The 71,604-nt window shown below is 32.8% G+C and overlaps 8 protein-coding genes and 2 long non-coding RNA genes across 21 annotated transcripts in view; 6 read left to right on the top strand and 4 right to left on the bottom strand.

The window, feature by feature from the left end:
* LOC142539250 (alcohol acyl transferase 1 allele RGa) overlaps nt 1–76 on the top strand; it is a 1,681-nt gene extending 1,605 nt beyond the window's left edge. Inside the window, exon 1 of the mRNA XM_075644558.1 lies at nt 1–76. This exon is cut by the window's left edge and continues 1,605 nt beyond it. Within this exon, the coding sequence (XP_075500673.1) occupies nt 1–36 (36 nt within the window). The 3' untranslated portion in view covers nt 37–76.
* Nucleotides 77–3,302: 3,226 nt separating this feature from the next.
* On the top strand, nt 3,303–5,413 carry LOC142538280 (GDSL esterase/lipase At1g71250-like). The gene is made up of 3 exons (XM_075643638.1): nt 3,303–3,800; nt 4,273–4,905; nt 5,160–5,413. Exons 1-3 carry the CDS (start codon nt 3,545–3,547, stop codon nt 5,411–5,413), a joined length of 1,143 nt encoding a protein of 380 aa, XP_075499753.1. The 5' UTR covers nt 3,303–3,544.
* A 238-nt stretch (nt 5,414–5,651) lies between these two features.
* On the bottom strand, nt 5,652–6,255 carry LOC142538279 (non-specific lipid transfer protein GPI-anchored 11-like). Its single transcript, XM_075643637.1, has 2 exons — nt 5,877–6,255; nt 5,652–5,755 (listed from the first exon to the last, which is right to left on the bottom strand). The coding sequence occupies exons 1-2, from the start codon at nt 6,253–6,255 to the stop codon at nt 5,652–5,654; spliced, it is 483 nt and encodes a 160-aa protein (XP_075499752.1).
* A 13,420-nt stretch (nt 6,256–19,675) lies between these two features.
* LOC142539248 (protein FAR1-RELATED SEQUENCE 3) lies at nt 19,676–26,338 on the top strand. Of its 4 annotated transcripts, none has more exons than XM_075644555.1 (6): nt 19,677–19,822; nt 20,551–22,882; nt 22,972–23,058; nt 23,400–23,549; nt 24,276–24,392; nt 25,921–26,338. In XM_075644555.1, exons 2-6 carry the CDS (start codon nt 20,645–20,647, stop codon nt 26,005–26,007), a joined length of 2,679 nt encoding a protein of 892 aa, XP_075500670.1. In that variant the 5' UTR covers nt 19,677–19,822; nt 20,551–20,644; the 3' UTR covers nt 26,008–26,338. The 4 variants fall into 4 exon arrangements, 3 of the variants coding, with proteins under 3 accessions (XP_075500670.1, XP_075500669.1, XP_075500671.1); XM_075644554.1 differs by having other exon boundaries at nt 19,677–19,932; XM_075644556.1 differs by having other exon boundaries at nt 19,678–19,932; nt 25,959–26,338.
* LOC142539249 (uncharacterized) lies at nt 24,410–25,914 on the bottom strand. Its single transcript, XR_012818854.1, has 2 exons — nt 25,253–25,914; nt 24,410–24,496 (listed from the first exon to the last, which is right to left on the bottom strand). It is a non-coding gene; the product is annotated as an uncharacterized LOC142539249 (long non-coding RNA).
* A 3,157-nt stretch (nt 26,339–29,495) lies between the features above and the next one.
* On the bottom strand, nt 29,496–32,600 carry LOC142539245 (protein ETHYLENE INSENSITIVE 3-like). Its single transcript, XM_075644553.1, has 2 exons — nt 32,443–32,600; nt 29,496–31,759 (listed from the first exon to the last, which is right to left on the bottom strand). The coding sequence occupies exon 2, from the start codon at nt 31,662–31,664 to the stop codon at nt 29,853–29,855; it is 1,812 nt and encodes a 603-aa protein (XP_075500668.1). The 5' UTR covers nt 31,665–31,759; nt 32,443–32,600; the 3' UTR covers nt 29,496–29,852.
* On the top strand, nt 31,660–32,058 carry LOC142539247 (uncharacterized). Its single transcript, XR_012818852.1, has 2 exons — nt 31,660–31,776; nt 31,836–32,058. It is a non-coding gene; the product is annotated as an uncharacterized LOC142539247 (long non-coding RNA).
* Nucleotides 32,601–41,109: 8,509 nt separating the features above from the next.
* On the top strand, nt 41,110–51,544 carry LOC142539244 (uncharacterized). 9 transcript variants are annotated; one of them, XM_075644549.1, is made up of 13 exons: nt 41,110–41,178; nt 41,933–42,036; nt 43,262–43,427; nt 43,528–43,569; nt 47,238–47,733; nt 47,820–47,910; nt 48,010–48,134; nt 48,244–48,322; nt 48,992–49,124; nt 49,210–49,371; nt 49,481–49,601; nt 49,681–50,054; nt 51,353–51,544. In XM_075644549.1, exons 7-11 carry the CDS (start codon nt 48,089–48,091, stop codon nt 49,505–49,507), a joined length of 447 nt encoding a protein of 148 aa, XP_075500664.1. In that variant the 5' UTR covers nt 41,110–41,178; nt 41,933–42,036; nt 43,262–43,427; nt 43,528–43,569; nt 47,238–47,733; nt 47,820–47,910; nt 48,010–48,088; the 3' UTR covers nt 49,508–49,601; nt 49,681–50,054; nt 51,353–51,544. The 9 variants fall into 9 exon arrangements, with proteins under 9 accessions (XP_075500664.1, XP_075500663.1, XP_075500662.1 ...); XM_075644548.1 differs by having other exon boundaries at nt 42,386–43,427; XM_075644547.1 differs by adding an exon at nt 41,608–41,659 and having other exon boundaries at nt 41,933–43,427.
* Nucleotides 51,545–51,748: 204 nt separating this feature from the next.
* On the top strand, nt 51,749–58,660 carry LOC142539243 (abscisic-aldehyde oxidase). The gene is made up of 10 exons (XM_075644542.1): nt 51,749–52,051; nt 53,154–54,845; nt 55,012–55,271; nt 55,367–55,576; nt 55,921–56,139; nt 56,211–57,176; nt 57,260–57,355; nt 57,455–57,553; nt 57,707–57,896; nt 58,238–58,660. The coding sequence occupies exons 1-10, from the start codon at nt 51,907–51,909 to the stop codon at nt 58,453–58,455; spliced, it is 4,095 nt and encodes a 1,364-aa protein (XP_075500657.1). The 5' UTR covers nt 51,749–51,906; the 3' UTR covers nt 58,456–58,660.
* An 11,054-nt stretch (nt 58,661–69,714) lies between these two features.
* LOC142539242 (structural maintenance of chromosomes protein 3) overlaps nt 69,715–71,604 on the bottom strand; it is a 16,969-nt gene continuing 15,079 nt past the window's right edge. The window contains exons 27-30 of the mRNA XM_075644541.1: nt 71,077–71,172; nt 70,613–70,787; nt 70,057–70,248; nt 69,715–69,952 (exon numbers count right to left, since the gene is read on the bottom strand). Coding sequence (XP_075500656.1) covers nt 70,058–70,248; nt 70,613–70,787; nt 71,077–71,172 — 462 coding nt within the window. The 3' untranslated portion in view covers nt 69,715–69,952; nt 70,057. The remainder of the gene's footprint in view (nt 69,953–70,056; nt 70,249–70,612; nt 70,788–71,076; nt 71,173–71,604) is intronic.

Genomic DNA, 71,604 nt, shown 5'->3' with positions numbered 1-71,604 from the left:
TTGAGTCTCAAACCAGGAACCGGACTACAAACCTAACGGACCATATATTAATACAAGGATAATAAATTAATAAATATCAACATCATAATAATTTTCAACCCTACCCGCTATCTTTGTTTTTTTTTTTTTTTTTTTTTGAGAAAGTTTAATCATGTTTTTCCAACGTGAGGTTGATATGACACTAACACAATGTTAATGTGATACTAACTTGATAGTATCACATCAACACTATCAACGAAAAAACATTAAAATTATCAAAAATCAAAAGATACACGGTTAAAACTGAAATATGATAATATATATTACAAAGACACAAATAAACAAATTTAAACCTAAATACAATTTTTCTTGGCAAAAATTTGTGTGAGACGGTCTCACGGGTCGTATTTTGTGATACGGATATCTTATTTGGGTCATTCATGAAAAAGTATTACTTTTTATGCTAAGAGTATTACTTTTTATTGTGAATATTGGTAGGGTTGACCCGTCTCACAGATAAAGATTCGCTGAGACCGTCTCACGAGAAACCTACTGATTTTCCTTTATCTTTCTTATTATGAATTTGTCAAACCCTCGTATCATTTCTTTATTTGTAATTATATTATTCATAACTTAAAAATTGTTTAATTTGAAGCTGTGTTTCATATCTATTATAAGATTCGAATTTCAAGACTTTAGACTTGGGAATATGGGAAGTCAGAAGTGACATACTAAAGTGTTAGTCGCCTCGCATCAATTTGTTTTTACTTTATTGAGACTTTGATATCAATGTTTTCACGAGCATTGGAATAAACTGCTTGTGTAGATTATTTATAGTTTATCTGACACTAAATCAAATATTTAAATTTGAGATGAGTTTTCAAATTCGAAATCCAATTATATCAAACTTTTTCCCGACTCAAAAAATAAATAACTAAATTGCTAATTTTGGGAAGTTTTCGTAGTTAATTTTAAGTTATATTTTTAAAAACAGAGATAAAACTATTCAAAATTTAAATATTTACAAAAAACAAATTTTTATATGTGATTAATTTCCAATCAATTATTATAAATTAGGTCATCTTAGCATTGAATTCCTCCACATATATTAAACTTTGTATATTTTTCATTTTTTGGTCTTGTTGTTTCTCAGTTTATGATTTTACTCCATAAATTTATATTTTCCTATTGTTTATCAAAGTGATGACGTATCACTAAAAAATGATGACATGACACTGAAAAATGATGTTGTGTCACAAAAATTGCTGATGTTTGATACCTAGCGTTGAAAATGACTAAAATTGACAACAACAAAAATTAGTGAACTAAGAATATGAATTGACCAATAACATGACAAAAAAATGAAATACATATAAGTTACACTACAAAAACAAAAAAAAACTCTTATTTAATTGTCGTTAATTAATATTTTTTTAGGTTAATCTGCCGTTATTTTTACCACGATTTTAAAAAACTGTAATAATTTGTCCACGAATCCAATTTAACAACGGTTTTGTTTTTTCCATGGTTTTTGCAAAATCGTGGGCAAATCACCATAATTTTTTAAAATCATAGTAAAAATAGCGACAAATTAACCTAAACAAAATATTAATTAAAAACAAGAAAAAATAATCTGTGCAAAATAATTTCATTTATTTAATCTGGACAAAATAATTTTCCAAAATGATAAAGTGGAGAATAAAATATTAATTTGACTAGAAAATGAAAAAAAAAAAAATCACAAAAAATTTGTCTGAACAAAGTTGGTTTCTAAAGTTTATTTCCTGATTGCAAATTCAATATAGAGATGCTATGCTAATTATTAAATCCTGATATTTGCCTTTTCACAACATTAACAAACTTTTCTAGTGAATCTGTTCATTTTCATTTCTTTTATTCGTGCTCGAATTTTGGTGGAAAGCAACGCTAACACTTCTTTACAAAAACCATCATGAGATCGTCGTATATAACAATTTTGTGAGATGATTTTCTAACTCGACCAACTCATAAAAAAATATTTTTTTATGTAATTTTTTTTATTTTTCACGATAATTATAGATTGGATTAACACGACTCACATATATACATCTATAAAATCGTCTCACAAGAAAATTACTGATAGTTCTTCTATTACATTAAGCGGCATCACCATATCAATGAATTTGACTAACCACTACAGAAATTATATTGTTGTTTGGCTAATTTTATTTAAGAATTGTATTTATAGTTAAAACTAGTAAAAGATATACACGTGTTGCATGTGTTATTATTATTTTAATTTGATCAAATAATAATAAACAATTAACACGAAATTATTTTCAATTTAGAAAAATCGTTCGATTAAAAAAAATTGTTTAGATTTTTTTATGTAAAATATGGAGTGAGTTGAGAAGATTTTTATTAGAATAAGAAGGGTAATTATGAAATTAGATATTTTTGTCTCATCTAAGTTAATTACTCTAAGAGTCTCATACTTAATAATATAATATAAATTAATATTATTGGTATTTAGAAAATTGTTTTTCTTATTTTTTTTAAATCTCTCTCTTATTAATAATATTTAATACTCACATATTGTTACATATAAGAAAAATGATTTATAAATATAAGGAAAATATATATTATTTATTAAATAAGTATTTTAATAATGAAAAAAACATTCATCAAAAGAAAACTGAAATAAAGTCACCAAATTATGATATAAATTAAGTTTGTAAAATTAAAAAAAATCGATAATCTTAAGAAAAATAAAGAATTTACATAATTTTAATACATAAATATTTTTAAATGATTTCAAAATAATTTTTTCAATTGTATGTTAAAGTATGTGTGAATTAAATATATTGTTTTTTGAGAAAATGATATTTTAATTAGTTTTGAAAATCGTTATTTTGTTCATATAACTAAAATCCAATAAAATCTTTTCTTTTTTGTTAACGAGAAATTTTTTCCACCATTAGTTTTTATTATTGATAATCATTCTATATAAAATAATCAAATTTTCATTATAAATTTTTTAAAACTATCAATAAACATTTTCAAAAAAAAATAATAAAAACCAAATGGCAAAAACTTGTGTAACGGTCTCACGGGTCGTATTTTGTGAGACATATCTCTTATTTGGATCATAATATTTTTCATGCTAAAAGTATTACTTTTTATTGTATATATCGGTAGAAGTTGACCCGTCTCATAAATAAATATTCGTGAAACCTCTCACAAAACATCTAGTCAAACCAAATATGTATTTCCATAGTTGACAATTTGCAATATTTTGAAGTAACCAATTCCAAAATTGTCAAGCACATGAGTCATGCATGATTCACCATACATGAAAATAGGCTCATAACCTTCAACCCCCATGCACGATTCACGTCTCTGAATTCTGGTTTTTGTTCCTTTCGAAATCTGCAGAATCCAAGAATCATCACACACGTAGAAATTAAATCGAGAAAATCCGAGAACAAACAGATTCAGTAGAAATAGAAGCTGGAGAAATCTGAAGTTTTTTTTTTGGGTTTTTGTTTTTATTCAACACTTGGCAGTTGCTAAAAAATCGAGAGAAATGGCCACACAGATGCGGGTTCTTGCTCTGAGTTTTCTCCTGTTTTCGACGATATTTTGGGAGAAAAGGCATGTTTCTGCCATGGAATTAAGGGTTCCAAATCGTTCCATGTCATCGACTGTTACTGCAATGTATTTGCTGGGAGACTCCTCAGTTGATTGCGGAGAAAATACCCCGTTTTACAGTATTTTACACCAGAACTTGTCCATGTATCCGTGCAATGGCTCTGATTCAAGTCTTGTTCCTCAGCTTCTTGGTAAATCTGATCCTTTTCTTGTGTATTTACACACAATGGGTTCAAGCAATTTGTGAAAAGATACGAATTTTCTTAGTTATTGCTCTATGATTCCACTGTATTGTAATGGGTTTTCTTGATCTTGGTTGGTTCGGTTATGATTTTTGTTTATTGAGATTGCGTGAGTGTACGAATTATTTCAAATTCTTTTATCCGAAGAGCAAAATATGCTCAATGTCAGAGTGTATACAAGTGCCCAGTATCAAAGTGCGATCACGGATAGCTGCATTGTACATGTAAATTCGAATATTAATCTGGTAAAACTTTTTAGGTATAGTCGATGAAATGAGTGAGACTGGTGACTAACCATCTGCGGCTCTTCATTTTTACCGAACATATGAAAATGAGATCCAAGAATGTCGAATCTACTAATCGAGTATTACCATTTTACGCATCTTTCTCATGTTTGTATCAAAATCGCTCCTTGGTGCAGCTAATAAGATGGGATTGCAAAGTGCCAAACCATTCTACGGTCAGAATGGCACGATTTATGGGCTTTTAGGTGGAGTGAACTTTGGATCAGCACAAGCAACTATTCTTTCCCCACGTAGCCGAAGCTACCAATCCCTTAACCAGCAGCTACGCCAAGCATTCGAAACAATTCAGCTTTTACAGCTTCACCTTGGTGAGGAACCGGCCAAACATTTTGTCAAGTCTTCCTTGTTCTATCTATCATTCGGAAAAGATGATTTCATCGAATACTTCGTTGATAACAAGTCTAGTTTTAATATCAAATACAATGGGACAGAATTTAGTCGGATTTTAGTTCGTCAGATGACAAATGCTGTGAGAAATCTTTATGCCAGTAATGTAAGAAAGATAATCTGCTCTGGAATTCTACCTTTGGGGTGTGCACCGCGTATACTACTGAAACGTGATAATTATAATTCCTCGAGTAGCAAGGTAAGGGGTTGTCTCGATGAGGTTAACTTGATGATCTTGGAATATAACAGAAAGCTGGAGGAGAAAATCGTAGCCATTAATGCAGAGTTGCCTGATGCCCATATTATCTTCTGTGATGTTTACCGAGCAATGATAGAGTTCATTGACAATCCTAAGCCTTATGGTACAATAATCAAACTTTCTTCTTCAATTCTCGGAACAATCACACATTTTGGGACTTCTTAGTTCAGAATCGTCTTGCCTATATGTGTTCGGTGTTTTCATATTCAATTACATTTAATTGTTCGTACTATCTTGTATGGCAGCAATAGAGCTTAAAAGATTTGATTTACATGTTACGGTCAGTTATATCATTTGGTACAATGGCAGATGATCAATTGTTCCTTCATGTATTTCTGATTGGTGAAACTTTTGCAGGGATTGAGGATGTGAACAGTGCGTGCTGCGGATTAGGCAAATACGGTGGCATGAGTGGATGCATCTCCACAGACATGGCCTGCCAACGGGCTTCAACTCATGTCTGGTGGGACTTATACAACCCTACAACCACCATCAACTCGTTGATAGCTGATTCAGCCTGGTCTGGCCATCCATTATCTGCCATTAGCCGACCCATTACAGTCCAAGAACTCGTCTCCAACAGTGAAAAACCTATAAAACTTTGTACTTGATAGTTGTCCTTTTTTATTTGCAAAAACTAGTGTGAGTAGAAATGTGCTAATGCGTTCGACAAGTTGAAGATAGATAATCATTACGACATTGCCTTTTGAGAACTTTATTGAAGCCTTGAATGAGGCATAGAATCAAAGCATAAATGTTGTACAGTAGCAGTAGATAGAATAAGAAGAGAGAGTAGATAAATGATAGGTGAAGAAATCGGTCGCCGTGGATACATTTTGTGATCAAATTTTAGAAGAAATGTGTAAATAAAAGTATTGATAGTCCGGCAAGGAAATCTAGTTTTGGACCTCCATCATTCTGATTTCCAGGAGCTGAGCTTGCTGGCGAAGGGCCTTTCGCAAAATAATGGTATGTTACTTAAGCAAATTAGGAAGAAATTTTGTATGATCTAAATGGAATTCTTGAAACATTTGTTTCTTCAAAAAAAGGAAGAAGATAGATGTGAAAATGTACCTGCACAAGCACTGAGTGGTGGGGTGTTAACACGACAAACAGAAGGCAGCATAATGGCCTTATTTCTGTCGATCGAGATTCCCAGCTTATCGGGGTTCGAAAGCAACTCACACAGACAAATTGGTCGAGTATCCACCAGATGTGATAGCTCGGGGCAGCAGCCAGGATCTGGCTTGGTCACACCGCTACCCGGGGTGACGTAAGAGAGACAATCGGACATGTTGACTATATATGAGAAGCAATCCAAAGATGGAGAAGGAGCCATTATCACTGGTGCAGGGGCTGAGGATTGGGCATTGATGCATGGAAGTACCCGTGCTGCGGCCAAGAACAGGGCGGCGATTACGAGTGGATAGGTGGTGGTTTTGGCCTTGTGCATGCTTGTTGTTGGCATCATTCTTGGACGACTTCGAAAAGTTGGGGGAGGGCCGTGTTTTAGTTTGAGAAAATATTGGATTTTCTTGATGCTAAGTAGTAGCAAGTAGCAGCCTCTTCTTGTAGCATATTAATTGAATTTGAAAAGTTTAACCGAAAAATTTCCTAAAGGGTGTCATTTTTGTAGTTTTAGGCCATCTCCGACCATAAAATCTATTTTGGTGCAAATTTTACACTAAAATAGTGTGATTTCTGCACCAAATACAACATTCATCTCCAACCCATTTATTTCAAATCTTACACCAAAATAAATATTATCAAAATATTCCTTTTATTTTACATATATTAATTATTATATTTTCTTTAATATATTTTTAATTTTGTATTTATATTAAATTATATTAATTAAAAATCATAAAAAAATTAGCTTTTAAATATTATAATTAAAGTAAATAAATAAATATTTTAAAAATGAACAATTATTATTTTATAATTTTTATGATTAAATATCTAATTATTCAAATAATAAAATCAATAATATACTATTATTTAAATAATATTTATAACTTTAAATATAAATATTTATAATAAATATAAATAAAAAAATCAAAACAAATAAAAAAAATAGAAAACCCCCGCGCCAGACCCCGCGCCAAATTTGGCGCACAAATAGCGCAGCCCCCGTTGGAACAATTAATATTGCACCAACGTTGGAGATGACCTTAGTTATGATATGTTATAATATATATACACAAGAGAAACAAAACTTCATCTCAAATATTGTGTGTGTATATCACTCATAAAGATTTATTACCGACGAATAGTTATCGCGTGTATCGATCCAATAAGTTTGAAAAAAAGTTACCTTAGTTATACCACATTGAAGAAGCTCCTTGTTTGGAAAAGGTGATATATAGTATCCAAGTTTCGATCATACAATAAGTACAACATATTTTTTCGATCAATCTTTCGCGAATCAAAAATGTACATTTCAAGTTTGAATTTGTTCATTTGTAATCAATGTTCCAATTTTGGAATTTTTTCTGAGGGTTATAACCTCGATTAGAAACGAGACTTTGCAAGTTGATGAAACTCGGTAGTCGAATTTAAATTTAAGGAACAGTAGACATTATAAAATTGTAAAAACATAATAATTTATTTTACATAATTGGGCAAAACTTGTCTAGGTGGGAATTGAATTTGTCTACACCTACCTAGATCTCTACGAAACAATATTTTAATCAGTGACTTATTTTGGTGAAATTTCCTTCTTCCACGCATGTAACCACTATCATATATCGGATTATAGTGTGCATTTTATAATTTTCAACGTCAGAATAGGTGAGAATTTTAATTTTTAAAAAACGATTTTTTTATAAATATAAATAAAAAAAATTAATTAAATATATATTGCAACTATTGCTAAATATTATTCTTCTCTCTTCTTTCCCTTTTATCTCCTTGGTCTGCAACCGAGTTTTATCCATTTTGCTCAGTTGGTACCCTCCAGCGGTGGTTGGGCAGTGATCTTTGTGGTAGCGGGGGTAGAGGAAGGCTGGCCGGGATTGTGTTCTGTAGAGCGGACGAGGGCGGCTCGGTGACCGAGGGCTTGCGTGGAGGTCTTATTAAATTAATTATTATGAATTTTTTATTGCATATAAGTATGCTCGAGGCACTACATCTACTTTGTTCAACCTATTTAGTTTAGTTGGTTAAAGGTCCTTTTAAGATAATCAAATATGGGGAAATAATACACAGTACCATAAATAATGAATGGGGAAATAATTTTATTTCATTTTCCTTTCTTTTTCTTCTCCTTTTTTTTTAAAAAAATGGGTTTTAGAAATTTAAAATATTTTATATATTTTTTCTTAACATCACGTGAATTTTTTATATCAAAATGTAATAACCACTTATAAAACAATAGAGATCCAAGAAAGTAATGACATGCATATGAAACTTAGATTTGGAAAATTATATAAATGGTTCCTGGTGAGTAAAAGAAAATTATTTTACGATTTTCGGTAATTATTATAATATTTCAACTCGTATGTTAATTACTTTTTTTATGATATGAAAATCCGTAATCGTTACGCTTTGGTATGTGCTGAGTAAATTATCGGACTAACGCAAGTACGTTAATAACCTGATCACGTAAATATTATCCTGCAGTGTATGAACAGGGCCGGCCCTTTCCAAGGGCAAACTGGGCCCATGCCCAGGGCCCCATTTTGATGGGGGCCCCAAATTTTTTTAATATATATATATATATATATATAATAGTATTGGGACTCAAATAATTACTTTAATTATATTATATATATAATAAGACCTAAATATGATAAAAAAATTGATTGTTGAATAAATTATTTTGAGATACTGGAGGATATCTCATATGATGACATAATTGATGACTTTGCTTCAAAAAACGCAAGAAGAGTGCGTTTTAAATAATATTGATTGTTGAATAAATTATTTTGAGAAATTATGTAAACATTTTTCTATGTGTAGTTTTCTTATTTACACATTTTGGTTTACTTTGATTTTGCTATTCAATTTTTTTAATATACATTTGAATTTCGAATCAATACAAGAGAACCATATTATAAGTTTCGCCCAGGGCCTCTTTTTTCTTATGACCGCTCCTGTGTATGAACATTAATGAGGCATTTTTAGTTTATTATTTCTAGGTTTTCTAACGAGATACAATGAAAATTAGGCGATTGATATAGAATGTGCAAATGCCATTTTTCATTATCTGCAGCCAATCGAGAGTAATCTAATGATCCCAACTGACTTTTATGTCAACTTTTTTTATATTTATGTGGTCCTATATTTTGGAAAAAAATGTTTTATTGACATATTTATAATAAATTGTACGACTGAACGCGTCAATGTGTTTTACAAAAAATGAAAGTTAATAGTAACGATATAAATAAAATCTTTTAAATTGTACAACAACTCAACATAATGTGTATCTATATATCTATATCTATATACATTTATATATTTATATTCTATATACACACATATAAATACGAGTTGAATTGTGATTTTACATCAATACTTTTGTCTCCTCCGAGTATTTTATTTGTTTACATTTATTTATATCTATGTACATATAAATACAAATATCTATATCTATGTGTAAAAAAATATCATATTAACATAAATTAAATATTTATATTTACTAATTTAAATAAAGCAACTAAATTTTTTGTTAAATCAGGAGATTAATTAGATGATGTAAATAAACAACCGCGGTAAATTCTCAAATTTAATCCGTTTTGGTTAACAATGCTGAATTGTAACTTATTTTAGTTAGGCTTCGGTAAACCAACAGCAAGGAACTTTTGCGGAAATATGCTCAATGAATTTGTTTGAGCAATAAGGCTCAAAGAACATTTAGGCTAATAAAAATGAAGTAATGTGCACAAAACAATTGTTTATGGATGTTCGGATTATTAAACATTCGTACTTCTCCTCTTCTTTCTTTTTAGAAAGAATTTAACTAGAAAACTTTGGCGATTATAGATAATTTGCAACAATCTACTTCAGCAAGACTTATCTCTAGCCTACTGAAACTCCTGATTATTCTCACAACTTAAACAATATGATCATTAAGACTCTCACCGTCAGTTACATGATTTTTGGAACAAAACACATTTAGCATAAATGATCTTCAATGATCTGATAATCACTTAAGAACATGTTTCAAAGTATGCTTGATTAGTTGAGCTCTGAAAGTCATTCAATATTTCTTGTGAATCAGTGGCTTCTTTATGACATTTAGTTATGCTTTGAAGATCAGTTAAGCTTTAATATCAGTTAGGCGTGGAAAACATTTACACTTGAAGATTCAGTTTTTCCTTATGAATTCAGTCTGGCTGGACTCTTGTTAAATGCTCATATAAGTCAGCAACCTTTTTTATTAAATTACCAAAACTTAATGTATCCAACAATTTCTTTCTTTTTTGGAGATTGACAAAATATGCATGAGATGTCTGAAAAATTGAAGTCATATAATAATCAAAAGAGATCGAAGAAATACAAAAAACTCATGCTAAAACTTCTGGTAAACTGATTATCTCTTGTGATGTCCTCTATAATATCAAAAAATGCTTGCTTGATTACGGGAGAGGTCTTCTAGACTTAGATGGCTTTCTTGAATCAGTTGGTCTTGAGGATTTCGAGGATATCTCGAGTTGCCATTTTTCTTAATTGTTTCCCTCTTTTTGTCAATGCCAGGGTGATTCAGAAAATCAATCACTGTAGTCAATTGGGTACTAACTACATCAATCTTGGACAAAAGTTGAGAATTAACTGCATCAATCTTGGAGGACATCTTAAAATTGCTACTTTAAGTTTGCCCACCAAGATTGGATGCAGATGTGTGAGGTGCTTGGAAAGTAAGGAAACCTCCTTGAGAATCTTTTCCTTGAAGTTGTCCACTGTAGTGTATGAATATAGCTGACTACACTAGAAATTTGTTAGACTAGAAGTAATCGATGTCAGTCCGGCATTGATGCCATCAAGAAGATCAACTAGGATTTCCATCTCTAGATATTGCATAAGCCTGGGAATTTCTTTGGATCCAGTCGGTGGAGGAGTAATGACAAGTGAAAGATCTGGAGTCTGACTGTATGAAGATGGACAAGCCTGATCAATCAACAAAATTTTGATCGGCCAGATAGAATGGCTCGATAGAAATCACTTCCGGCACTACTTTTATTTGCAGCATTATTCAGAAAAAACTTGTTATGTCATAACGACTTCAGACACAATTACTTCTGCCTCTGTCATGATCGCGACATGTCCTATATCTCATGAAAGAGTCTCAACAATCTCTATTTGTTTAACCACGGGAGAAAGAGAGAGAGAGAGAGGATTGTTGATGAGTCTCCTCAAAATGTTTTTGTGCAATGGACTGCACAACTTCATCAACATTTGCTAATGTGATGTATCTTGTAGGAGGTTGTTAGTCAGCCTGTTGTGGTACTGGCTCTGGATTACTAACAATAATTGCCTAAGTCACGTCAAAAATTGGTTCAATGGATGCTTCAGAATGTGGTTCTGAAGCAGAAGTGGAGGGTTGCTGAACGGGTACTGATGATAATGGTTGCGGTTCCGGTTGGTCTTGGGATCCTGACTGTTTTTCTTATGCATCAGTTGAAATCAGATGGTCTTGCTGATTTAAAGTTTCATCTCTCTCATTGTTCTTGAGTCAGTTGTGTATTGTAAGACCAACTCATGCTCATCTTCCCAATAATCCACCTTCATCTGCAAGGATACTAGATCAATGTACAACTGGTTGATTACTGCAATATCATCAAAAGCAGTTGGGCATTGAGCACCATAAGTTTGCCTTTGTTCTATACAAACACTAACAAGCTTCTTAATCCCCATCAGATCAAACAAAGAATGTCTCATTTGAAATGTTTCTGGGATCATTTGAGTCTTGGTATGCTTGAGAATACTCTTTTCCAAAACTATCGCTTTGTCAATGGCATCTTTTTTTTCAGCTTCTTGAGATTGTAACTGTTATGAGATCTACTAACTCATCAAATAACTTGATTTCTTCCTCAGAGTATTCATTGACTTCTTCCATCAGCAGGTCAATTTGAATATGCACAATTGAAATAGGTTCATTTTGTTCATAAAACACTAACTTCTTTTCTTTCCATGATACTGTTTGAGTAGTTAACTTAGATTCAAGGTCGGATCTGGTGGCCTCAATTGAATCCTTAATCACAATACCCGTTGATAGAGGAGATGGGGATGGAACTGGTACACTGATGATTCTTGATGCACTTAGGATAGTAACTTCTCTGGTATTTGAGAAAACATACTTTTCAGCAGCTGTCTTCTGATAAGTGGTCTTAGTCCCAGCAACTTTAGGACCACTTTCATTAACCTTCGAAGTACTTGGAACTTGAGAAACTGGGACTACTTTAATAACCTTCGAAGCTAGTGAACTTGAGGTTGGCTCAATCTTTAGAGTCCTTGGTTTCTTCGTCATTTGAGGAAGACTCACTTCAAAATCACTTGACTGAAGCACAATTTTTTTTTAGGCTTTGGAACTGGAGCCTTGTTGCATTTCTTCTCAGTGAGCTTCTTAGCAAAAATCATCTTTTCACCAATCTCTTTTTTAATAGTTAGCAGGGCTGGATGAGATATGTTAAGAGCACGTCCTTTAGGTCTTTTCGTGCATGAAGGGTCTTGAACTTATGGAGAGTAACTAGTTCACTCATAGGGACACCACTATCTTCAAATAGACGACTTAAGGAATAGCAAATCCATAGGATTGCTTGGCAGATGTTTAATTGACTTAAGACTTTGAAAGAAAACTGATATCAGTTCACTTTCAGTCTAGTAGCAACGATAGCCATAACCAGAAACTTCTCTGTAGTAAATGCATCGAAGGAACTTGCCTTCACCAAGATTGGATTGGCCAAAACATCTACGAGGAGCTGATATTCCATCTTCGTTTCTTTCTTCTAGTCTGACATCTTGATGACATCATTAGTAGCATTATATTTGATCTTCATTTCCTCCAATACAGACCGAGGAACATTAGCGAATTCGGTTAGCCCTTTGATAGGAAACTGGAATATATTGGAAAAAATCTTCATCGATCAAAATATTACGCTCATCCAATGGCATTAATACCTTTTCATCGGTGGGAGAAGTACCCCTGGCGTAGAAGACTTCATTTCTGATATATAAATATCGAGGGATGAAATGAAATTTATGTGCAATCTTAGAGTAGGCAAACATACAAGATGTTGGTCTCACTTGTGATAACTTGAGATAATAAAACACTGAAAATAAAGAATAAACTGAACACCGAGATTTACGTGGAAAACCCCTAAAAATTATTAGGGTAAAAATCATTGGCAAGATGAAAATAATTTCACTATAATAGTTTTTGGTGTACAACTCACTCACTTATTTCCAAAGAGAACAAAAACTCTCTTAATACAGGATAACAAACACCTCACAAATATTATAGAACTAATAAGATGAGAGAAAACTCGAAGAAGGGATAATTTCAGAATGAAGGGGGAGCTCTATTTATAGAGTCTCTTGTCCGTGTGAATACGCGTTAAAAACACATTATTTACGTTTAAATTAGCCGCCCAACTTTGACAAATGAATTTCCAATCAGCCGCCCAACTTTGACAAATCTCCCGACATGCATTTAATGCTCCTGCCAACATTTCTCCCACTTGGAGATTTGATTGAGAATCAAACATATCTCCACACATCCTTTCAATCTTGACATTCTCTACTACTTATGTTTCCGCTAGGCCACTTGAGGATCTACACCACTCAAACTTATCAGTGTTCACTGCCTTTGTCAGAAAATCGACTATGTTATTTTTTTATGGATCTTCTGCATATCCACTTCATTCTTCTATTACTTCCCGCACAAAGTGAAATTGTACTCCAATGTGTTTCGTCCTGGAATGAAAGACTGGATTCCTTGCGATGTACAAGGCACTCTGACTGTCACAAAACAAAGGAACATTCTCTTGTTTGTGTCTGATTTCCTCCAATAACTTTTAATCAAAACAAAGGAACATTATCTTGTTTGTGTATGATATCCTCCAATAACATTTTAATCCATATTGCCTCCTTGCAAGTTTGAGTAGCTACCATGTATTCTGCCTCCATTGTAGATAATGCTACAACTGTCTGCAGTTTTGAAACCCGGCTTACAGCTCCCCCTGCAAGTGTAAACACATAACCAGTGGTAGATTTCCTCTTACCAGGATCACCTGTATAATCTGAATCGACATAACCCTTGAGTGTAAAATCCGATCCTTCATAACACAATGCAAGCATTTGAGGTACCCTTAATGTATCTAAGGATCCTCTTGACAGTGCTCCAATGCTCTCGTCCAGGATTCGCCATATACCGACTAACTGCTCTCACTTCTTGAGCAATGTTCGGTCTTGTACAGATCATGGCGAACATCAAACTTCCCACTGCTGATGCATATGGTACTCGAGACATCTTCATCCTCTCTGCTTCACGGCTAGGACACATTTCGGAGGATAATTTAAAGTTAACAGGAATATGGGTCGATATTGGCTTGTTATCTTGCATGTTGAAGCGTTGCAAGACTTACTTCAAATAATTTTTTCTGCGAAAGCCAAATCTTTCTGTTACTTCTGTCTCGGTGAACTTGTAACCCTAGAATCTTGTTTGCTGGTTCCAAGTCCTTCATATCAAATTCACTAGCCAACTGTGTCTTCAATCCTTGGACCTGATCTTTGTTGGGGCCTGCTACCAACATGTCGTCCACATACAACAGCTAAATGATATAATAATCACCAGACGTCTTGAAATCTGTACAAGGGTCTGCACTCAATCTGTTGTATTCAAGGCTCATGTTATAGGAATCAAATCTCTTGTACCAACACCTCGGTGCTTGTTTGAGACCGTACAGAGATTTGTTCAACCTGCAAACCAATTTCTCTTTGCCTTTTTCCGCAAAATCTTTTGGCTGGAGCATATAGATTTCTTCTTCTAGATCTCCATGAAGAATTGCCATTTTTACATCTAGCTATTCTAGATGTAGGTCAAACACCGCACATAATGCCAACACTACTCTGACTGTTGTAAGTCGAACCACATGAGAAAATATCTCATTGAAGTCGCTGCCTTCTTTCTGAGCATACCTTTTTACCACCAACCTAGCACGATACCGCTCCACTTGGTTATTGCCATCACGCTTGATCTTATAGACCCATATTTTACCGATGGCTTTCCTTCCTCGTGGTAGTGTAACAAGATCCCAAGTTTTATTAATGTCTAATGCCTCCAATTCTTCTTGCATTGCTATCATCCACAAGGATACATCCGAGCTTTGAGTAGCCTCGTGGAAACTCGATGGCTCACCATCCTTTGATAATAGACAATATGCAATATTTCTTTCAGTGACATAATCTGAAAGCCAAACTGGTGGTCTTCTGTCTCGAGTTGACGGCCTCACATTAGAAACCTCAGACTCAACATGTTCTTGTTCTTCGTGCTCTGGTACTGCTTCACAAGAAATTTTACCTTCGTCCGTCTTATTTTCCACCTGAAATATAGTAGTTTCTGAATTCAGTATGCATTTGTCTCCCTTTACTGTATCTTCCTCGAAGATAACATCTCTGCAAATGACAAGCTTGTGAACAGTAGGATCCCACAAGCAAAACCCATTTACTCCATCAGCATAACCCAAGAAGATACATTTTCTGGATTTTGAATCCAACTTTCGATCTTTCTTGCTCGTTGTACAAAACGTACACTGGACTTCCAAATATATGCAAATGAGAATAATCTGTCGGCTTTCCAGTCCACATCTACATCGGAGTCTTCAGATCGATCGCCACTGAAGGAAAACGATTAATAATATAATAAGCGGTTTTGTCTGCTTCTGCCCAAAATGACTTTTCTAGACCTGCAACCCTCAACATAGCTCTTGTTATGTCCAACAAGGTTATGTTCATCCACTCCGCCACTCCATTCTGTTGAGGTGTGTAAGCCGTTGTGAATTGTCTTTTGATACCTTCATGTTGACAATATGCATCAAATTCGTCATTGGTATATTCTACTCCATTGTCAGTCCTCAGACACTTGATTTTCTTTTCTGAATCAAGTTCAACCTGCACTTTGAATTCTTTGAAAATCTGAAAAACATCTGATTTCTTCTTGATCGGATACACCCAACATCTCCTAGAGAAATCATCAATGAACGAGACAAAGTATCTCGCTCCTCCTAGGGATACAACCGGTGCTTGCCAAACATCCGAATGAATCAGCTCCAATATGCTTTTGCTCCTGACAGTAGAAGTGCCAAACTTTAATTTGTATTGTTTACTGACAACACAGTTCTCACAAAAGGGTTGTGACACTTTTGTAAGTCCTGGCAGCAGCTTCCGTTTTGAAAGAATTTTCAACCCCCGTTCTGACATATACTCGAGCTTTCTATGCCATAACATTGTTAATTCTTCTCCTGAACCAATTGATGCAACAACTAGTTTTGTCTCTTTGTGTGTTTCTCCCAAAAGTACATACAGATTTGCAACAACTTTTTCCTGCCTTCATAACTACAAGCGCACCCATCACAATTTTCATGATCTCATTCTCGATACGGGTTTTACACTCGATGTCATCCAATTGCCCCAAGGACAAAAGTTTTTTCGTCAGTCCTTTCACACAGTCGTACCTCTTGTATGGTGCGAATGGTGTCATCAAACATTTTAATTTCGATAGTACCGATCCCAACGATTTCCAAGGCATGATCATTTCCCATGAATACAGATCCTCCTGAGACTGCTTCATAATGAACAAACCATTCTCACTGAGACGTCATGTGCCACGTCGCTCCTGAATCCATAATCCATGTGTCACAAAATTTGTGTATGCCTTCTGCAACTGTTGTCGCTCTGCTGAATAATATTTCACCACTGCCTGAAGTACTAGTCACATTTACTTGAGAATTCTTATTGATACTCGTACACTCTTTTTTGAAGTGCCCTTTACCGCCACATTTAAAGCAATAAATATTTTTCTTCTTACTTCTCGACTTTGATCTACCCCGTTTTTGGCTCCCACTGGAGTCACGGTCCATAAATCTTCCTCTTATCATCGGCAAAGCCTCTGTCTGCTTCGAGATTACCAACTTATCTTCCTTATTCTTGCACCGGCTTTCTTCTCCGAGAACCGCAGTTAAGATAACGTCGAATTTTAGAAAGCCCATAAGAATATTGTTGGTAATGTTGATGATAATTTGATCATATGAATCTGGTAGACTTTGAAGTAGAAGCTTCACACGTTCATTTTTCCCTTATTTTATGCCCCATGGAAGTGAGTTGGGCAAATAGAGTATTTAGTGTGTTGATATGGTCGGTCATCGATGATGGTTCCGTCATCCGAAGAGTATAAAGCATTCTCTTTAGGAAAATCATGTTGTGTAGCGACTTGACCTTGTACATCTTCGTCAGAGTATCCTAGATAACTTTTGCTGTTTTTATCTCAAAGATACTTGAAATACTTCGTCGGCTATAGCCAAGTGTAAATTGACAACAACATTATCATTCATCTCATTCCACTTTCATCGTCCGTAATTTCCACCGGTCTATCTCCAATAGCTGTCAAACAATTCTTCTTTCTTAAAACTGTTTGTATCTTTATTTTCCACAGCATAAAATTGCTTCCTTTGAACTTTGTTATCTCGTACCTGCCCGCCATTATGTCTTCAACAATTTAGTAGACTGAACAAAATAATCACGCCTGAATAAAAAAATCTCAAAAAATCTTTTCTGATGTGGAAGATCAGTCTAGGCTGCAACCACTGAGCATACTCAGAATTTTAAGAAATTTTAAACCAAGGCTCTGATACCACTTGTTGCTCCCACTTCCGATAATTTGAGATAATAAAACCCTAAAATAAAGAATAAACTGGATACCAAGATTTATGTGGAAAACCCCTAAAAATTATTAAGGTAAAAATCACGGGTAAGATGAAAAGAATTTCATTATAATATTTTGTGGTATACAACTTACTCACTGTGTTTCCAAAAAGAACAAACACTCTCTTAATACAAGAGAACAAACACCTCACAAATATTATATAACTAATAGGATGAGAGAAAACTCGAAGAATGGATAATTTCAGAATGTTATATAACAAGCGCTATTTATAGAGCTTCTTGTCCGTGTGAATACGCTAAAAACACGGTATTTTCAGTTTAAATTAGCCGTCCAACTTTGACAAATGAATTGCCAATCAGCCGCCCAACTTTGACAAATCTCCCGACATGCATTTAATGCTCATGCCGACACAAGATACATGTCAAGTTGTCTGCTAAATATTTTGAAAATTTAAAAAAAAATCCATACATTATTCAACCAATCAGATATTTAAATAGAATTAAATTAAAATGTTACGAAATTTGAGATATTAAAACAATTTTAAAAAAAATGATTTTGAACATTGGTTGTCCTTAACGGTTAATTAAGGAAAATAAATGAATTATTAAATCTATTAATATGTGATAAGATCGGTTAGGTAGAGTACTGAATAATCAGGGAGACTCCAAGTATGACTGACAATTATCTTATCAATAAGGCTTCATAAGCAACTATTCCCCCTAAATATATGCATTACTAAGACAAATCAACAAGTCTTAATATGCTTCCAAAGTAAGCGTGTGGTTTTGTGAATATAACAATTGTCTGTTGCTCTATTGAAATAAACTCCAATCATGCTTATTCGACATATTATCTCTGATTAAATGATGTCTGATATATATATGATTTTTTCTGAGAGTACAAAACTGTATTGTACATGACTGCAACTACACTTGTTTTATCACAAAATATTGGTGACTCTTTTGCATCAACTTCATACTCCTTAAGTTGATCCACAATAACTGAGCACAACAACTCCTATCAACTAGGTATTCAGCTTCACCAATAGAGGTTGCAATTCATTTCTGTTTATTGCTAAACCCTGAAATCGTCTGATCTCCTAGGAATTGACAAGCTTCACTCGTACTTTTCCTGTCAAGATTAAATCATGCGTATTCTGAATCTGAGTATCCAACTAAATTAAAAGATAAGTCTTTGGAATAGTATATACCTATGAGTTCCTTTTATATATGCAAGTATTCTTTTAGCAAATAAAAATATGATTGTTTAGGATCATATTGAACACGAGCACAAATGTTACGACAAACATAATATCAGTTCGACTAAAGTTAGGTATAACAAAGAACCTGTAAGATCTCGATACATGATTATCTTAACATAGATTCTCTTTTCATTTTTTGTCTATGTTGAATGATGAGCTCACAGAAGGTAGCTGCAGTAAATCAAGTCTCTATTCTTAATTTTTCCAACAACTCTTTCGCGTATTTGGCTTGTTTGAAAAAATCACTGAATCTAGTTGCTTTACTTGTAATCCTAGAAAAAATGTCAATTTGTTCATCATGCTTATATCAGACTTATCTTGCATCGTGCTTTTAAAACGCTTTCCAAATGGAGACTTGGTTATTACACCGAAAAAGTGAAGATGGATATTATAACAAACTGCACAAGAAGTTATCAAGCTTGTCAAAATCAAACAATTATCGAATGATAAAGTGTGTCATCTTAATAAGAGAACGTCTATGATTCGCGTATAACTTATGGTCATAATTTTTTCGTGGTTTGATTTAATTTGGTTAACTTGATAAATTATCATTGACATGTTGATATTCGAACATCTTAAAACATTATTTGACTTTCATACACATATTTTCAATAGTCAGTTATCTGTTTGTAACACACATCCTTTTTTTCTGGTATATATATTGTATTTGTTGTTATTTTTCTGACGTAAAGACGACGTCATAGTAATTATTTGATTTGATGCCTCGAATGAATCTCATGAACAATAAACGATGATGACTGCATTGGCATATATAACTTCGAAAAGAACCAAACCAATCTCAACCGTTGACTACAAATTGACGGCAGATAGGCTCTCGTGGCATCCATGGATGTATCAGCCTCGTCGCCGGTGAAAAAGGTTCAGCAACTCCGTCGTAGTAATGCTAAAACCCTAGAATTCAAAAATTCATCCCATGTATGATTGGATTCTATCCAATCTTTTACCTCTCTGATTAAGCTCGGATCGAGGTCTGTCTCTTTTTCCTCACTAATGTTTTTAATGGATTTTATGCAGTGATGTTTGAATGGGCATGTACGTGTTCTGAATTTTTTTTTCCTTTGCTTATATCGGTGTTAATCAGTTTCCTAGTTTGTAGAAATTAGTCCGGAAGTGCGTGGAGGGTGGGTTCTTATTAAATATATCAACACTGTGAATCATGGGTAATTTGATTGTTTTTCTAGTTAGATTCATATGATAGGCGGAGAATTATGTACTTTCTAGGGAATTCAACTGTGGGTTTTGAAGTTGATGTGTTCAAAACTTATGGCGGCAACTTTTCACTACACCGCTGCGGACAACCAGTTAGCGCACTAGTGCATTAGGCTTCTCAATTATGGGGTCTGTAATGGTTCCCATCAAGAAGGAATCTCTACTAACCAATAGGAGAGAGTCACATAAGTTGCTTGTTTGTGTTAAACCAAAAAAAAAAAAAAAGAATATTTCATTATGCTACCGGATATGAAGAGGGTTTTAGAATGACATGTCTCGTAGAGTCGGTTTGGTATATGAAACTGTGGAGGTCGTAATTGTTTTCGTTTCTGCCTTCGAAATTCCTATGGTGAATATGATGATTGATTCTTATGCAGATTGAGGAGTGCACGATCCTGTCTGTATAGACATGCTTGCAGGGTCCTTTTTCATTTGTGATGAATGTTGTGATCATGCAATAGTGATTGTGGTATGGACATAGACTTGATCAATGTGGGTCAACACAGGGCCATCATGGATGATGGAGATGATGGTTCTAATGAAGGTGGAGAAAATAATGCTTATGGACATTCTCTGGTTCAGGATGAGGTTGGGGTGGCTCCTGAGCCACATGTGGGCATGGAATTTTATTCAGAAAATGAGGCCAGGATTTTTTATGAAGAGTATGCAAGACATTTAGGTTTTAGAACACATGTCATCCACGCCAATCGATCTAAGGGTGATGGTAGATCTACCTCGCTAGAGTTTTTATGTTCCAGAGATCAGTTGATTCAGTTCAGAAAAAGGGCTAGTGAGAAATGCGAGGCTATGCTCAGAATAGAGGAAAGGGGCCAAGACAAATGGGTTGTAACAAAATTTGTCAAGGGGCATAGTCACTCAGTTACAGGTGATAAGGTGCATTCCTTTAGGCCACATAAACATTTTAACGCCACGGCAAAAGATGTGGTGGAAACTGACCAAAGCGGGGATGTAATTCCCAGTGGCATGACGCATGTATCTGTTGATGGAAACCATGTTCCCCCTGAAATGAACCGTGGAGGTAAGAATATGCCTCCAGAATTAAATCATACAAACAAAAACTTTGGCTTATCTGTTTGCGCTGCCAGGCATCCTAGTCAAAGAAGATCATTAGGCAAGGATTCTCAGAATCTCCTAGATTATTTTAAGAAGATGCAGGCTGAGAACCCAGGATTTTACTATGCAATCCAACTTGATGAAGAGAATCGTGTTGCTAATGTATTTTGGGCAGATGCTAGGTCAAGAACAGCTTACAGTCATTTTGGTGATGCTGTTGTTGTCGATACGATTTGCATAATAAATCAGTACAAAGTACCCATTGCCCCTTTTACAGGGGTTAACCATCATGGTCAGACAATTTTGTTCGGTTGTGCCCTACTGTTTAATGAATCGGAAGCTGCATATGTCTGGTTATTTAAGACTTTTCTTGCTGCGATGAATGAACGTGCACCTGTCTCTGTGACCACAGCTAAGGGCAGAATCATACAGGCAGCAGTTGCTCGGGTATTTCCAGAAGCACGACATTGTGTTAACAGGTGGCATGTGTTAAGAGAAGGCCAAGATAAAATGGCTCATGTGTGTGTTGCTCATCCTAATTTTCAAGTGGATTTCTATGATTGCCTAAACTTGACTGAGACCATTGAGGAATTTGAATCAACTTGGGCTTCTATCCTTGACAAATATGACTTGAAGAGAAATGATTGGCTTCAGTCAATATATAGTTCTCGCAGGCAATGGGTGCCTGCTTATTGCCGAGACTTTTTCTTTGCTGCCATCTTTCCTCGTCAGCAATTTCAGAGCTCTTTTTTTGATGGCTATGTAAATCAACAAACTACGTTGCCATTGTTCTTCAGGCAATATGAAAGTGCTTTAGAGAATTCGTTTGAGAGCGAACTTGAAGCTGATTTTGATACACTATGCAGCGCACCAGAGCTGAAGACACCTTCACCAATGGAAAAACAGGCAGCAAATTTGTACACAAAGAGAATATTCTTAAAATTTCAGGAGGAACTAGTTGAGACGTTTGCATATACTGCTAGTAGGATTGATGGTGATGGAGAAAACGACACCTACAGGGTTACAAAATTTGAGGATGACTATAAAGCCTATTTTGTATCATTAAATATTTCCGGAAAGAAAGCATCCTGCAGCTGTCATATGTTTGACTATTCTGGCATCCTTTGTAGGCATATTCTGACAGTGTTTACTGTAACAAATATACTCACCTTTCCATCTCATTTCATCTTAAAGCGGTGGACTAGAAATGCTAAAGATGGTGCTTCTTTTGATGAACACGTTGAACTACAGGGTCAGGAGTCACTGACAAAGAGGTACAATAATCTGTGCAAGGAAGCAATCAGATATGCTGAGGCAGGGGCAATAGCATCAGAAACATATAGCGTAGCACTTGCTAGTCTCAGAGAAGGAGGGCAGAAGGTTGCTTGTGTTAAAAAAAACGTCGCAAAAGTTGTCCGTCCAAGTTCACAGGTTAGCAGAGTTAACAATGATGAGTGGAGGGCATCCAAAATAAGTGGAGATATGACACCATTACTGTGGCCGCAACAGGACGAAATAATACACCACTTTAATCTTAACGATGCTGGTGCTGCTGGTCAGCCGATCATTCAGAAAAATGTCTCACACATGACCCCGATATCTCTTAACCGTGAGGAAAGTCACAATGATAACATGGTACTTCAAATGTTAAGGTGATTTTATTGGAAATAACTTCTACTTGCTGTAACAAATCTGAAGGTCTTTTACATTCCTTTTCTCTTCAGGTTCTTCCTTGCCTTAAGTCGATGACTTGGGTGATGGAAAATAAAAGCTCAACACCAGAAGATAGGGTAGCTGTAATTAATCTGAAGGTACTATTCCTCCCAATATTGATCATGTGCTCCAAACTAACTAATGAGCTAAATTGTTTGGTTTCTTGTTTTCACAAATCATGATTACTATTTTCTATTTGCTTTTGCTAGTGCTCTTATTTTAAGATACTATATTTATCCAATTTCTAAATCACAAATCTCTGACAGTTTTTATTTATCAGGATTATGTATAAATTTTGTGTTGATGTCATTCTGCCGTCGTCTTAACTGTCACTGATTTCATTGCCACAATGTATGTTTAATCCTAGGGCCAATGCTCTCAAAATTTATATTGAAATTGAATGAACTCTTCTATTTTACTTTTCGATTGCTACTCGCAGTTGCAAGATTATAGCACAAGTCCTACAGGAGAATCAGCGGTCAAATTTTCATTGTCAAAGATCACACTAGAGCCCATGTTAAGATCCATGGCTTACATCAGTGAACAGCTCTCTACCCCTGCCAATAAAGTTGCTGTCATTAATTTGAAGGTTTGTGTTTTTCTTTTATGAGTGTTTAACGTTTAAAAGTTATATTTTTTTGCATTGCATGGCTCAGGTTCCTGTGTTGAAACTTGAAAGTAACCTGTAAATTGGGAAAATAAACCCTGATTAGAGTAGTGTTTGTGCCTCCGTCCACTGAAATGCATGTTGAGTTTAGTCAGTAAATGTAAGGGATTGTATCTAAATTCTATACTTGATTAGCTAACAGAAAATTCTCTGTTGCATTGGTTGCATATGAGTAATGGTATTCTCGGATGGACGATTGCCTGCTTCAGCTAGGTGTACCTTGCATAACCCCAGACTCCAGAGGGATGAGAACATTTGCTAATGGTTAATTTACTCTCTACACATAGGCTTCCTTGACCCCATAAACAGACCCGAACTCAAAAACCTAGCATTTATACTATAGTAGAATTTGCTGACCTTTTCAACTCTTTATTGTGTTTCTCATTTTACTCATCCACATTGCGACATAACATTTATCTTACCACCAAATTTGGGCGTTTCTTTTGGTTTGTAGTTGAATTTTCATAGAAAATCTGTATATCTGAGACATGGGAGTAGATATATCCTACTTTGGACATTTTTGAAACATGGACAAATGCATGTGTTACAGTCATATATCATGTAGGGGCTGGAAATTTGGAGTCATACCACAATCAGATTTGTTTATTGTGACAGAATATTTGTTGATATTGCCTTCTTTATCTGCAGCTTCAAGATGCGGCGATGATTTCAGGTGAATCAGAGGTGAAATTTCAGGTATCCAGGGATACATTAGGTGCCATGTTGAGATCAATGGCATACATTCGTGAGCAGCTGTGTAATACAGTAAGCATTCTTTTCCCGATGGCAATAATATCCTTCTTTTTGCTGAATTTATGGTTAACTTTAAGTGTTTATTTCCTTTAAAAGTTATGATTTTTTAGTCACGCCTGCAGTGTTCTAAATGGAGGTCGAGGCGGCCGCCTAGGCACCGGCCCTCGACCGCACTGCCTATGTATGAGACGGGTGTTTTAGGCGGTCCAAGCTATACGACGTTGGGGATGCGGATCGAGACGGGTCGAGGCGGCGAGCAGGCGTGTCGCGGCGGGCGAGGCGAGCAATCAAGATTTTTAAGTTGTAGTCAATAATTTTAAAAATCTAGTCAATAATTTTAAAAACTTAGTAACCAATTTTAAAAACCTAGTCAAAGTTAACTAATTTTAAATATCAAAACCTAGCACACCTCACTTTCTTTATTTTATTTTTGGTTTTCACTCTCAAGTCTCAACCACCACACACAGTCTGCCGCCCGCCGCCCGCCGCCGCCAGCAGTCAGAATATTTAAGTTAGTCATTGCATATTTATTATTTATCATACTTTTTTTATAATATTTTAGATTTTGTGATTTCAAAAATCAAATTTTTTTCCTATTATTAATTTATTAATGATTTATTGTTGAAGATTAATTTGATGATGAATCTTTAGTAATTGCACATTATCTAGATGATATTATATTGTATGAAGCTTCTTTGTGCTTAAATATTATTTAACTGCACATTTTACATAAAAAATGATTAATTTTGTGATTATATTGCATGATTATCTATAAAAATTATATAAAAAAATTCAACCGCCTAGGCGGCCGAGGCGGTAGGCGGTCACCAACCGCCCCGCCACCGCCTCCCACCATTTACAACCTTGCACACCTGTAATTTAACCACAATGTTTTCAACATGCTTTTGTTTGCTCCTTAAAGAAACCAAATGATCAATAATAAGCGAGGAGTTATGGTGTATAGGCTATTGGTTTTTGTCTGGTTAGCTTGTTCATTCATCCATTTAACTTTCAGTATTGCATTCTTGGGTTTTTTTTTTTCTGTTATTTTTTCTTTTCCAAGTTCCAAGGAACATCAAAATAATATCATATGTGATTGTACTTGATAATAAAGAAATTTGTCCTCGATGATCCATTTTAGCGTTCCCCTTTAAGCTGCTATGGGTTGTGCGAGTTCAAACGTGAGAATGGTTTCATAAAAAGTGGTTCAGTGTTGCGTTCACTTCAGTTTAATCTTCTGCCCTGATTTATCGTACTGGTTTTGGTATTTGTTGGCGTGATGTTTGGTCGTGGATCGCTCAATAATTTAATTAACCAAATACGGTTCTCAAAATGTTACTACTTACTAGCTTGTTTTTTCTGGGGTACCTATTTTTGGATCGGGACATAAGCCGTTATCACAAGCTCCAAAAGTCTATACAAACCGGAATTGTTTCATGTGATTTATTCTAGAGGAATTTGTTTGTTACTTTCTCTATTCTGCAGCATCATGGCAAGCTTATGCTCTCGAATTTTCTGATTCATTATTTTAAATTTTTAGAGAAGATTTGTAGCCCCTGGGTGTTCTTGCAATGACAGGTTGAGCCCAAGCAAGATAATGCTGCAAAAAGGCAGCGAAAATAGATAGACACCTCTTGTTTTCATTCACACCGAAGCTGAGACGCAGGTTGGATCCGACTATAATCAACACCGAGTAAATTATTTCGGAATCATCCTCTCAACCTTAACAAAGGTATATTTTCCTATTAGGTCTGTTAAGTTTGTGAATGCTAGTCAATAGGACTCAACAGGCCGATTATCTCATCTCCCATTTTACAGAAGCTCCACGTTATAAGATTATCAGATGAGATCCTGTATATTATTGTTACCAATTTTGTAGAAAATAGAAGAGAAGTTGGTGGTTTTCTCATCCTGTTCTAAAGATGGGTTCGCGGAAATCAAGTTTTTCGTGTTTTTCATGCTATGTTACTGAAAGATTTCGAATTTTTAAAGCTCATAATATAAATTTTGGTGAATTGGATCTGAGAAAGTAGTAGTTTAGAGAAAAATAAAATAATTGGGTTCAATGGAATCAAAGAAAATAGAGTGTGTGTCCAGGTTCATGAACATTTAGATGCTTAAAGAAGCAAACAAGAAACCTTGCATGTGTCTTTGGCCTAAAATGTCACTTCAAATTTGGGGGTGCGATAAGAATGCAACGGATGCCAACAAAATAAAGTTCAAACAATGAATAAAGATTTAATAATTTGAGAGTGAGTTTCTTGTGAGACGGTCTCACGAATCTTTATTTATGGGTCAATCTTGCCGATATTCACAATAAAAAATAATATTTTTAGTATTAAAAATAATATTTTTTCATAGATGACTTAAATAAGAGATCTGTCTCATAAAATATGATCTGCTGAGATCGTCTTACACGAGTTTTTGTCTTAATTTGATTATTGATATTTTAGAATTTTAAAAGCTTGAGTAGATTTTATTATGTTTGAATTTTTATGTCACATATCAAATGGTTCCCACAATTCGTGCTCTTAATACTTTTGGACGTATTCAATCTCATGTTGCTGTTTAATGGCCACAAATTTTGGATTGGGTTAAAAAATAAAAACTATTTGATAATTGAAATTGTAAATTTTATATTTAAAAAATATTGGATTAGAGGTATATGAAAACTATGATCAGAGAAAAATGATGAGTTCGATAAAATCCAATAAATATTATAAGAGTATCAAAATACTATAATTTATAAATTATACTAATATAGAAATGATTGTAATTATATTCATGGGATTTATTGTGGATTTTTGTTTATGGTAAATTAAAATTCTTTTGATTAATAAATCATGCAAGAAATTTAGGAATTTTATAAGGGTCTAACAAAATAACTAATAATAATAATTTTATAAATCGAAACTTCTAAGAGTTGTCAAATCTCGTCTATTTTATTTATAATAATAATAATAATTTATAACCATATTAAAATATTGATTTTTAGATATAACTGCCATAATACGCTAATGAAATTTATTGGTTTGACAAACATTCAATATAATAAATTATTTAATTAAAAATAAAATGTCGATTTTAGTCATATATATTGTGTTTGACATTTTTAGACATATATCTTTTATTGAATCGATTATAGTCGTGTAACTATATTTCAAAATCAATCCAGTCTTTCTAATCTAAATCGTGTGATTAATTAACTAATATCATGTTAAACTCTTATGACTACGTGACTAAAAAAATCTCTTAACATGCAGTTATTTTTAACAAAGTGATTATTAAAAATAACAATGAAATTAGTTAATTAATTACATTATTTTAACGAGAATGATAAAGAAAATGACTGAAATTGATCGTCAAAATATAGTTTCATGATTGTAATTGATTCAACAAAAATATGTGACTAAAATATCATTCTGAACATATATAAGACTAAAAATGACATTTTACCTTGTCGAATAATATTCATGTGCATCATCGCACTTTCTTTTTGTTAAAAAGATAAAATAAGGGCATGTTTTTTGTGCATTGCAGTTATACTATAACAATAAGTATTATTAATTGTCACTATTTAATCATATTATTTCCTTACATTTACAAGATCCAAAATGGTGGGAATCTCTTTAAAGTCAAATAATTTGTTAATGTGTCATCATTTATTTTGTGTCTTTGATTGATTGGAGGACAACTTTTAAAGTATGTGGCATTGTACCAAATATGTCAACTCCATTATATAATTTTTTTCATTAGTTGTGGCTCATACGTATCTCATATTGGAAAATATTTATATATTACTATTATTGTTATTTATGTTGTTTGAATATGGATTTGAATCATCTGCTGTGGCTGAACACAACATCGTCTTTTTACACGAGATGACCAACTGATTATCTCGTTTCATATGACAATTTTTTAAATTTATCTGAAACTGTACTGTGAGGTCCATCAGATGATCAATTGAGCATCTCGTATAAAAAGTACACAGCATCAACTACTGTGTTTCAATTACAGCAGATGATCTAAATCCGTTTGGATATTTGTTATAACTGAATCTCGAACTGAATATTTTCATCACAAAATTTGAAATTTTGATTATACGCTGGTCAACTCCATTATTGGAGAACATGAAATAGGTATAATTCTAAGAACATGACTCACATGAAGTACTTATTATAATATGCAATTTAGCCCATCTAACCACATACGAACTTTGAATTTAGACATTTTTTATTTGTGCTATTGTACTAATCATGTGAGTTCTCGTTGATTCATGAATTTTATAAGATTTCAAGTAAAGAAAATCATTCATTGACTCAACAAAGTCGAGCCACCCTAAAAGAGAGCGATGGTAGTATATTATAATAATCTTTGATTAACTAAAATAACTAATCAAAATCTATATTATTATCTAAAGAATCTGTCACCTAGAATACACCCGTCTTTTGTTTCCAAAATTATCTTTACACCAACATTTTTTTCTCAAAATTGTCGCAACTTATTTTCAATATAACCCATCCCAAATTACACTATAACCCTTCACTAGTTTCTATCAATTATTATTAAATTAAGCATTTAAGAAAATAAAAAAAAAATCTTATATAAATTATGATTATAACTGTGTGTGCATAATAATTTAATAGTATAAATAATTTTTTCCCAACTCTTCCACTATATTCACATGCAGTACTGAAACGCTTGTTTCTTTCATAAATAAATGGCAACTCAAACAATATGTACCAGCCACCACCAAACCTCGATTATTAGACATGAATCTTCTTGATCATCCAGATCCTCAACATATCAGATTACAAAAACCTTGGTTACAACGATGCATACCAGTTCTCTTCATGGTTCGATGGCATTTTTATGATCGAGTGTATGCTAACATGCTAAAACACGTAGCTTATGATCATTGTACAACTCAAATCTTTTAAATTTAAAAAAAAAAGAAACACGGGACAGGACAGCAGAGTCGATTACTGCTATTTCACAGAATTTACAGTGGGTACCCAAAGATTTTTAGTTCAGTATTCACTCTCCATCCGAATCCCAACATACAGAATTGATCAAACGTGCAATGTTGTGGCTCCACAGTCATAAAGAGAGTCATGGGCAAAAGAAAATAGACAAAATAGCTTCTTTAGTCAACAAAATACAGCCAGCATGAAAATGAAATGGATACCCAAACCAAAAAAAGAAATAGTTGCCAACTGGATTCCATAATAAACACATCAACCCTTAGCTTGTGGTAGTACAAGAAAATCTCAAAAATAAAAGAAAATGAAAATTAAGCTAAGCTTATTTATGTAACATCTATAAGTCTTGTCTAAAATGTTTTGAGGGGACCATTCAACTTCATGTATTGATTGCAAATATGCCCAAGTCCCTCAACTTGTACGAGTTCATTGTGAAGAAAGAACCATAATAAACTAGAATTATAGTTGGTGATACAAGCTCTGCAATCCTTTAGTACCATATTGTAGCACCCTGTTTTGGCATGTTATCCCTTGCTGATCCGGAGAAACCTCCGGTGTAATTCGTGGATGGTATATTGAACGGAGAACTGAACATTATTTGGAAATTTTCATTCATATTGGAGTTGAAAGGTTGATTTATAACCTTGCTGCGGTCGAACCTGTCCACTGTACGAAACACGGAAGGATTAGTTGGGACGTTGGAATTTTCAAAAATTCTGCCGTCGATTGCTATCCCTTGACTGTGAAGGTAGCCATCTTGTTGGCATTGGACGATAGTTTGCTGAACAGAATGCTCATTTGTCGCAGTAGCATTTTCTGTATCTATGTTCTTGGTAAGATTATTGTCGTAGAACGACATAAGAGCGTTTATTGTCCTTTGCCCGTCTTCTGGAACACCAAGTCCTGATAAATCGAAGGACGGCGGAGTAGGATTTACAGGTAGAGCAGCTGATTTTGGCTGGACAAAAGATTGTGGGAAGATGACTGGCTTGACTTCATTTATGCTAAAGTTTGAAACACCAAACTCAGATGAATGTCTGTAAGGGCAAGAGAGTTGATGATTGTCCCTCGAATTTCTGTCCTGAAAACCGCGACAAAGTTCACTGTGAGGACACGAAAGAAAATCGCACGTGTATATCTTGTGATCCATCAAAACATTCAGTTCATTGCCCAGCTTTCTCTTCTTAGAAAAGTCCAAGTTGTTCTGAACCGGTAGCCTGCCTTGGAATCTGTCCAATCCGATATTGAGCAAATCAATAGGGATTGGTTTTTGCTCTTGCAGTTCAAAGTTTGGCTCATCTGTGGCTCCGTCAACATCATACTCGCTATCATCATTCAAAGTGAACGTTCCACTTCCACCAGAAGAGGACTGAGGCGGGCAACGATCAGGGTAAAGCTCTCGGGCCAAGGCTTCTTCCTGATTGATTATGGCCAGCCAAGTTGCACTTTCTTTGGCTGTCATCTTATCCTGCAAACATTTTGACTGCCTAACCAGCTTCCGAATCTTGGAAATATCAGGTGACATGTGCTTTATAACAGACGTTAAAACCCCCACCTTCCACGCCTTCTTCAGATCATGAGGCTTCTTGTATGGTGGAGGGCCTTGATCCATCCGTAAACCGAGCTGATGCCACCACTCTTCCTTCCCACTCGGCCACCATGGAGGTGGGATGCCTCTTTCCAATGGAAAACGTCTCTGAGGAGGATCACAGTGCTGCATCAGAGCAGACAAAAGCGAGCCAAGTGTTGTGTCTTGGAGCTCCTGCAACGTGTGTGGAGTTGGGCCAATCGGATTCGAGTTCTCGTTCTTTCCTGGGATTGAATTATCTGCTAGGTATTTTGCTATAGCAGCCGGTCCATTTCGATCAAATCTGACCTTATCCTTCCACCACTCCCTGAGATTATCAGAGGCCCCGCTCACCGGCTTGCCTTTCTCGGGTATTATTCCATAAACAAAACCTTGAGCTTTGCAAACCTCCATCATCTTCAACATATACTTCAAGATCCCATCCTGCGCCCTCGACATCTTCTTCCTCCTCGCCTGTTCCTGGGATTGCCGTTGTTTCACAGCATCAACACCTTCTTTCCCCTTATTCATTTCTTTGAGCCTTTTAAGTCTCATTTTGTCTCTCCACATCCTCCTCTCAAGTTCATCAACGTCCATCTCCTCGTCGGTATAGTCGTCCTCCATAACTTGCTCGGGTATCTCAGACTCCGGATCACACACATCTGCTTCCTTGATCGTAGCAGAGGAGAAAAAATCAAGATCGCCGCTAAACCCCATGTCCTCGAACATCATCATCGCAACAAGGCTTCAAATATCGAACTATTTCTTCTTTTTTAACCAAACGCGAGATTCAGTAATATATATGAAGATGGATTCAATGGTATTCCCACCTGGATGAAAAACAAGTGTCCCGTACATCAATGCAAAATGCAAACTCCAAAATACAAAACCCATGGAATAAAAAAGAATCAAAATAGTTTATAATCTGGCCAGATTTCTATTTTACATCATAATAAACATCCGCATCACAACTGAAACAAACTCAAAATAGCATGACACGTAAAGCACATGAACTCCATGAAACAAAGAAACCACAGATCCCAAAAGATAACTGAGAAAACTAAGCTCAAGTCCAAGTAATCTAAGATCAGCTGTAGCATTAAAACAACAGGAAAAAAAAACATCTCAATTAGTGTCAAGTGTTCAGACAAACATCATTTGAAACCAAAAACACCAGAATATTCATTATTCAACAGCTCAAAACCAATGATTCATCGTGTGAACTAAATCCAAAATCTTCATTATATACCCAAAACTAAATAAGCACCACAAATAACCAAGAAGAGAACTCACACCAAAACCTCAAGAACAACCCTCAAGAAAAAAGGAAACCATGGATCAAAGAAACCCCAAAACCGTCAAAGATTTGAACTTTAATCCAAAAAGAACAATATATCATAAAACTAAACCACGCAAAGCAATAAACAACAAAAACACACAACCAAAGTAGCAATAAAAAAAATAGAAGCTCCTTAAAATTATCAAATAATTCATTTTCTTTTTTGGCTTCTACCTCACAGGCTTTTCATGTGAATTTCAGTCCCAACTCAACTCCTTTCTTGCACAAAAATAATAATTGGCCCTTTATACAAATAGTGATAGTAGGAGAAAGAAAGAGGGTGGCAACCGGAGAAGGAAAATGATGGGACTCGGGAGAGATTTGAAATGTATACTATTTTTTTATTTTTTCCTCAATAAAATAATAAATCAACAGCATCAGTGGTTGGAATTCTGTATTGGGAGGTGGAAAATGTCGGCACTTGGTAAGAAATCAAAGATTAAAAATATTAATTACTGTGCTTATTTATCAATTTGAATGAATGTAAAATTATCGGGAAATTAGCCTTCAGTCCCCAATCGTTGATTTTTTTTTATTCAGTCCATGGGTACTTTTTTAGTACCACATTTCCACATGAAGTGTATCACATTTTGTATGTAATAGTACCACAATTTTGTGGATAGAGAGTGAACCCAAAGAAATGTTTTGATTGAGAATTTTTCACCAACTTCCCCTAAAATTATTTGGTAATAAGCAATTCATTTAATCAGGACACTCTACTCTGCGTGAGCATTTTATTTTAATGTTATTACACACACACAAATATATATACAATTTGGCATGTCGCTCATGCACAATGTCTATCAATAAATCGTCAATCATCTATTCGATGTAATGAATTATATCTAAATTTTATTTGTGGAAAACATATAGATGAAACACACACACATATATATGATTTTCTTGATGAATCTTCTATTTTAGTTTGTTTATATATATAATATATATTTTAAAATGAAATGACATAAACAAAAAATTGCATTAATGTAGTTTTTATTGAAAGATAAAAAATTAATATTCTTTTTGAAATGGTGGAAATTTAATTTGAGAATTTTAAATTTAGTAAATAAATTGACAAGATAATACATATCCCGCAATTCTGTCTTTTTTCCTATTATATATTTATTTGTGTAAATTTTGATCAACTATTTTGATTCTTGTGAAATTGCAGTAAATTTAGGAATGAATTGATATTGGTAACGCTTTTGGAAAGTTGTGCGATGCGTCTTGCATGACAAATAGCTTCATATTTGCAATTTCTTGCAACATGTTAACAAACTGGAGCCACGAAATTGGATTTGACAGCAGATGACTTACATCTATCTTGTATAACCTCAAGATTTCAAATTTAGAACGATATCTCGAATTCGGGACTCAATATAATAAAGAGTATGTTTCTTGTGAAGACGGTCTCACGAATATTTATCTGTGAGACGGTCAAAACTATCGATATTCACAATAAAAAGTAATACTCTTAGCATAAAAAGTAATAATTTTTCATGGTTAACCCAAATAAAATATCTGTCTCACAAAATACGACTCATGAGACCAGGGACGGAGCCAGAAATATGGCTCTTCCGGGCTGAAATTTTAAACTCTAGTATCTTTTAATATTTTAAATTGATTTACCCGGACTAATATCGTATTATTCCAAATTATACAAAATTTATATATACATTTTTTTAAAAAAAATTGGGTCACCCGGGCTTTAAAGTACATGCCTCCGCCCCTGCATGAGACCGTCTCAGACAAATTTTTGCCTATAATAAAACCACTTCTCCAACGGGTTTTTTATTTTTAAAAAAATGGGTTTAATGGGTGGCAAAAATGAAATCTTTTTTCCCATAAAAAATATTAATTTAAATGTAGTAATTAACATTGAATCATAAATCTATAACTATTATCATATTTTAGACATGACTCTAACAAGAATGTTAAAAACAATAAGATGTCACTAGAATATTCATCATAATTGGATCAACACTCTCATAACACGGTCATGACACGGTGACGTGACATAAATTTCTCATAGAGCACACACATTGGTGCATTAATTGGTTATTATTAACATCAATTAATATTCATGCACTAATGTGAAGATATAATTATTAATCTTGACGGTCATGTCAGCATAAAAATTCATCAGAATTAATCTTATTAATTCACATAAAACAAAAAAGCCAAACCGCTCTTTTACCTATACATACATATATATACATATATATATATATATACATATATATATACACATATACATATACATATATATATATATATATAACACGAACCATGACACGGTGACGTGAAATCAAATCCACGTTAAAACAAAACTCATTATCTTAAAATTAATTAACCCTATACAAATTCACAAATTGAAATTTTAATATGGAAGAAACATGAAATTGACCCTACAAACTGTACACACATTTATCACCACTTAGCAATTATATCGTGCCATGGGCCCCTTTGAATTAAAAATTAAGACATGGGACATATAAATTAAATAGAAGAGGAAAAAAAAAAGAATTGAAAAGGGAAATAAGTGGATGGTGGAGCTATGATGTTTTAGAAGCAATTATGGTGGAATGCAAATTGCTTGTAATAATGCCATTAATGGGTTTTTAGGATATGGACAAAGTAGGTTTACAAGTTGATAGTTTCACTCTACCTAAACACATAAAAAGGTTAGCATTGTACATGGGTTGTCTATCAAGCATCATGCCTTATCTTCTGCCTCATAATTCAACTCAAAAAGTTTCTTCCCAAAATAATTGATCTGATATTTTTGGTAAAAACACAAAAACTCGTGTTAGACAATCTCACAAGTTGATTTTGTACACGTATGTTCTATTTGGATCACTCATGAAAAAAATATTGTTTTTATGTCAAAAGTAATACTTTTTATTGTAAATATGGACATGGTTGACTCGTATCACGAACAAATATCTATGAGACTGTCTCACAAAAGACTTATTTTTGACACAATTAGGCCAACTTATATGCTAATTGACATAAAAAAAAAAAAAGAATACTATGATACAAAGTATTCGTGGTTTTGTGCTCAACCTTTGCGAACTACCAAATATCGACACTTACATAATCGATTCGATAATCGAATATGTACAATAACCCCATACAAAATGTCAAACCCGTGTGAATTATATGATAAGTGGTGCAATAATGTACCTTTTATAAGCCACATAAATACTAAGTTAGTAATAACCCTATTTGGGGAAGGAAAAAAAAGAGAGAAATAAAAAGAATTGTTGTATTAAAAGAGACAAGACAGAGAGAAAAAAAATGTTTTTGGATTCTTTACACGGTTATGCAAGTTGGGTTGGGCTGAAGTTGGATTGAAGTTAGGTACATGTTATAATAAATAAGTTCGTTAGCAATTGAAAAAAGCCCAGCCCGTTGGAAGCCCACAAAAAACTATATACCATATAATATATATATATATATATATATATATATATAATTTTTATTTGTTACAAGTGAAATATATTGACTAAAAAATATCTGAGTGTGGTATATAAGCAAGTAAACATATAAAAAATAGATTATTGATACAATGGTGATAATTTCAAATGACTTTGGTACTATTGCCTCCATTCATATAAAAAATATTTTTCTTATATTCTTTCATGAATAAATTTCGTGAGATGAATTTTTGATCCAATCAAACTCGTGAAAAAATATTATTTTTATATTAAACTGTTAATTTCATGATAATTACGAATCAAATCAAATCATAGTCGTCCCACGAGAGACCAACTCATATATATGTATAAAATTTCTTGTGATATTGTTTTATGAATAAATTTAGTTAGATAAATTTTTGATTTTATTCAACTCATGAAAAATATTGTTTTATACAAAAATATTAATTTCATGATAATTACGAATCAGATCAAGTCATAGTTGTTTCACAAGAGACTTAGTTTTATTAAATACTAGTATTTCATCCGTGCGATGCACGAAGTGTTATTTTATGTAATTAATGATAAAAATTAGTAAGTATTAATGTTTGAATAATTATTTAAAATTATTGATATAATATAATAAATATATTTAAATTTTAAATATAATTATCAAAAATTATTATATCAAAATATTAATATCATTTGAAATAACACACAAATAATGATAACAATATTTTGTCGTTAAATTGATTTATTATCTTGGTTAAATGGACTATAAATAAAAAGAATAGAAAAAAATAAAAAAAATCTTATATTATTTTGTTTATCAAAATTTTAAAGAATAAATAAACATTTTTTATAATTTTAATTTTTTTGTCATTTATTATATGAATAAATTTTGAATAAAAAAATAATTATATTTGGGACATGTTAAAAATATTTATAAACACATAATTCTATTAAAATACATATTTTAAAGTTCTATTAAGATACATAACAATAATAACAATAATTTACAGACACTCCTTTTAAAAAAATGAAAAACATAATATTACATCTAAAAACATCAAATTTAAATTTGACTTTTAAAAAATAAATTGAAAACAATTAACATTTAATTACGTATTTATTTCCTATTTGTTTCAAATATTAATGCGGTATGTGAATACATTAATAATGATATTTTTTTTTATAACATATTATTTTTGACAAAAAAACTTTGTCTATATATTTGTGATGTGCGTGTGAACCATATAAAATAAAAGAAATATAAATAATATCCTTAAATCAAAAAAATAAAATGTATGAAAAAAATAATAATAACATTTTGATAATGAAAATTATATTTTAAACTTGAATTTCTGCTGTTTAATTTTCATATGCTGGTAGATCGTATCAACGAACTAATCAGAATTTAAGCGCTAAATGTATTTTTGAATGATTTAAAAGTAGTTTATGTTTTCAATTGAGTTCAGTTTCAATTTGAATAAAGAATATAAAAAACACATAATTCATATATTACATTTAAATTGATATAACAAATGAATTAAATTCAAATTTAAACTAATAAAGGAAATGATATAATCAATTCAAACAATAATTGAAGTTTATATTTTCAAATTTCTTCAATTCACATTTGAATTTTTTTAAAAAGAAAATATATAATTCTTTATTACAAAAATATTAATAAAAATCGCATAAAATTAAACACATAATTCTATTAAAATACATACCTATATGCAAAGAAATAGAAAAAGAGTGCTCAAATTTCTGGTGGGGAGGAGATGAAGATAAGAGGGGGATGCACTGGAAATCTTGGAAAGCACTATGTCAGCCTAAGTGTTTGGGAGAGATGGGATTTCGTCAACTTGAGACTTTCAACAAGGCTCTGCTAGCAAAACAAATATGGAGAATTATTGTTAATCCTGATTCACTGGTTGCAAGAATACTCAAAGCCAGATACTTTAGACATCAAGACATCATGAAGGCAGCGCTTGGTAGCAACCATCGTACATATGGAGATCACTTTTATGGAGTCGCCCTTTGCTGGAGAAAGGGCTATACTGAAAAATAGGAAATGGACAGAAAATTGCAACATTTGCAGACCGTTGGATCCCGGGGATAGGAGTATATCAAAATAACTCACCTATTCCCCAAAATTTCTCCACGGTGAACACTCTTTTAGGAATGGAGAATCGAATGAACAGCTGGTAAACGAGCTCTTCTCCTCTTATGTTGCATCGGAAATCTTATCCATCAATCTAACTGCATCGACACAAGAGGATTCTAGATATTGGGTTTTCGATCAAAAGGGTAAATATTCGTTGAGAAACGGGTACAAGTCGGCAATTGGATTTTATGATCCACCTGCGAATAGCACTGAAGTGCACTTAAAAAGTTGGTGGATATTCTTGTGGTCTCTTTCGCTACCCCATAAAGTCCGTATCTTCTGGTGGCGGGTTTTGCATAATATAATCCCTACATCAGGTAATCTGCTTGTACATCATATCCCTACCACTGGAGCATGTCCATTATGCCACTTTGCTTATGATTCATCTAGTCACGCTTTGTTCTCATGCCCAGTGATCAAAAGTTGCTGGAAAGATACTAGTTACTGGCCATTTCTAAAGATGGTACAAATGATGGAGGTGTTTGATATTACTTTATGGACTGAAGAGCAAACTTAACAGAAAGGATTTTGAATTCTTTGCCACGAGAACTTATGCAGTATAGGATGGAGAGACTTAGAACAGTACATAACAATGATTCTAAGAAGAAGGGTATTAATGTCGAATGGTGCGAGACCATGCTCTGCGGTTACCAAGAGGCGAGAACATCAATGCTAATTTTAGCAAGCAGAAGAGAACATATATCATCACCGAGTCGATGGATAGCACCACCAATCAACCAATTGCGTTTGGACGTAGATGCAGCTTATAATGTCAATTCCAATCGATATGCAATCGGCGGTATTTTGCGAAATCACGAGGGCCAGACATTGCTAGCTTTTGGGAAGCAAATTACTAAACCATCATCTATAGTAGCCGCTGAACTTATTGCAATTGAGGAATGTTTTCAAATGACTCAGACTCAAAATTTGAGGATAAACCAGATTACATCGGATTCTCTGATGGACAGTGCAAGCAGTCACTAGTCCAGTAGAGGACTTTTGATACAGTGGGGCCTTTGCAACAAAGATTAGGAATTTATTGGCAACTCATGCCCATTTAAAATTAGAACATGTCTTGCACATCGCAAATGGTGTTGCGCACTCGTTAGCCTCTTTTGCTACTTCCTCTCCTCACCTTTCGTGTGGATTTGTGGAGAGTTTCCTATTTGGTTAGTAAAGCTTGTAATCGAGGATCTTACTTCGTTTCGAATAAAATTAGAAGTTTTTCTGTAAAAAAAATACATATTTTAAAGTTCTATTAAGATACATAACAATAATAATAACAATTTACAGACACTCTTTCGAAAAAATGAAAAACATAATATTACATCCAAAAACATCAAATTTAAATTTGACTTTTAAAAAATAAATTGAAAAAAATTAACTTTTAATTACGTATTTATTTTTTAATTGTTTCAAATATTAATGCGTTATGTGAATACATTAATAATTATAATTTTTTTTATAACATATTATTTTTGAAAAAAAAAACTTTGTCTATATATTTGTGTGTGTGCGTATGAACCATATAAAATAAAAAAATATAAATAATATCCTTAAATCAAAAAACTAAAACGTATGGAAAAATAATAATAACATTTTGATAATGAAAAATACATTTTAAACTTGAATTTCTGCTGTTTAATTTTCATATGCTGGTAGATCGTATCAACGAACTAATCAGAGTTTAAGCGCTAAATGTATTTTTGAATGATTTAAAAGTAGTTTATGTTTTCAATTGAGTTCAGTTTCAATTTGAATAAAGAATATAAAAAATACATAATTCATAGATTATATTTAAATTGATATAAAAATGAATTAAATTCAAATTTAAACTAATAAAAGAAATGATATAATCAATTCAAGCAATAATTGAAGTTTATATTTTCAAATTTCTTCAATTCACATTTGAATTTTTTAAAAAAGAAAATATAAAATTCTTTATTACAAAAATATTAATAAAAATCACATAAAATTAAATGTTTTCAATCATTTATTGCAGTTCACCTATTTCGAGATTAATTGTAGGACCGAGCGCTTGCCGCTTTACCAAAAGCTATAGCTAGTGGTAATTGTGCAACTCAGATCTTTTAAACCGCACAGCAGCTCAAGCATCACGGTTCGATCGCTCTACCAAGCAGGGACAATTATTGTACCCAACAATCTCCCTCCCAATAATTGCACTCATTGCAATCAATGAGAATCAAACCCATGACCTTGGTTCTGATATCAAGTGTAGGACCGAGCGCTTGCCGCTTTACCAAAAGCTATAGCTAGTGGTAATGGTGCAACTCAAATCTTTTAAACCGCACAGCAGCTCAAACATCACGGTTCGATCGTTCTACCAAACAGGGACAATTATTGCACCCAACATTCATGATGTATCTTTCGTTTTTTAGAGTTATCATTTTGACGGGAACTTAGTACTTTAGGCAAAAACTCACCTTATATATATATATATATATATATTTGAATTCAAATTATATTCAGCACAATCTCGTTGGTATAAATCATGTGATGGAACCAATATATTAAATAATGTGATGGAACCGATGTCAAAATTTTGAATGCTATTTATTTTGTCAAGATATTTAGATTTAAATTTAAAATTAAAAGTGAAATTTATATTTTCAAGAAATTAAATTTTAAAAATGAAATTTAAAAAAGAATTTGATATGTATTACGACAATTTTATTAATTTTCATACTTTAATCAATTATCAAATATTGCAAATAGTATTATCCAATAGACGTGGGAACTTTGAAAAGAAAATTTGAAAAAAAATCCATTTTATTGTTATTTTCAATTGAAAATTGTAATATTATTCAATATATTAGGAAATAAATTTTTTTATTTCCATATTTAGTAAAAAATTTGGCGTGAACTTACTAAATATAGCAGCCAGCCCTGCTTATATATATATATATATATATATATATATATATATATATATATATATATATATAACAAACATATAATTTACAAATTACATTTAAATTGTTTTAAAAATAATAAAATTCAAATTCTCAGGTTGTCCTGGCCTTCGGCTCTCTCGTCTTGCAGCACGTAGAGCCCTACAAAATTCTGTTTCAGGTGTGTCGCCGGTGTCTTTCCTCTTCTTCCGGTTTCTCGATTACAAGGCTGATGCGTTCCTTTCTTCTTTACACTTTTATGAAGCTTCTCCTTTAGTTTTTTTGCACGCACGTTTTCCTGATTTATTTTGGCTCTCTCTGACATATTTCTTCTCATTCTTAGGTTGTCGTGGCCTTCGGCTCTCTCGTCTTGCAGCACGTAGAGCCCTACAAAATTCTGTTTCAGGTGTGTCGCCGGTGTCTTTCCTCTCCTTCCGGTTTCTCAATTACAAGGCTGATGCGTTCCTTTCTTCTTTACACTTTTCGGCTGTATCTAGCTTGTTCAGTTCGATTTCTTATTGGTGTTATGCGCACTGACGTCTAACAGCTCGACTTCAATGGGAATTTTTCAAGATCGATACACCCCTTTATACAACATAGAGTTGGTTTTCTTGCTCATTCTCCCTGTTTTCCCTTCACTTCCTCTTCAACGAAATGTTTAGTTACATTCCGTGAAATCGGCCAACTGCCCTCATCATCTTCATTACTTATACTCGGTGGAGTCATGTAAACTGTTAGCTAAATGCTTAACTGTAATGGGTATTTCCAAAACTTATTCAGCCCTCTGCAGTCCCTAACAAAGTTGTTACTGTATTTACCGAAATATAATCTCCAGGGCCAGAACCCTCAACACATTACTCCAACAACCAACACTTAAGAAAACAAAGGTTTGCTACTTGTCGGTTCCGCTGAGTTACAGTCTGACTGCCCACGAAACATCTGTCTTTTGCATACATTTTGCTTGTCTTGATTGCCATCTGCACATATTTATCTGTGCATATACCATATATGCTGCCAGCCAAAAATTTAAATTTCTACGCAACGAAACTGTCCCAGATCCAAAACTCCCACAATTTAAGTTTTTTAAAAATTTGTATCCTCAAATTTTACATGGGTTCAGCGCACTGGATATTGACTCATATTTTGTTGCGTGCATGTAGCCTTTCAAACTTCGCCGACATAGGCCGCCAATACATAAGCACGCGTGTACTGCAACTGCATATCGCTAAAAAATGCTTAGCTCTTCGTCTAGCCGACCATACAGGTCCGTTCGTTTATTCGCATTTTTTTCCTACTTGATATTTTGTACCCCCATGCTTCGTTTTGTTTCAACCTAAGCTTCAGGATCCCTACCCTATTAAGATATATTTTGTTTTACAATGTGTTACAATTTATAGTTTTTTGCCGTCGTAATTTAGGCTTTCCTTTGTTGTCTTGTTTTACTTTATATTTTCCTGTTCGGCTGCTGTAAATGTGCACCCTCTCTACTTTTTCCGTTAGGCCAATTTGCTTGACTTTGTAGCTTTGGTTCTCAGTCAACTTATTTACATTTAGTTTTTACTATTCCTTGTTGTTTATTCATTCGGTTTATTTGTAATGCTTCGTAAAATTAGCGAACCTGTCTCGGCAATCACAGCGACATCAAAGCTTCATAAAGGAAGTATGCTTGTCTACAAGAACGTAGGTTAGCAAAAAATTCTAGGCGAAGAATGGCTGGTCACATACCAACTTTGCGCACAGATGAAACAGAGAATGTTTATGCTGCCTCACTCACGCATATTGTAACCAGCCCTAATTTGCTTCCTGATGTGCCGAACTGTGAGTTTTGTTCTGCAAAACGTATTTACCTTGAACCACCCACGTTCTGTTGCTCGTCAGGGGAAATAAGCCTTTCCCCAACAGAAATGCCTTCGGATTTACTTCAACTATACCTTGATAATAGTGACTCTGCTAAATAATTCAGAAACTGTGTGCGCAGTTATAACAACATGTTCGCATTTACGTCAATGGGCGTACAGTGTGACCAATCTTTAGCAAATAGAAACGATGGTATTTATACATTCCGTGTTCAAGGCCAGGTTTACCACTTTTTGCCCCATTTAATACCCTTAGATGATGAACATCCAAAAAATTTACAGCTTTATTTCTTTGACACTGAACATGAGACCTCAAACTGAATGTGTGTAAGCTCAAAATTTAAGGAATCTGTCGTCGAAAAAATAATTCACATTCTACGCTTAAACCCATATGCAACCTTCTTTCGATCTCTTAGCAGTTTTCCTAACCTTGAGAAATATAAAATTGCTTTGCAAGCTGATCCTATCATTGACCAACGTATATTTAACAAACCTACTGTTTCTCAAATTGCTGGAATATGGCTAGAATCTACTGATGATGACCAAGTAACAAGCCAACACATTCAGGTATATCCCCGAGACAGCCACCCTCAAATAACTAAACAATATTTTGCTTGTTATGATCCTATGCAGTATCCTCTTATTTTCCCGAACGGAGACCCTGGTTGGCATCGGAGAATTGAAAGATTAAGTCACAAACAAAAAAGGATGTTTCCTAGGCCACGGTGCAGCGGATAATCCATCTACGACATTCAGAATCCCATAAATGCAAATTACATTACACATGATGAAGCTCAAGGTAACTTCACTTTGCAATTACTTTGATCTTCTGTTTGACATTTACTGCCGCAAGCTTTAACTTTACTTACCCTCACAACGGAATTTTACCGCTCACATAGGTTCTGCAAGAGGCAACCGTCAGAGGCTAACCGTGTCATGTTGTGAGTATTACTGTTATAAGTTACAGATACAAGAGAATGACAAATCTTTTTTTATTACATATTGGTAGGCTCTTACAACAATATGTGGTTGACATGTACATCAAAATTGAAACTTCATGTTTAGATTTCTTCAAAACAAAAGATATGCCGGGCCGTTTGCGTAATGATGTATATCGTGGCTTACTAGATGGTATCGCACAAGGGTATGAAATGGGTGTTAATGTTGGGAAGCGTATGATATTGCCTTCTTCTTTTATTGGCGGACCAAGAGACATGCGCAAGAGGTACATGGATGCTTTAACTTTGGTGCAACGCTATGGAAAACCTGATATTTTTTTAACAATGACTTCAAATCCCAACTGGCCTGAGATAAAGGCTTTGTGTTTACCTTCTGATGAGGTACAAAATAGACCTGATTTGGTTGCTAGGATATTCCGCGCAAAACTCCAGGTTTTGAAAGATGAGTTGTTTAAGAAGGCAATATTTGGGCGTGTTGTTGCTTACACTTACGTAATAGAGTTCCAAAAAAGGGGCTTACCTCACGCTCATTTTCTTCTTATTTTGACCCAAGGAGCAAAAATTTTTTGCCCCGAGGCAATAGATAGGATTGTCTGCGCAGAATTACCTGATCCACATACTCATCCATATTTATTTTCGCTTGTTGTTAAACATATGATGCATGGTCCTTGTGGATTACTCAATCCAACATGTCCTTGTATGAAAAACAATGCTTGCAAATTTAATTATCCCAAAGATTTCGCGGAAATAACCAAATATGGGACAAACTCGTATCCAACATACCAACATAGAAATAACAACCATGTCGTCAAAATTAGAGGTTCCCAACTTGATAACCGTTGGGTTGTACCCTACAACCAGTATCTACTGGCTAAATTTAATTGCCACATTAACGTTGAAATATGCTCAACTATTCAAGCTATAAAATATATCTACAAATATATTTACAAAGGACATGACAAAATCTTTTATACGTTAGTTGCTGATGGAAAAGAACATGCACCTGATGAAATTAAAAACTATCAGTCCGCAAGATGGATTTCACCTCCTGAAGCTATTTGGCGGATTTTTAAGTTCGACCTTAACCATGTACATCCATCTGTAATATGCTTACCTATTCATTTAGAGAACGAACATTTAGTAACCTTTCCTGCTAGCCAGCCTTTATGCAACATTGCTAATAACCCCACATTTAAAAAAACAATGCTAACACAATTTTTTTTCATGAACAATTACAATGACTATGCTAAAGAACTGGGCTGCTTGTACGTTGAATTTCCTGAATACTTTACTTGGCATAATGATTCAAAAGAATGGGAACCACGAAAAAGACACGAGGTCATAGGTTGAATTTTTAGCTGTCGTCCTTCGGACGGTGGGAAGTTTTTTTTGAAGTCGTTGTTACTGCATGTTAGAAAGCCAACTTCGTTCACAAACTTGCGAACAATCAATGGGAGATATTTTCCTACATTCAGAGAGATTGCACAAATGCTTGGGTTAATGGAGAGTGATCACTCTGCTGATTTATGTATCGAAGAGGCAACTGCTTACCTAATGCCTTCTGCTCTACGTCAGCTATTTGCAACCGTCTTTATTTATTGTAATCCTGCAAACCCAAAGTATTTGTGGTCAAAGTACGAATGTTTCCTATCACAGGATTTTGCACATAAACATGAATTAACTCCATCTATAGTCAGACATAGAGTTTTAGCAATTCTTTCTTATTACCTCCAATCGATGGGAAAGAAACTAGAGGATTTTTTCTCTGTGAATGACGACATCACTCTAGGTTTTAACGACAACCTAGACAAAGAGTTAAGAACTGAGCAAGAGATAATTACACCAGAAGAAGATATTTTGTCTGTTGCGCTGTTAAACAATGAACAAAAAATTGCCTACACTCGAATTATGCAACATGTCAACAACAACTTGCCAAACGTATTCTTTGTTGATGGCCCTGGAGGTACAGGGAAAACTTTTTTATATAAAGCACTCCTCGCTACGACCCGCTCGTCTGGGCACATAGCACTTGCCACAGCCACTTTAGGGGTCGCAACATCTTTACTCTCGGGTGGTCGCACTTCACACTCGAGGTTTAAAATTCCAGTAGATGAAAATGACGCGAAACCTTGTAACATCAGTAAACAAAGCACACTTGCTCATCTAATACGGTTGGCAAAATTAATTATTTGGGATGAAACTACAATGGCTAAACGAAGTATTATTGAGAAATTTGATGAAATGTTAAGAGACATCATGGATTCAGCCTCAATCTTTGGTGGTAAAATTATTGTGTTTGGTGGAGACTTTCGCCAAACATTGCCAATAATTCCTAAAGGTACTAAAGCTGATGTTATTGACGCCTAAATTGTTATGTCACCTTTATGGAATCATTTTGATAAATTAAAGCTTAAACAAAATATGCGTGCATTACTCGATTCCAACTTTTCCTCGTACTTGATGAGAGTTGGTGACGGGATTGAGGAAACGAACGACAAATCTGAAATCCAAATACCTCCTACGGTAAACATCTCGTTCACAGATGATTTTACATCTCTAAATGAACTGATAGAAATGGTATTCCCAAAAATTGATGACTCCAACAAGACTTCTCATTATTTGTTAAACGCGCTATACTTACGACAAGAAATGACTTTGTTCATGAGATCAACGATGTACTTATTAATAAGTTTCATGGAGAGGAAACAACATATTTTAGTTGTGATGATAACATAAGCAACTGTGTTGTCCCAAACCAAGAAGAATTGTTCCATACCTTGACTCCTCAAGGCCTTCCTCCTCATAAACTAACTTTGAAAATAAATTCACCACTCATTTTGCTAAGAAACATAAACCCAACTGAAGGACTTTGCAATGGTACACGGCTTCTTTGCAAAGGTTTTAACGCAAATGTTATTTACGCTGAAATCTCAGTCGGAATCCACGTAGGCAAACCTGTCTTTATTCCTCGTATAACATTAGAGGCTCCAGGCGATGAGTTTTCAACTATTCCATTTAAGAGGAAACAATTTCCAGTACGCCTATGTTATGCGATGACCATCAACAAAGCACAAGGCCAAACTTTAGATTTCGTTGGTATCTATTTGAAAGATCCTGTTTTCTCACACGGTCAGCTTTATGTTGCGCTCTCCAGAGCAAGAACTATAGATCAATTGAAAGTGCTTATCAGACCATCCGTACCATTGTTCCAAAGCACTGGGTATACAAGGAACGTTGTATACCAAAACGTTCTAGCTGCTGCAAAGCTTATTTAATATAGGTAAGCCCTAGGAAAACTATCTTTTTTATTTATTATACGTTCATTTTTTTGCATATTTTATAAAAAATGTGTCCATGTTACTGTCACATTTCAGGTTTGTGTTTTTACTTTTGTCTTCCAGCATATTATTTATATCCTCAGATTTTGCATTTAGATTTGTCTTTTTTTTACTCCTATTACAAAGTCATGCTTTTACTTCATTATTCCAGTCCAGCCAAACGCAAAATGCATTATACTTAGCTATGCATCCCCAACAGTTTGCCTCAGATCAGCAACAATGTCTACTTACAAATATTTGATTCTTTCCCAAAGTTAACTGTTAGAACATCAGTGTTAACAGACTTTTCTACTGTTTTCTCGGCCTTTTCAGATCTATAGAAGAAAAATGTACTACACTTGGAAAACTGAGACTGGAGACCCAAAGCTGGTTTGTCAAAGTCTTGGTTGCAGAAAAAACGCCAATTCGGTTCTTGAGATGAGGGAGGCAACAAAGACTTGTATTTGTTGACAAAGAGGTTAATTTATTCATTTTTTTTAGCGTTACTATTTCCATTTCACATTGTTTTACTTACCTCATTAGTATGAACATAGTGAAAGAATGCAAAGCATCATTTATGATCAAGATGTTGACCAGTTAGACAAGTTACTCGAACTGTACCACACTTATTATGTGGGGAATGCAAAGATCAGAGAAATAACAGGAAACACCCCAATTCTAGGAACTTCAAAGAATCAAATGATCCTTAGCCGAAGCACTTACATAAGACGTGCAGAGGAACATAAGTGCATACCCATTGACCACATTTACTAGCTTACTCCTTTTGCAGAGTTTCTTGAACTGGCAGATGTACCCACTAAGCAAATCAGTTGAGTATTTTAGCAACCTATTTTCCTATGTTTCCCTAACATATGATATATTTTTTCTCGATTTATTGACAAGTTTTTTCCCCAGATTTACTATGCAGTGTTATCCATGTATTCCCACCACGTACTGTTGAAAGAGCTAAAAGAAATTTACAAGATTTTGTGATCATCAACGAAGAGTAAACTATTTACTTCTACTCCCAGCCTTTGAATTACTGTAATTTAATGTTTATTTCGCTTATATTAGATGTGAAAGCACAATTTCGTTACGTACGCAGGCGAAGAGCTTTGATCCTTACATTATGGGAAGAATTTTTACAAACTGAGGCACCCTATTTGACAAAGAATGTTCACAACATGCCTATAGTTTTAGGGATGTGCCTTTCTATTAACACTTTCTACGGTAAAATCCTTATTTTATGCTCATGTTTCTGTAAAATAGGTTGACTCTATATTACACTGCATTGTATCTACCTACACAAATTTTTATTTAACAAAATATTCTGTTATAGGGTTATCCATCGGCACGATACCAAGTAGTACTATTTTGTTTGACCATCCAATCTCACAGGCTGAAGACTTGCGTTTGTGGTAATTCAGAACCTCACTTTTTATTCTTTCGTCCTAAACTTTCTGAAATTTTTGTTCTTTCCTACATTCAATCTTTTAACTCCAGTTATTTTTTAGCTCAATGATATGCAACCATTTTATTAACTCCAACTCTCCTTTCATCTTCCCCACTCATTAACGAAAAATTCTCCTACTTTTTACAGATATACTATAGTTATCTACTCTGACACTACATTTTGGCAATACTAACAACAAGGAAACTTTTTGATTTATTATTATCTTCAACTAGCTCTACGAGCTACATATTTTACACTATTACGACTTCCGAGCTGCAGACATTAGTTCACTAAAATCTAAAACCACATTTTTCAGAGTGTAATTTTGTATTCTCCCACATTCTTAGCATTACCACAACTTATATTTGCTCAACCTACTCTTACTCTATTTTGAATATCAGCAAACCAAAGTAGCTGCAATTTATTCGAACTTTTTCATTTGATAAAATTTTTCCTACCTATTCAGCGTTTTATAGGAGACTAAAGGGAAACTCATTTTTGTACAACAAAAAAGTTATCGTTGTTCGCCATGAATGTAGCTAGCTTTTACTAAAATTCCATCTCTTTATTAATGTTTTTTCTTCACAGAATCTTAATATTGTGGACTTGTCACTCACATGCCTCTTTTTTTAAGGGTAGCAGCTAACAGACAATATGCAGACACTGTTATTTCTGAAAAATTGTACGAGAAAGCATATCAAAGCGTTGATAGACCGTTAAATTTCCAGATTCGCAAGATCAGCCAAATCCTTAGCTTGGCCGAAACAGTACTTTCACTTTTATCCGTACATTCTTCTAAATCCCTTTAAATTCCAAGAATTACTGCTAATACAAAAAACATTTCATTCACAGCTTAAGTCTTTCTGGGTAAAAGCTGGGCTTAAAATGTCAGATTCACAGCAATGTTTGTACTTTTTATCATGTCCAAGCTTGTACCAAGTCTTGTGGAGCTGCTTAAGGATACGAATTCACTTGCTTTTACGCAAACAATACTTTCCCAAGCCCAATACCACTGTACGTTACCCATTTACCCTAAAAACCTAAACCATTGACGTAGCTACTGTCTATTACTTTCACTCCAACTTATCATTTACTTACGTTATACCTTATTATATCTGTACAGATTACGCTTCCAAGCAGAATTATCTGACGGAACTGGAAACTTGACTGTATATGTGGAACATCGAGAAGCACAAATGTTATTAGGCATGACAGGCGAAGAGCTCATTGAAGCAGCCCAAGAGGTATATGCAGTTGCGAACATTTCCATTCAATAAATGACGCATACAACCATTTAATTTTCGTTTTTCGCATCTAAAACAGGGAAGAGATTTTAGTCCCAACTCCGTTAACGAAAAATTCAAAGATTGTCAATTTCTTTTCCAAGTTAGGACATCAAGGAATGAAACAAAAGGGAGAATATTCGTGCGAAATACCAGTCATAGCTTGCCTTCCATCAGATGAATCATCGTCATTGTCACGCAGTGCAGAGGAAAAGGTCACGCCTTCACATGTTCAAAAAGAGTTGATGGCCAGCATACACATGCCTGAATCTCAGGCAAGCACTTCAACCACACATAAAGTGCATATTCCAGCCGCTATGGATGAGCACCCAGTCAGTGCAGGCACCAAAAAAAGCTTCGACCTCGAAAGAGATATAACACAAAAAAGCCCAAAGCATGTGAAAAATGACTAAGGTACTCACATTGTGTATACTTTTAAAATTTCTTTGATTGTAATTTCTTAAATATGTTATTATCCAAATGATTTACATGTCCAGGCTCTTCTGAAACATATACCCTGGAATGTATTAAAAAAATGGTTTCTATATAAAATATATCTGCTACTTACCTTAGTAAGACATTGTCACCTAATATTATGGCAGTCCTATGTCTTCCCATGGTGTAGCTTACGGCATTGTCTTTTTTTCCCCCATGTCCACTGATATAAGACCTCATAATCTCATTTGTTTTCTGATTATATTGACTGGAGATTTTATGGATTTTTAACCTTGGTTTGCCAAATTAACACTAGATATGCTGGATCAAGTGTTGCCCAACTAGGAAAGGCTCATAACCCACTGGCAGCTTCTTTGCAGCCTTAAAAAGTTCATGTATAATTTAAGATACTCAAATGAGCTAGGATTTTTTATTTTGTAGCTTGCGTGATATATAAAATAATTGGAATATCTTATTTTGGATTGAAGCATCTATGTGAGGAATGGCCTCACTGTAAAACTAATAATAGGATAAACAAAACCTACGTACATATCTTCGCGAACAAGGTTCCCACACTCTACAAAGCAGGCAGGTAAGAAAAATTATGAAGTGGCCGTGATTTCTAAATGTCTGCCTCCAAGTTGTTTTCGACATTTTTATTTGTTCGAAGCTTACAATAAGAAGTATGGCTTCTCATTTAGGCAAATATTCATTTTTTTTATTTACTACTCACTTCTTGTCATCCATTGTGTTCTGCTTACCTCCTTTCTCACATGACTTGTCTACCTTCAAAAATCAACATCCACTCACCTATGTTACAAGCCTATACATAAGCTGCACTACATGCTTCACATTTTGCTGCTTGCTACATCCTCTACACATTTTTGTTTTGTAGTTTTTGTTGAATCACTTTAAAACCCGCTACCAATATTGCTTCATGAGATGTTGTACGCTGGTGTCTATTTCATCTCAGGAAAAAATATATATATAACCACATTATTTGTTTACTTGTTGTCTGATCCTTTCTCTTGTAGATTAGATAGATTTCATCTAAAATAGTTACCCAAACCAAGACTGCTCATTTTAGAATTCATTTAGTGCTACAAATCATTCATTTAACCTTGTTCAAATTCCAGTCAATTTTAATGTCTCTATCACCTATATTTAGGAGTCAGCACTACAAATTAAAACATTTGCTATAGTTTGTCTTGCATTTGTCGACGCATCATACAGTACACAACATCTTGGTTTTGATGGTATTTCGCTTTCTTCTCCAGGTCCCAAGCAGGAGTTGGCCACAAAGGGTTCAAGTATGCTTACAATAATGCGTGCATAACAACACTTTTTGTACTTTTTGTATTCCTACTTTTGGAAAACATTATGTAAATTTTTATATAAATTATACTCTTATTGTGCTACGTTACAAAATATGTTGTATTACCTGCATTATTAGTTAGCCCTACATAAATATAAACACATAATTAATTACTCTGAGAAAAAAAATGTTTACTCATTTTTTATACTGTTATCCTGGGTAGGACACCTCAAGAATTGAGGTGGCCATACCCAGTATATATATATATATATATATATATATATATGTAGATATATTCAAACAATTATGATTAATGAATATATTATTTTTTAAAAAAACAAATGTCTGGTGGACCGGAGCAACGCAAAAATATTACGGTCCCAAAGAATAATCTGTCCATCGGTCAAAAGATTCTCCCTGGCTTTACAAGAATTCTGATCGCGAGCAAAGCGACACGCTGCACTTTTCCAGTGTCTTCTCACCACAAAATTGGAGGCTTTGCAAGCTGCACTCGCGATGGCATCACCAGAAGACGGCTCTCTGGTTTTCACTGTCAACGGAGAGAGATTTGAGGTCCCTGAAATCGATCCTTCCACTACTTTGCTCGAGTTTTTGCGCTCAAGAACCCGTTTTAAAAGTGTAAAGCTTGGCTGCGGTGAAGGTGTGCATCTTCCTCTCGTACGTCTGTGTTTTTTGGATTCATGGTGCTTTTACCGCTTATTCTTATGGAGCTAGTAATTTTTAGTCAAAGCTTAGTTTTTTTTATTAGAAAGTTTAAGTTTTTGGTGTCTTTAGCAAAACCCAATTGATTCGAAAAGGAATATTTTTGAATGACAACACTATTTGCAAAGTGGTTCATTCTTGACTTGGGTTCTTCCTCTGTTCATTTCAATCGTGTCGGATATGTATCTTCATGAATGTGTAATATAATAGCATTCACTACTTTTGAATGCTGTTTGGAATCGACCGAATTCATCTCTTCGATTACTTTATATGTGCGTGTATTTATGTTGTTAGATTCGTCATTCAGGGTCCTTTAAATGCTAATTCTTTACACGAGTTCTTATCGAAGATTGCTATTTGTGTGCATTGCTCACGTTCATGGATTCACATGCTTTCTGTGCTACTTCTTGATGTGAGCTACAGTTACGTGGGCGTCATATGTCGTTTGAATTTATAGATTTAGAAATGCCAGGTTATTGAATTGGATTCTTTTCGTTATGACTATATTTCACGGTAAGTGTGTCATTCTTGACAAGAGCTCTCCTGTATCATGTTTCTGCGTCGTCTATCAACTCTCAGAACGTTGACAAACTTTACTTCTAAGCTTATTTGGAGGAATGATTATTCTGTTTTCATGCCTATTCTTCTTTGATCTTTGTTTTCTCAAATCTGGGTGATTTGTCTGAATTTAACTGAATAAGACTATAAGACTTGTTTTCACACAAAATGCTAGAGTTAACTGGTTTACTCTTTTAAATGGTCCTTTTTGCGATCAATAGTTAGACTCAATTAATTTTATCAGAGTTCTGCAAAATATTTTACTTTTAGTGCAAATGTATGGGAGTTAGACCTATTTTTGGGTTACTGCTATTTTTGTTTCTAATATTTCATTTGCAAATTTAGGCCACTTGTTGGCAGGTTTGAGGCGATGAATATGGGAACAGCCAGTTGGAGTTTGCTTGTTAATCTAATCAACATGGTGTTTCACACTTTTGAAGTTTTTTGCTGTATCTTGACTTTCGATTTGGACCTTTTTCCAGGTGGTTGTGGAGCCTGTGTTGTCATTCTGTCGAAATATGATCCAATGCTTCAGCAGGTCGAAAGTTTTACTGTGAGTTCATGTCTTACACTTCTTTGCAGCATAAATGGTTGTTCAGTTACTACAAGTGAAGGCATTGGAAATAGTAAAGATGGTTTCCATCCGATCCATCAAAGATTTTCTGGCTTCCATGCATCACAATGTGGCTTTTGCACCCCTGGAATGTGCATGTCACTTTTTTCAGCACTTGTGAATGCTGAAAAGAAGAAACAGTCTCAAGCTCCCCATGGATTTTCCAAGCTGACAGTTTCTGAGGCGGAAAAAGCTATAACAGGAAACCTCTGTCGATGTACCGGATATCGACCCATTGCCGATGCCTGCAAAAGTTTTGCTGCTGATGTAGATTTGGAGGATTTGGGTATTAATTCATTTTGGAAAAGGGGAGAGTCAGAGGAAGTTAAAGTAAGTAGATTACCGCCTTATGATCCAAAGGATCACACATGTTCATATTCAGATTTGAAAGATGGATACAAGTCCTTGAAGCTCTTGAATTCTAAACGATATTCTTGGTTTAGTCCGGTAAGTATTAATGAGCTTCAAGACTTGTTGCACTCTGATTTGGTTAAAGATTGTGGAAGGACTAAGCTAGTTGTCGGAAACACTGGTAACGCTTATTATAAGGAAACGGTGGAATATGACAGGTACATTGATCTGAGGTATATCCCAGAGCTTTCAGCAATTAGAAAGGATCACTCAGGGATTGAACTTGGAGCAGCTTTGTCGATTTCCAAGGTTATAAGTTATTTGAAGCCAGAAAATCACGGCTACCCCATCTCAGATGGAGACCTTGTGTTTATGAACATAGCCAATCTTATGGAAAAGATTGGCACAGGATTCGTTAGGAACTCCGCTAGTTTAGGAGGCAATTTGGTAATGGCACAAAGGAAGTATTTTCCCTCAGATATAGCTACTTTACTTCTCGCAGTGGATTCTAGTGTCAGTCTTCTGACAGGTCAAAAACACGAAAGAATTACAATGGAAGAATTCTTGTATAGGCCACCTCTGGGCACGAACGGAATTCTTATAAGTGTTAATATTCCATTTTTTGAACCAACAAGAGTTAGTGGTTCAGTTCAAACTACTTCAAAATTGTCTTTTGAAACGTATCGAGCTGCACCACGGCCTCTTGGAAATGCATTGCCCTACTTGAATGCTGCATTTTTTGCTGATTTTTCTCAAAATAAAAGTGGCATTTTTTTAAATAAAGTGCGGTTATCTTTTGGTGCTTATGGAACAAGACACGCAATGAGGGCGAGGAAAGTTGAAGAATATCTGGCTGGACAAACACTTACTGAATTTGTTCTCGATGAAGCAGTCAAGTCAGTAAAAGCTGCTGTGGTATCTGGAGAGGGCACTGCACATGCTGCTTATAGATCGAGCCTAGCGGTCGGTTTTCTTTTTGAATTTCTGAATAGCTTAAATATTATTAGTTCTTCTGAATCTTGTGGATCATTTGAGGATTCGAGCAAATCTTTGCTGGGAGGAGCTGCAAATGGTAACAATGATCACAATAATGGTTGTATACAACACACAGAATTGTTGTCATCTGCAAAACAGGTTGTGGAATCTAGTAAAGATAATTATCCTGTGGGTGAACCAATTAAAAAATTTGGTGCTGCCATCCAAGCTTCTGGTATGTTGTGTCCTTTCCGTTTTTTTTTTTTTGTTCCATTGATTATACAGATTATTGGTTATAGATTTCGTCCAAGATTTAGTCTTTTTCAAAGCCATTTAGTCTGCAATTTGTGAACGATGATGAAATTTATCGTCACCCTGGCATTTTGTTCATCAATCTATAGGTGAGGCCGTGTTTGTGGATGACATTCCACCACCCCCAGATTGCCTGTATGGAGCATTTATTTACAGCAATAAACCTTTAGTGCGAGTTAAAGGTGTCTCTTTCAAGTCCAACAAACTACCAACTGGGGTTGCTGCTGTCATCTCTGTCAAAGATATACCAAGCAAAGGTGAGAATATAGGGACTCGATCCATTTTTGGTACTGAATATTTGTTTGCTGGGGATGTTGCAAGGTGCGCCGGTGACCTGATTGCTTTTGTGGTAATTTCCATTTTTCTTTTATCGCGGTTTTATTTTGTTTCCATGAAGTTGCTGAAATTATACAAGAAATTTCTCTCTTGCAAAATCTTTTCTAGATTGGAGACACCCAAAAGCATGCGAATCTGGCTGCCAAAATGGCTATTGTTGAATACGATACGGAAGGTTTGGATCCTCCCATCTTAACTGTTGAAGAGGCTGTTGAAAGATCAAGTTTTTTTGATGTTCCTTCTTTTTTATACCCGGCAAAGGTTGGTGATTTTTCTAAAGGAATGGCTGAAGCTGATCACAGGATCCTCGCTGCTGAGGTACTGTTGAAGAATATTACCATTACCTTTTGTGGACCCTGGTCTGAATTGGACATCAGGCTCAACCATTTCTGCCTTGTATAAATCTTTGTCTGAAAGATCAACTGATAGGTGTCCGGCCAAAACTCCCATCTTTTCGAGATGTTTTAACCACAAAAATTTCTGTTTAAATAGTCTGTGCTGTTTCATGTGCTTTAACGAATCCCAATTAAATCTTTTTTTTTTTAACCAGAGTAATGACTTTATGGAGTAATTGTCTTCTAGTTCCAATATTTTATTATTTATAAACGGCTGCAAGATAGTTTTAACTCATAATTTCTTTATTTGCCTTTTGGGATGTCTAGATCAAACTTGGTTCACAATACTACTTTTATATGGAAACGCAATCCGCGTTAGCAATTCCTGATGAAGACAACTGCATGGTGGTTTATTCTTCAACTCAGTGCCCCGAGTTTGCACATATGGTAATTGCAGAATGTCTCGGTATACCAGAGCATAATGTCCGTGTTATTACAAGACGAGTAGGCGGAGGTTTTGGGGGAAAGGCGCTAAAAGCAATGCCCGTAAGATTAATGAACATTATAATATTTCTTCTTTTAGTTAACACACTTTTTCATGGTGGGTTGCTTTCCAGGTTGCTACGGCATGCGCACTTGCTGCTTATACATTGCGCCGTCCAGTCAAAACATATCTAGATCGAAAGACAGATATGATTATTGCAGGAGGAAGACATCCTATAAAGATAACATACGATGTAGGATATAAATCAGATGGAAAGATCACAGCTCTGCACCTTGACATACTGATAAATGCAGGGATAAAAACTGATATAAGCCCTGTAATGCCAAACAACATAACAGGCGCGCTTAAAAAGTATGATTGGGGAGCATTATCATTTAGTTTTAAAGTGTGCAAGACAAACCACTCTAGCAAATCTGCTATGCGGGCGCCTGGGGAGGTGCAGGGATCTTATATTGCCGAAGCTATCATAGAGCATGTAGCATCATCGTTGTCAATGGAACCAGATTTAGTCAGGAATAAAAATTTTCATACATACGAAAGCCTCAAGTTATTTTACGGGGACGCAGCTGGGGACTTGGTGGAGTATACTTTACCTTCTATATGGGATAAGGTGGCAACATCATCAAGATTTCTCGAAAGGATTCAGAACATAGAACTGTTTAATCACAGCAATATGTGGCGTAAAAGAGGTATTTCTCGTGTACCGGTTGTGAATGAAGTTCTTGTAAGAGGAGCTCCAGGGAAAGTAAGTATTCTTTGGGACGGATCAATTGTTGTAGAAGTTGGAGGCATAGAACTAGGCCAGGGGCTTTGGACAAAGGTGAAACAAGTAACTGCTTATGCACTTAGTTCCATACAATGTGAGGGAACTGAAGACTTAGTCGAGAGAATACGAGTTGTACAATCTGACACTCTTAGCTTGGTGCAAGGAGGTTTTACGGCTGGTAGCACTACGTCGGAATCTAGCTGTGCAGCAGTTAGACTATGCTGTGATGTCTTGGTCGAGAGACTCGCCCCACTTAAGAAAACTTTACAAGACCAAATGGGGTCTGTGAAATGGGATGCTCTTATTCTTCAGGTTTGTAAGTTTGATCAGTAAAACGCTTATAAAACTAAGCCATTGGATATTCTTGATTAGATTGTTTTTCTTTCCGTGTGCAGGCACATTACCAATCTGTACACTTAGCAGCAAACTCATTCTTCGTCCCTGATTCGAGTTCTGTAAAATACTTGACTCACGGTGCAGCTGTGAGTGAGGTAAATTTGCCTCGTTTGGACCCATCTTGTTCCACCATAGAATCGTCTCTTTCAACCAACAGCCAATGAATAACAAGTAAGAATCCCTTGATATTGCAGGTAGAGATAAATATCCTGACAGGAGGAACAACGATATTGAGGTCAGATATTGTATACGATTGTGGCCAGAGCATGAACCCAGCTGTGGATTTGGGACAGGTTTATACCTTCAAAATCTTGCAATAAATTTATATTATTACAGTTGCAATGTTCAGGATTCTATAGTCCGTCATCATTTTTTTGATCTTACATGTAATTAACGCATGCACATATGCATGTCCTCCTCCTCTTGTATCTGTCTGTACTCGACAGATTGAAGGTGCATTTGTCCAAGGACTTGGATTTTTCATGCTTGAAGAATACCTTATCAATGAAAACGGATTGGTGGTTGCAGACAGCACATGGACATACAAGATTCCAACAATCGACACCATACCTAAACAGTTCAATGTCGAGGTGCTTAACACCGGACATAACCAAAAACGTGTTCTCTCGTCAAAGGGTAAGTTTATTGCTTGTAAGTTTCTTGCTAAAGTCAAAACGATGATTTGTCCCTAGCGGAGAGAAGGCAAAACCTTTTCTTAAGAAATTACACATGAGACGATCAATGAGGTGACGAAGTTCTGCCGTCAAGGCTTGACTATATTTTATTGTTGATACGACATGTGAAGAATCCTAACGTGGAGATATCGGAAAATATCGTTGTTTGTTTGATTTTGTGAATTGCGTGAAAGTATGATCCTAAAAAATTACGGGGCCAATTCTTCTAGGAAATGTAAGCCAGGAAACAATATGGAGATTTAGACCTGTCATTTGTCATAAAATCTTGTTATTTCTTTGCAGCTTGTGGTGAACCCCCGCTGGTGCTAGCAGCATCAGTTCACTGCGCTACGAGGGCAGCCATTAAAGAAGCTCGGAAACAACTCAAATCTTGGGGAGCAGTCGAGGGGATTGATACAACTTTCGTGCTAGATGTCCCCGCGACCATGCCTACTGTCAAGAGACTTTGTGGCTTGGATACAGTGGAAACTTACCTCAAGTACTTGCGATCGCGTGGCTAAATCCGAGGCATCATCATTTCAAGAATTCAACTCAAATATACAGTTAGCAGTGTAAATGTTATTGAATTCCTTGGGCTTACCGTGGACTAAAGAAAAACCAATACAATTCCTGGGTGGATCCAGGTTTTTTTCTTCGGGCTGAATTTTATGCGAAAAATACTTACAGATACAAAAATCAATGATATGTAATATATTATATTGATTTTTTTAGTATCATAATCTTATAAATAAATGACAATGAGTCGAGTTTAAACCTGATTTCGTGTTAAACTAATCACGTTTCGTACAGGTTAGACCCAATCAAACTTTTTTAATATTATTAATAATCTTTTTTTTTTAGACTTTAGTTTATAATATTTTAGAATTGAAATAAATTATTTTATTGTGAAATGTTTAATAAGCAATTATATAATTATATTTTTTCTTTTGTGATTAATTGGATAGAATTTAACTTGTGATTTTTTTTTATTATTAATATAAAATTTTAAAATAATTTTAATGATATATTAATTTTTAAATTTTTTTTATTGTGTAATGAATAAAATCCAAATATTATATAATTTTCGCAGGTCCAAAATCGTCTGGTTCACAAGGAGGGACGGGTCTTGAGGCAGGTGAGTTGGCCCCTGGTTAGGCCAAACGAGTCTCAAATAAGAGTGTAAACGAATCAAATCGAGTCAAATATTAGTAAAATCCAGTATGTCACTCGTGCGATGTACAAAGTATTAAAATTAGTAAATACAAGCGTTTAAATAATTATTTAAAATTATTGATATAATGAATATATTTAAATATTATATAAAAACATTTGTGCTATTTGAAATCATATTCAATTAAGAATAATAATCCTACCGTCAAATTAAATAATTTATTATTTCATTTTATATATAGATTGAGTCGAACTGTTAATAATAATAAAAAAGAAAAAATATTTTAAAAATCATGTTAAAAAATATTTAAAATTATATATTATTTGTCTATAAAAAATCATATATTATTTACAATTTCATTTAATTATTTTTAAAAAAATTTAAAAAAATTATACTAAAGTTCTAATCAATAATAATACTAATAAGAATAATTAATAAAAAAAATTCACGATTAATGCAAACAATTAAAAGAATGCAATTTAGAATTTATTTTTAAAAAAAATACAATTCATATTTTTTTAACTCTAAAATGTCTAAAATGTCCTCGAATGATTTGTTAGGTTGAGAAACAAAAGCAATCTTTTTTTTTATGATAACAAAATTTGTTATTGTGTTTTTAATATATTTATTCAAATGTGAAGTTGCTATCTAAAGTTGGAAGCCGAAACTCGAAATCAACCAAACTGAAAATATGGCGAGCTGTAATTTTTCGATGATATCACACAGCTCGGTGATGTAAACGACAAGCCATTAAAACAAATGAATAGAAAACTCAATTTTACACAATTCATATTTCACAACAGCTCAGTTGGTTCGAATGCTATCTAGGCAAAATATTAGTCGTAAAATTGAGCTGATAGAAACGAAGACAACAATCAGCTTGAATGGAACAGTTCTGATATTTTGTCAATATCTCTCAGCTCAGTTATTCAAATGAAACGATTCAATATGTATTACAAAGATAAGAGAACGATCTACAAATCATTTTCAGAAGTCAAAATTTGAACCGGATTGGAAGAACTGATGAACCACGATGAATTTGCTGGTTCTGCACAAAATGAAGACCAAGTTCCAAATTGCTAACAATATGATATGTCAAGCATATCTTTCTCATAAGAACTTGAAATTAAGTGATTATTGATTCCATGGAAAGATAAGGAAAGGCCTACAACTTTCATGTTTATCACTTTGCCCAAAAATCGACGAATCAAAAACTATAACAAAGCAAATCCAACTGATCGACTTGCACTACCTTAACAACAGCTCACTTGGAACAGCTCAGATCAAGCCAACAGTTCAAGCTCATAACAGATCAAATCAGACCATCAGATCAGCGCAGTTTGATAAGATCGATCTAATAAGAGCTCAATTTCAGAAAATATGTCAGTAACGCGAATTTCACCATTACAATGTGAGAATTCTTACATGACATTTCCAAATAGTCATATTCTCGTATCTAACGTCTATATCGTTTTTGGAAGCCATAAATACAACATTTTGAAGATTAAATAAAAGCTTTGGAAGATGATTCAAAGCATGACCAGTTTACATGAAAAATTAACTAGAATGAGAGCAAGCCCAAGCGTGAAGATACATTTGATATCTACATACATTGTAAAAGTTCTCACACACAATCATTCATACATATACATGTGAGTTGAGTTTCAAAGTTTAGATTAGTGAGTTTTCACATAGAGACATTAAAGATTGTGCTTGTACTATTGGCATAAGAGACTTTAAATACTATGCAGATTGTGAGGTTGTGGCCTACAATCTAGTGTGCTAGGAGTTCAACAACATATAAGTCCTAAGTTGAAATGAATTTGTACATGGAGTTGTATAAATCAAAGTCTTCTAGTGAAGCCTTCCTACGTGGAAGAAAGACTGATATAGGAGATGTTAATCTCCGAACATCCATAAAAAAATTTGTATCTATATATTTATTACATTTAATTATTGCTACTGTTTTTAAGATACATTCATGAAGCATTGTATATGTTCTTCAAATATCCAAAATATTGTATTCAAGTGTTTGATAAAATACTTCAACCAAAAACATTTGTGCATATTCAACTTGCATATATTTCAAATGCTTTGCAAAATATTTAATCGATTTTCGCGATTGATTATTTTGAGTGTTTTCAGCTTGATTCGAAAACCAAACTCGATTTAATTTCTCAGTGTTCAATATTTTAAGAATCGAGCTATTGTAGCTCAATGTTTGTCCCCAAACGATCCTATCAAATTTCTTTAAAATATTGATATAAACATGCAATATCTTTTATAAAATTTTATTTTATTGCATCATTGTAGATTTAAAATTTCTCGAATAAATTTGTCTTTAATGAAATAATAAATATTTGTACTCTTATCTTTTAATATAAATTATTACTTTAGTTACATATTTAAATATAGTTTTATCTAATACTATTTCAAAATCAATATATTTAAATAAATTAATTATTTATTTATACTGAAAACTGGAATATTATTAAATAAAATAATAATTCTTTTTTATTTCGTTTTTTAGCATGAAGTTTTTACTGGGAACATACTATATATCGAACAACATAATTTTGGCTCGAGTTCGACGCGAAAAAAGTTCGAACATATTCGAGTTCTTTAAATTCGAATACGAATCAAAAAAATTTATCGAATCAGCTCAAAAATCCGTAAACCGACTTGATTCATTTACGACCCTAATCCCAACCCGCCCGTTGCCATTCATACTTAATTTATATATCGCTTAGAAATTTATTTTAATATAATCTCACTAACAACGATTCAAACTAAATTTTATCCTATTAGCATCTCTAAAATAAAGGATTGATTCATTATTAAAATCGTAAAGATTGAGAGACAAATCTCTATATTTTGTTTTTAAATTTTAACATCACTTATATGGATGTTTGTTCACTTTATTGATTTAAGTGACAATCGATCATATCATAAGAAAATAATTAACGACTTTATGATATGCAATTGTATTGGAATAATTAAATAATGAATAATGCCATAGGTACAACCAAAATATCGTACAACGATATGTACAACAATAATATCGTGATATTTTATTATTATATCGTGAGATTTTATTATTATTTCGGGAGATTTTGTATTGAATTTATCGTTAGATTTTGATAAATGAAATTTTTGTATTGGATTTTTTGTGTTGTAAAAATTGTTGTATGAATTTGGTTGTACATGTAACATTACTCTTAAATAATAGATTTTTATTTCTCACAAAACACATTATTGCATATTTATGACAACAAGATTACCATAGGCAATACGAAAACATAAACAAACATTAAAAAAATTTCCTTCAGAAACTGTACTAAAAAAGAAAAAAATATTTTTTAAAAAGAAAAAAACAATCTTAAAATTCGGGACAACATATTTTTAAACAGAAAATATATTAAACTGCACATTCGTGGAACTAGCACATTCTCCAATTCATGTGCAAAATTTTAAACAGAAAATCAAATAAAACTTTATCATAAAATCCTAATTGAAAATAGCCCTAGTAATCGTATGCACCGCTTGACTTGTGAGATATAACAATAACATATGTTATTGCACTAGAGATAAAAATGACATAACTATTTTTTAAGTTCAAATTATTCTTAAAAAGGTATAAAGCTTAAAGAAAAGTTGAAACTGGGTAAGTTACCAATCTAGAAAGACCAAATTTGCACAAGTGAAACTACAAAATCCATGTGATTTGGGTTCAAATCTCATTTGTATAAGAAATAGTTAGATCAGATAACAAATTCCTCACCACGTTGTATTTATATAAAAAAATAAAAATAAAAATAAGAAGGAACACATTTTGGTATGCATGTACAGACAAGATACAATTCATTATAAATACAACTTGAAGAACCACAAATATCTGGGGGAAAAAATCCATACAGCATTTTATGTTTCACATTGTGATACAATCCATACCAAGAAACGCTTCGAAATTGCAAAGATTCGAAGCAACCAAAACATATATAAATCAACAGAATTTAAGGCCTTGATTAGTATGATGTAATAAATTAACATAGGAATGGAATCAGTTACAATCTAACATAGCAATGGAATCAGTTATCTTTAGAATACAATGAATATGCATGGGAATGGAATGGTAGAAACATAACATTTCATATGAGTGTTTATCACAAGTCTATATCCCTATAAAAGTGTGGATAGTAGAAAAAGTTTTCTCATTGTGAACGGACATTATTATCCTTCACATGTTTACTTATTTTCATTATTAGGTAACATATGTGGTAATTTCACATTTAGTCTATTAATTAATAATTAATACTAATTAACCACATTTTATGGTTATAATTTTGTACTTTGAACTTCTTCTCCATGTTCTTAAATATTTGAGCTAATTTTAAAAAAACATACTATTAAATTTACTTAATATTAATATCAATTAATTTTTTCATATTAATAATTTTTTTAGACTTTAATTTAAATTCTAACTTAAATTAATTATGTTATTTATTGTGCTATTTCACTATCATTTGAATACATTCAATGAATTATTAAAAACAAATTTTAGTTTAATTAGATTTAAAAAAAACTTCAAAATTATATATATATATATATTTCTCATTGTGAACGGATATTATTATCATTCACATGTTTACTTATTTTCATTATTAGGTAATACATGTGGTAATTTTACGTTTATTCTATTAATTAATAATTAGATTTAAAAAAAACTTCAAAATTATATATATATATATATTTCTCATTGTGAACGGATATTATTACCATTCACATGTTTACTTATTTTCATTATTAGGTAATACATGTGGTAATTTTACATTTATTCTATTAATTAATAATTAATACTAATTAACCACATTTTATGGTTATAATTTTATACTTTGAATTTCTTCTCCATGTTAATATTAATATCAATTATTTTTTTCATATTAATAATTTTTTTAGACTTTCATTTCAATTCTAACTTAAATTAATTATGTTATTTATTGTGTTATTTCACTATCATTTGAATACATTCAATGAATTATTAAAAACAAATTTTAGTTTAATTAGATTTTAAAAAAAAACTTCAAATAAATTTTAAATTTAATATTGACAAATGAAAAAACAAAAAAAATTAAAATTATCATTATTATTTTTAAACTAAATAAAATGAATTGAATTGAAAATAAAATTATATTTAATCAAAATTTTAAATTTATTTTGTCAAACTATTAATTTCTAAATGTATGAACAAATATAATATTTTATAAACCTAAATGTAATTATGAAATTAAATAATAGTTTTTTAATTGTTGTAAATAAGAATGAGAAATAAAGTTGAGTTATATTTATATTTTAATTTATATGTATTAAATAAGTCATCTCCATGTTCTTAAATGTTTGAGCTATTTTTTAAAAAAACATATTATTAAATTTCCTTAATATTAATATCAATTATTTTTTTCATTTTAATAATTTTCTTAAACTTTCATTTAAATTCTAAATTAAATTAATTACGTTATTTATTGTTCTATTTCAGTATCATTTGATTACATTCAATGAATTATTAAAAAAAATTTAATATAATTAGATTTTACAAAAAAACCTTGAAAAATTTATATATATGAAGGACTCATGATAAAGTATCTGAGTGCTTTAAATGAAGAGTCATTCAAATAAATTCTAGATTAAATATTGACAAATTAAAAAATTAAAATAATCATTATTAATTTTAAATTAAATAAAACGATTTGAATTGAAAATAAAATTATATTTAATCAAAAATTTAAATTTATTTTGTCAAACTATTAATTTCTAAATGCATGAACAAATATAATATATTATAAACCTAAATTTAATTGTGAATTTAAATAATATTAATAAAAAAATAATAAATTTGAATCAAAAGTATCTATAAAAGTGTGGACAAATGAATCGTTAATCCACATACATCGGATGATATGCTATTGGAAAAATATTGTTGTACAGTTGCTAAAATGAGAAAGAAATATGTAGAAAACCAGTCAATTTTTTCATTAGTTTTTTCCCACTAATTTTGATAATAAATAAAATAAATTGAATGATTAACTGTCTTAATTACTCTCATAGATTCTATTTTATTTAGGTCTCCCCATATTTATATATTATCAAATAGTACTCAATCATAACAATAATTCCATGACATTTTATTTGTATTTGTAGAGCTATTTACATACAAGTATATAATAACAATTATATTGGCAAAAAGGAAGTCAAATATTAAATAAAAAAAATCAATAAACACATACTTTGAACAAAAATTTTTTTGAGCTTATTCACGTATGTTATCACAATTGATACTTTTTTCAGTTTACTTTTCTTAAAAAAAATCAATTACGGCATCTATTATATGAAGAAAAAAATAGAGTCAAATGGTACATAGATAAAACTATGATGAAATTGTTTTAAAAAATGACACAAATGAGTCAAAAAAGAGTAAGAGCAAGATATTCCAACAAATAATTCTTAATATAACGTTATCATAACTAAATTGAAAGTTATGTTGGTATAGAGTAAGTCTCTTGTGAGACAGTCTCACGAATTTTTATCTGTGATACGGGTCAACCATAATGATATTCACAATAAAAAGTAATACTCTTAGCATAAAAAGTAATATTTTTTCGTGAATGATCTAAATAAAAGATTCGACCCACTAAATTGATCCGTGAGACCGTCTCACAAGAGTTTTTGTGATTTATGTAATGAGAATTACCAGTTGTGCAAATAATATATACAAATTAGAATTTAAATGAGAGGGAGAAAATAGTCTATAATTAATTTTCTATATTTTATGTTAAACTTCTAAATTTCTATATCTATGATGCCTTTGAATTTGTATAGAGGAATAGATAATTTTATATATTTACCATTGTCATCCTTAAAAGAGGTGAATGGAGTATTTATTTATTTTATTTTCAATTCTTGTGTTTTAATATATTAATTTTTTTTCACAAAATACAATTTGTGTCCATGAGCTTTCTTTAGCTAATGTAATGTTTTATTATTATTTTATATAATTTATCGACTCAGAAAATGTAAGTTTGTGAAAGATTTCGAATTTACGACATTTACATGGTTATATTTTAGAATATAACTTAAAATGAAAAATTGTTGTCTCATGTTCTTAATTATTCCAAAATGATAAGTAAGTACTATTTTAGATTTTCATGTTGTAATTTTTACATTTTAGGAACATATTTATCAATTAATTGATGTAATGAGTAGATAAATATCAACATCATATACTAAAATGTTTTCTAGCTTAATCAATTCAAATCCTTTCATATCATTGTATTTGTATTGTTATGTTAGTATAATTTAGTACTTAATATTATAAATCATTATTCCAAATTCTTATAATTTATTTTGATCTATCTTTTTTCGAACGAAATGTTGTTTGATGGATTTGATTACATTATGCAAAGATTAAAAATATTTTTATTATTAATTTATTTTTTAGTTATTTAGAATATGAGTTCACGTGCGGATGCACGTGCTTTTTTGCTAGTCTATATACCTATAAAAGTGTGGATACTTCAAATGTTTTCCAATTGTGAACGGACATTATTACCCTTCACATGTTTACTTATTTTCATTATTAGGTAACATATGTGGTATTTCACATTTATTCCATTAATTAATAATTAATACTAATTAACCATATTTTATGGTTATTATTTTGTGTTTTTGACTTTCTTCTCCATGTTCTTAAATGTTTGAGCTAATTTTAAATAAAAATACTATTAAATTTACTTAATATTAATATCAATTATTTTTTTTCATTTTAATAATTTTCGTTCTAAATTTAATATTGATAAATGAAGAAACAAAAAATTTAAAATAATCAGTATTATTTTTAAACTAAATAAAATGAATTGAATTGAAAATAAAATTATATTTAATCAAAATTTTAAATTTATTTTGTCAAACTATTAATTTTTAAATGCATGAACAAATATAATATTTTATAAACCTAAATTGTGAATATAAATAATATTAATAAAAAAAGTTAATAAATTTGAATCAGAAGTACATATAAAAGTGTGGACGAAGAATCGTTCATCCACATACATTGGATGATATGATACTAGAAAAATATTATTGTACAATTGATAAAATGAGAAAGAAATATGTAGAAAATCAATCAATTTTTCCATTAGTTTTTTTATTGTTTTTAATTAACAAAAAAAGAGGAAAAATTTTGAAAAAGTTAAGCACAATATAAATCTAATGTATTGATAGCCTTTTAATAATAATAAATTGAATTGGAAAATATTATTATACTTAAGTAATTATATTTTATTCTAATTCAAATTTAGTAACTTTTTAATGTCCAATATATATAGAATTCATCAGTAGTGTACATGATTTTATTTTTCAAACAATAATAAGAAAAAAAAGAACCTTAAAATAGAAATATATAATGAAAACGAATTCAAATTTTCTGTTAATAGCTTCTTTTTCAATTGAGAAATGATACATAATTATCATTTACATACTTACTTATTTTCATTATTAAGTAACATATGTGATAGTTTCACATTTAGTCTATTAATTAATAATTAATACCAATTAACCACGTTTTATGGTTATGATTTTGTGATTTTGACTTTCTTCCCTTATCTTTCTTTCATTCTAATAATATTTAATTAAGTCATATTTCATTAAAAAAATTTATTTAATTATATATTATATACATATAAATGTGTGGATGATAGAAAATTTTTCTAATTGTTGTAAATAAAGTTTAGTTATATTCATATTTTAATTTATATGTAGCAAATAAGTCATGTACATGTTTTTAAATGTTTGAGCTACTTTTTAAAAAAAACATACTATTAAATTTACTTAATATTAATATCAATTATTTTTTCCATTTTAATAACTTTCTTGGACTTTCATTTAAATTCTAAATTAAATTAATTATGTTATTTATTGTTCTATTTCACTATCAATTGAATTCAATGAATTATTAAAAATAAATTTTAATATAATTAGATTTAAAAAAAACTTCAAAAAATTATATATATGAAGGACTCATGATAAAGTATCTGAGTGCTTTGAACGAAGAGTCATTCAAATAAATTCTAAATTAAATATTGACAAATGAAAAAATTAAAAATTAAAATAATCATTATTACTTTTAAATTAAATACAAAATTTGAATTGAAAATAAAATTATATTTAATCAAAATTTTAAATTTATTTTGTCAAACTATTAATTTCTAAATGCATGAACAAATATAATATATTATAAATCTGAATTTAATTGTGAATTTAAATAATATTAATAAAAAATTAATAAATTTGAATAAGAAGTACCTATAAAAGTGTGGACAAATGAATCGTTCATCCACATACATCGGATGATGTGATGCTAGAAAAATATTGTTGTACAATTGCTAAAATGAGAAAGAAATATGTAGAAAATCAATCAATTTTTTCATAAGTTTTTTCCCACTAATTTTGATAATAAATAAAATAAATTGAATGATTAATTGTTTTAATTACTCTCATAGATTCTATTTTATTTAAGTCTCCTCATATTTATATATTATCAAATAGTACTCAATCATAACAATAATGTCATGATATTTTATTTGTATTTGTAGAGTTATTTACATACAAGTATATAATGACAATTATATTGACAAAAGGGTAAGCACACATTAAATAAAAAAAAATTAAACAAACACTTAATTTGAAAAAAAAAAATAAAAATTTGAGCTTATTCACAAATTTTATCACAATTGATACTTTTTCAGCTTATTTTTCTAAAAAAAAAAAATCAATGACGGTATCTATTATTTGTTGAAAAAAAATAGAATCAAATGGTACATAGATAAAATTATTATAAAATTGTTTTAAAAAATGACACAAATGAGTCAAAAAGAGTAAGAGAAGATAAGATGTTCCTACAAATAATTATTAGTATAACGTTAACATAACTAAATTGGAAGTTATGTTGGTGTAGAGTAAGTCTCTTGTGAGAATGTCTTACGATTTTTATATGTGAGACGGGTCAACCGTACCGATATTCACAATAAAAATTAATACTCTTAGAATAAAACTTAAAATGAAAAATTGTTGTCATATGTTCTTAATTATTCTAAATTATAAGTAAGTACTATTTTAGATTTTCAAGATGTAATTTTTACATTTTAGGAACATATTTATCAATTAATTGATATAATGAGTAGATAAATATCAACATCATATACTAAAATGTTTTCTTCAACTCTTATATTGTTTAATTAATTAAAATATATTCATATAATTCTATTTACACTCTTATATTGCTTAATCAATTCAAATCATTTCACATCATTGTATTTGTATTGTTATTTTAGTTCAATTTAGTACTTAATCTGATAAATCATTATTCCAAATTCTTATAATTTGTTTTGATCTATCTTTTTCCGAACGAAATGTTGGTTCATGGATTTGATCACGTTATGCAAAGATTAAAAATATTTTTACTATTAATTTATTTTTTAGTTATTTAGAATATGGGTTCACGTGCGGATGCACGTGCTTTTTTGCTAATAATGATAAAAGAACGGAAGAACTTGACCAATTAAGAACAAAAACCGATGTTTACTGAGACAATAGCTACATACAACAGTCCATACATTCCACAACTTTTATATAACAAGTAACAACTTTACTTCAAGAGAAGAAAAGGTAAACACAGATTCAATATCAACACCAATTACAAGTATTAACAATGTAAAACAAGTTATATAATAAGATCGGGATATCTATAATTTATGAAGATTCGTCCAGTTCATGGAACATTTCATGCTAGTTGGCTACTGCAAAAATCATGAAATATCAAGTAAATATATGATTGATTAGTCAAACAGTGCAGAAAGTTTAATCGATTGAAAGTTCGAAACTGTGTTAATGATATGCTAACCTCAATCAACCTCGTGTGATTGATCATGCTCAACGAAATCTAAGGCGTCTTCCTTGGAGACAACATTAACACGGCTGACTCTGTTTTTGTGTGTCACACCGTAAATCTTGTCAGCGACTTTCACAAGCTCTGGACGAAAGGTCGTGGTTATGAACTGAGTGCCAGCCATGTCTGCCATTCGACGTACCATATCTAATCAAAAGAAGTTAAAGAAGCACAGAGAAGAAATTAACAATACCAATTGTTAAGTTAAAAAGACAATTACGCACTCAACACTATATGTAAAGGCATGGACAATACAGAACAAGAATCGAGAATTCAGTTGGATGGCAATGGAATGTATTTTTCGGATGGCAAAACTTATGATTCACATTAAATTTATTATTTGTTATTTGGAGTTCTTTGGCACTGGGCGCCTAACGACTGACTAGAAGTCAGAGGATTTTCTATCCCGTTAGCAAGTTTTTCATGGAAAATTCCAACAGAGCACCTCTACTACTTCATGAGTCGAAATATCGACAAGAAACTTCAAAAAGCAGCTCAGAGTGAAGGATACTTCCAACAGCAGTTCTGTACTGAGGATCAAGTGCAGCATCTATCTCATCAAAAAGATAAAATGGAGCTGGATCACATCGCTGAATGGCAAAAATTAAAGCCAATGCCACCACAGTCTTCTGACCTCCGGATAATTGTTTCATGGACTGAGTTTCCCCTTGCCCGGTAAAAGAAACCTACCACATATAGAGAGAGCAAGTGGGAAAATATCAGATCAGAAATCACATAAGAACTACACTAGCAAACAGCCAAGCACCATGTATTGTGTGAAGTTCTCTGAGATACCACATTCGGCATTTAAAGATGCTCCAGTTTACTTTCAGCTTCTCATTAAAATTGCATAAAAATAAGTGCGCGAGCTAAAAACCAGTACAATAAAAGATGGTCACTGGTGATGAAAATGAAGTTAAATGTGTTTTTTCTTTAGAACAAAATATTAGAAAGCCAAAGAAAATAAAAACATGCCTTCACTTTGACACCAATGTATTTCTCGATCCTCCCCTCTGCATCTGCAGGACGAGGATCATCATCATCTTGGTCATTATCAATGTCATCACTGTCCTGTAAATCCATCAAAAGTTTCTCATCAAGGTAGTGAAATATTGAAATTTAAAATGAAAAGAAGAGCAATTGCATCTTACAGTTGATTCCATCACCAAGCAGAACCTCATTAAGTTTCCCGATATTGATGCAAAAACCAATGATATATTGGCTCTCGGTAGTTAAGCGTTTGCTAGTTAGTTTGCTTTAGAAATAACTCAGATTATCATTACTGGTTCGTTAAGTTCTAACTTCTAATAACATATGCAAACCAAAGTAAAAGCTTGGTCCTTGGCAGTCAAATTACCTCCAATCATACAATGAAGTCAGAAGACCATAAAAATGAGGCAGTTTTACGTTTTAAATTTACACACTAACAAAAAATTATTGACCTATATCAAAGAGCACAAAAGATATCATCTACATCAACACATTTCATCAAATAGTCCTTCA

Source organism: Primulina tabacum, chromosome 3 (genome assembly GCF_025594145.1).
Source record: "Primulina tabacum isolate GXHZ01 chromosome 3, ASM2559414v2, whole genome shotgun sequence".
Lineage (NCBI taxonomy): Eukaryota > Viridiplantae > Streptophyta > Magnoliopsida > Lamiales > Gesneriaceae > Primulina > Primulina tabacum.
The sequence above is the reverse complement of the archived record's forward strand: the minus strand, read 5'-3'. Positions and strand labels throughout refer to the sequence as shown.

Bases quoted from the DNA above. Each gene is read 5' to 3' on its own strand.
- LOC142538279 (XM_075643637.1), bottom strand. From the start codon at position 6,255: ATGCACAAGGCCAAAACCACCACCTATCCACTCGTAATCGCCGCCCTG. The intron at 5,756-5,876 runs GTACATTTTCAC...ATTTTGCGAAAG, and splicing joins ACCACTCAGTGCTTGTGCAG to GCCCTTCGCCAGCAAGCTCA.
- LOC142539244 (XM_075644544.1), top strand. From the start codon at position 43,912: ATGACTTCAAATCCCAACTGGCCTGAGATAAAGGCTTTGTGTTTACCT.
- LOC142539245 (XM_075644553.1), bottom strand. From the start codon at position 31,664: ATGATGATGTTCGAGGACATGGGGTTTAGCGGCGATCTTGATTTTTTC.
- LOC142539243 (XM_075644542.1), top strand. From the start codon at position 51,907: ATGGCATCACCAGAAGACGGCTCTCTGGTTTTCACTGTCAACGGAGAG. The intron at 52,052-53,153 runs GTGTGCATCTTC...ACCTTTTTCCAG, and splicing joins AAAGCTTGGCTGCGGTGAAG to GTGGTTGTGGAGCCTGTGTT. The intron at 57,356-57,454 runs GTAAATTTGCCT...TTGATATTGCAG, and splicing joins ACGGTGCAGCTGTGAGTGAG to GTAGAGATAAATATCCTGAC.
- LOC142538280 (XM_075643638.1), top strand. From the start codon at position 3,545: ATGGCCACACAGATGCGGGTTCTTGCTCTGAGTTTTCTCCTGTTTTCG. The intron at 3,801-4,272 runs GTAAATCTGATC...TCCTTGGTGCAG, and splicing joins TCTTGTTCCTCAGCTTCTTG to CTAATAAGATGGGATTGCAA. The intron at 4,906-5,159 runs GTACAATAATCA...AAACTTTTGCAG, and splicing joins TGACAATCCTAAGCCTTATG to GGATTGAGGATGTGAACAGT.
- LOC142539248 (XM_075644555.1), top strand. From the start codon at position 20,645: ATGGACATAGACTTGATCAATGTGGGTCAACACAGGGCCATCATGGAT. The intron at 23,059-23,399 runs GTACTATTCCTC...TGCTACTCGCAG, and splicing joins TAGCTGTAATTAATCTGAAG to TTGCAAGATTATAGCACAAG. The intron at 24,393-25,920 runs GTAAGCATTCTT...TTAAATTTTTAG, and splicing joins GTGAGCAGCTGTGTAATACA to AGAAGATTTGTAGCCCCTGG.